This window comes from Heloderma suspectum, chromosome 3, assembly GCF_057233095.1.
Source record: "Heloderma suspectum isolate Gila_16-S chromosome 3, 16-S_ref, whole genome shotgun sequence".
Taxonomy (NCBI): domain Eukaryota; kingdom Metazoa; phylum Chordata; class Lepidosauria; order Squamata; family Helodermatidae; genus Heloderma; species Heloderma suspectum.
Window position 1 is genome coordinate 85445268 of NC_139460.1, and position 72089 is coordinate 85517356.

The 72089-nt window shown below is 42.8% G+C and overlaps 2 protein-coding genes across 3 annotated transcripts; both read right to left on the reverse strand.

Moving 5' to 3' along the window:
- Window positions 1-3328: 3328 nt before the first annotated feature.
- PAXBP1 (PAX3 and PAX7 binding protein 1) lies at window positions 3329-51310 on the reverse strand. Of its 2 annotated transcripts, none has more exons than XM_084843606.1 (18): window positions 50730-51310; window positions 40457-40585; window positions 36075-36251; window positions 34660-34881; window positions 33838-33941; window positions 32049-32269; window positions 29967-30156; window positions 23723-23846; window positions 22547-22646; window positions 21826-21941; window positions 19830-20029; window positions 18727-18871; window positions 18492-18613; window positions 17312-17388; window positions 17093-17159; window positions 14189-14335; window positions 9560-9714; window positions 3329-4507 (listed from the first exon to the last, which is right to left on the reverse strand). In XM_084843606.1, the coding sequence occupies exons 1-18, from the start codon at window positions 51202-51204 to the stop codon at window positions 4390-4392; spliced, it is 2889 nt and encodes a 962-aa protein (XP_084699732.1). In that variant the 5' UTR covers window positions 51205-51310; the 3' UTR covers window positions 3329-4389. The 2 variants fall into 2 exon arrangements, with proteins under 2 accessions (XP_084699732.1, XP_084699731.1); XM_084843605.1 differs by having other exon boundaries at window positions 17093-17177.
- Window positions 51311-66214: 14904 nt separating this feature from the next.
- Window positions 66215-66895, reverse strand: EPCIP (exosomal polycystin 1 interacting protein). The gene has a single exon (XM_084843613.1). It carries the CDS (start codon window positions 66893-66895, stop codon window positions 66215-66217), a length of 681 nt encoding a protein of 226 aa, XP_084699739.1.
- Window positions 66896-72089: the final 5194 nt, after the last annotated feature.

Below are 72089 nucleotides of genomic sequence, written 5' to 3' on the forward strand. Positions count from 1 at the left end.
TGCTCAACAGCAAAATGACTCGTTCAGCCAAAGGCTACCAAAGAGGTAGGTTTTAGTTATCAGAAAGATCAGTAAAATATGTTGTATTTATAGTGTTTGATATTTTTCTATTTTAAACTGATTTCAGCTGCCAGGAAAAGTGGAATAAAATAAACATGCTTTGTATTTATTTTTCATTATGTAGGTATTATACAAGAAAAACAGAAAAACAGGCAACCCAAGATTCCTCTATAGAGATCCCTTACACAACATCCTATCCCAGTAAACCCCTCTGAACGTAAGATCACCCTCCCAAACACACTCACCCAGTAAACCCCCATGAACTTAAGATCACCCTCACAACTACCCCGCCTCCCCCCCACCCCCATCCTAATGACTACTAGCAAAGTCTATTCTTAGACATGATGGTTTTATAGCTGTCACAGTTGCTCCCTTGCTACATCTAAGGCTCAGAGGCAGGATCTTATTCTGTTTAGCAGCTAGGGCACAGGTAGTTAAGCCAATAGGGATTTATTTAACTTTTGTCTTTTCTCTAGTTTAAACAAGTACTATCTGCTTTGATCCTCCAGCAAATGGCTATGTATAGATTTTTCATTATAATGTAGAGATCCACCTACATCAAGGTAGGCAACATTGTGCCCACGGGCACCAATGTGCCCTTGGACACTTTTGGGCCCCGCCCTCTTTTTAAAAAATGAACACTCTTACTGGCAGCTGGGATAGTTGTGAAATAGGTTTTTGTTGGTGCCAAAAATGATGGGTTCAAAGGAGCCTTGTACTGAGGCTCAGACTCACTTCTGTCTTGTCCTCAGTCTTTTGGGCAAGGTGACTTGTCCTTTGCCACATCTCCCATGGCTGCCATTTTGTGGTGGTGTGCAACACAGCTTCTCAAATTGCCAAATGTGCCCCTAAAGGCTGCCCATCCTTGATCTACATTTTCCCTGGTAAGCTACTACCAGAGAGGTTAAGTTGTAGAAGTGCAAAAAGAACCTATATGGGAATCTGGAATTGTGTTGTTCTCCCATACATGATACAAATACACATATGCTGCAACTCTACAGAACCTGGAAATGCATGGATGCAGAGGGGATAATTTATATATTTTTAAAATTAGGACATTATTAACATAAGGGAAGTCATGCTGGATCAGACCAAAGGCCTATCCAGACCAGCATTATTCTGTTCGCACTGACCAACCAGATGCCTAGAGGAAGCCCACAAACAAGATATGAATGCAATTAAGGACTTGAATACCTTTTTACTTTGGTTGATTAAAGCCGGTACATGCAATGACACTAATCCAGTTATGCTTTGTGTTCAAGTATAGGCCAGCTCAGAGACCCACTGTGCCACTTTTTCATTGCACTTTGGGGATGATTCTGAAACAATTCAGATGCCAGTAACAGCAGATCCACGTGAGGTGTCCAATGCCTCATCTAGCCATGTTTTCTAAGATCAATTTCAGTTAATGCAGCCTGATGCTGTGGACAATGTCTTTGCAGCTATAAGCCTGACCACATGCCCTCTCAGTCCTCATGGCTAATTAAGGCTAGCTGGTGAAGCATGGCTGGGTGGGTCCAGGGGTTAGTTAATGCATTGTGTGATGGAATAGAGATGTAAAATTTCTGGAAAATTTGAGGCCGTGGAAAAAGCTGTTTCCCCCCCAAATTTCATGAAAACTGAAAAATAAGCAACACTTATTTTTTTAGTGCTCTTTACATATCTAAAGTCACTTTGTTGCCTTCCCCAACCTGGTACCCTCCAGATATTTTGGAGTTCAGCTCCCATCAGCCTCAGGCAGCATGGCCAATGGTCAGGAATGCTAGGCACAGTAGTCCAAAACATTTGAGAACACCAGGTTGGGGAGGCCTGCTTTAGGAACATAAAGCAGTTTTCCGTTTCTAAAGTTATGTAGTGTGCTCATAAAATTATCAATATATTTTAAAACTTTAAAGAGTAAACTCAGTGAATTTGTAATTATTGTCTGAATAGATTAGAACTACACTAAGGGTGCAATCCTATCGAGATAGGCGGCTGCCTCTGAACTCAGAGGCAACTGCCTATCCAAAGCAGGGCAGAAGCACGGGGGGGATTGTTCCCTCCGCACTCTTCCTGCCCTTTTTCGGCTGTCCACAATTTTCCGATTGTGGCTGTCTGGCCGTGGGCAGATGGAGCGGGGAAGGAGGCTGCTGTATGACACATAGGATGATTATTGATTAGATCAATAATTTTAATAAGGAATGAAAGAACTAACTATGCTGGGAATCTTACAGGGAGGATTTTAAAAAGTGTTTTCCCCTATGGCTTCATTATTTCCAGACATTTTACATCTCTAGTCTTCCTATAAAGGTGTTCTTATTATCGTAGTTTTTAGAAATCATTTTGGGGGGAGTAAAGGTTGGGTAACAGTATATAAATACTTTGTCCTAAATTCTAAAAGAAAAATTTCATAATCCAAAGCTGTTCAATTTTTCCAGAAAAAACAGTCCTGGGGGGACATTTTTTCCTGAATTTTTCCAGGCCTTCACATCTCTATGAAAGAGTGGATTCTGCAATCTTGAGGGAAGCAACAGTGCAACTGCTCCTGAAAAAGCCCTCTGTAGACCCAAGGATTTGTGATCGCTATTGCCCAATTATGCATACCCGATTTTTAGGGAATGTGATTGTGCTGTTCCTGAGGGTTAAAGGACCCTTAAGAACAGCGATGGAGGCGGTATTGGCAAAAGTTGCCCACTCCACTGAGAGATGCCTTCAGTCAGCAGAGGTACACCAGGAACACCTTTGCTGTATTTAACATGTGGCAGCCCAAACTGAACATGAATACTTTAAGAATTAATCAGTACCAAATTGACCATGCTACCACCTCCCAAGAAGATTATTTCTGTTTAAATGGGAAGCATCTGAACAAGTCTCCCGCTTAGTTTCTCAAATTTGCTATCTTCTCAGCCATTAAAATAAGTTTGTGCTAAATTGGAACATCTTCATTAGATACTTCCATAGAATTCTATACAGAGGGTGGTATCCAATTACTGTCCCTGTGGAACAGGGAGGGGGGCAATTACCTCTCCTCTCTGCAGCCAACTATGCCACACACACACACACCTGCTCTGGCGATTTGGGCAGATTTGGAGGATTGGGGGAGCTGCAGGGTGAGGAAGAATAACTGCAAATTTCCCCCTCCCCTTTCTGCTGATGGATGTCTACTGTCAGTTAAGGGTCACAAGCTGGAAATAACCCAGGTAGCATTATTACTATCAGTTTGAGGAGTTGAGACTGGTTGGGCCTATGATTGAAAATTAGTGTAAAGAATTCAGAAAATGATTCAATGTCCAAAAGACAGACTGTACATTTAATATTTTCTTTACATCACATGACAGGAGCATTATATAGTACAAGGATCCAACATTATTCAATTTCTACTTTTCTCAAGTATAAAAGACTACACTTGAAGATAAGCAGGTTACCTACAACAGTGACAATATTCTTCAGAATTCAAACTAATCTCAGTAGTGGCAAGCCATGACCATTACAAGTAAAAGGGTTTATTCTTTAAATATTTAAATTAAGCAATGCAAATAACATTTTGGAAAATTCCAAAATGTGAACATCAGATATAACAGCATATGGACATTTGGGGTGGGGAGGGGAGCACTTTAGTACTTTTGAATTAATGTATCATGACAAAATATATTCCCTTAAGAGTTAGTGATAAAATTGAAGTGTAATTAATTTAGCAGTGTTCCTCGTAGAATGAGAATTCAATTTACACGCCTGATATACTTTCCCCTGAAAGACAGTTTCCTGGATAAGTGAAGATGCACATTACCATTACAGGCAAGCAAATGCATGCTTATCATCTGAATTTTTTAAACAAGGAAGACAATAACGTCATCTGAATGCAATTGTTAACTTCTTACTACTTTTGTCACCAGTACATACACCTCTAACAGTGGGTTCTATTTTGAAAATTTTACTCTTACCCAGGTCATACCATATTCACATACTTCTGACCAATTTGTTTTACCAAATTCCAGCAACTGAAAATCTTACTTTGAAAGACACCATTATTTCAAACACATAAGTATGGGGCTATAAATATTCCATTTAATCTGTTAATGAATTTTGTAGTACAGAATTTCCTTTTAACTACTGGACAGTTAACTGAATATATGGCCACCATAAAAGTTTTTTGTAAACAAGATGCAGGTGAAAAGTTTTCCCGGCTTCCTTTTCACTTTCTCAAAGACATCAATACTATTACAGATGCTGTATATAAGAGTGCACTTTGTATTAAAAACAATCAATTGTTTACACTTTAAGAAAACTTTACATATGTACAAAATTACACTTCAGGAATGATTTTTAAATCCCAGAATTAACTGAAAAAAATTATTTCCCTTCACTTAAAATTTTTAACTCTTTCACGTTATGGTCATTTGCCACTGTTACAGCATGGTCCAGTGCTCGAATACTTGATAGAAGTTTTATTATCTGTTTTATATGCTCCCTAAGGAGAGAAGAAAAAATAGTCAGCAGGGTCGTTGTTTTTGAACTAACTGCAGTTAAGCATCACTGGCTGATACATGAAGACAAGGTAAACCAGGAGATTGTTTGAATACAATCTCATACACACACACTCTCTTATCACCACCTTTCTTGCTCCTAGCAGAATTGCAGGGTCAAAATATCCTCTGGTTAGTCATCTAAATGCATTTTACACATACAGGTTACATAGAAATAAAATAGCCAGATGCTGTAGTAAGTAGTGATGGGAGAACTCCCCTTGGCACAATTCAGAATTGGGCAAGCAATTATGAGTATCATTGGAGATTGCAAAGTAATAAGCATGTTTAGAGTGAGAGCTCTAAACATAGGGATGTTGTGGGCGCCCGACTGGGTCCGGGAGTCCGTCACCCCCCACATGACCCCCGGACTGCGCCTGCCGAGACACTGTCCTCGCTCGCCCCCCGCTCGCAATATGCATCTAATATTGTGTATATTAAGCTTTCCCGGCCCCCAAGCTGTACATATTTAAAGATGCGCATTTTTAACTTTCTTTTTGCGCACACAACAAAGGCGGGAAAATGGCAGGCGCTCACCGAATGGGATCGCGGTGAGTCCAGGCAAGTCTCCGAGCTTGTGGGTGACCAGAGCGTGGGTCACGGGGGGGCGAGCACGGGCCACACTTCTGTGGGCGCCCAAAGAACCCAAGCTGGGATGGGTTCTCACATCCCTGTCTAAACATGCTTATTATAGTTTGCACATGCACATTTCCTCCTGGAATTGTGAGCATTCTCACAATGCCACTTGAGAGCAGCAGGGTGGGAATAGGCAGCTCTAAATCAGTAGCACTGTGCTGTGGCAATAGGTTCCTCCTAGTTGCTCCTAGAACTCCCAAAGTGCAAGCAGAGCCAGATTGTAGTGACTGGGGGTTAAAAACATCCCACCCTCAATGGTTAGACTTATGGAATTGCTTTAAAGGTCACATTTATATGCTCCATGCCATCGGGGCATCCTCAACTTCCTCAAAATTTGGAAAATTGAGAAATTGTATTCTGAACCTGTTATTTCAGAAATTATGTTATTTGTGTAGTAGCCATGCTTTAAGCAAGCAAAGAAAGATACCCAATCATGCTCACAATTACAATATGAAATCCTTAATCTAGTGATCCGCTAGAAAAGGAACAATAGCTCAATCTGTAAGCATAGTTTTGGAGCAAGACAGGATAGTGATTCTGTTTGTGTACCTCCCACCTCACTGCTCAACAGTCTCCCTGCCTGAGCTGTTTGAGATTTAACACTGGAAGGATAAATGCTCACTTGCTTACAAACTCACTTGCTTACAAATGCTTACAAACTTTGACAAGTTTGTAAAATATTTTGCTGATAAAATCAGTATCTGCTGACTCCACATTAAAAACAGATTCAAGTGAGATGCTTGAGACAACCATCTCTCAAATGATGATGGATGAGTTTGTATGTTTTGCCTGAGGATGTAGACAAATAGGCTGGAGGTGTGAGATCGACTACCTGCCCCTTAGATCCATGCCTATCCTAGCTTGTAAGAGCTACCTGATTGGGTAATGGAGTTGATAAATGCCTCCTTGAAAGAGGATCACGTTCCAGCTTCTCTAAAGGAGGCCTGTGGTAAAATCTTAATTGAAGATGTTTTCACTGTTTCACACCATTCTTGATCATTATTGGCCAGTCCTCTAATCTCCCTTTTTTGAGGCAAAGTCTTGGAGCATATGGTGGTATCACAACTCCATGTTTTCTTGGATGAAATGGATTATCTGAATGCTTTTCAGTATGGATTCAGGCTTGGTTTGGGGATGGAAACAGCCTTGGTCAACCTTGGTGGGTGATCTATGCCAGAAGCTAGACAGGGGAAGTACATCCCTGTGGGTTCTGCTCAACCTCTCAGACGTATTTGATACCATCAATCATGGCACCCTTCTGAGATGGCTTGGCTGGTCTGGGTCTTGGAAGTACCAAGTTGTGGTGGTTCTGGCCATATTTGGCTAAGCATTTCCAGAACATGGTCTTGAGGGACTATTGCTTGGCCCTTTAGCCTATGGGGAGGAGGGTCTACTTATCTCCCATGCTTTTAAACATCTACATGAAGCCACAGTGAGGGGCCACGCTGAGTTTGTGGGTCAGGTCTTATCAGTATGCTGATGATACCCAACTCTATCTCTCTTTTTCAATGAATAGGCTGTGGAAATTCTGAACCACTGTCTGGGTGCAGTGAGGGATTGGAAGTGGGTGAATAAACTGAGGCTCAATCCAAACAAGACAGCAAACAAGCTAACCTAGGATTGAGAGTACAACCTGTTCTCAGTGGGGTAGCACTCTCTCTGAAGGTTCAGGTACACAACCTGGTTTAGATGGTGATCCAGCTGCAACTCTTCCTGGGGAAGGTGGATTTGGCCATAGTGATCCACACCTTAATCATTTTGCATCGATATCACTGTAACATGCCTCTGAATAGTGTTCAGAAACTACAGCTAATGCAGAATGTGGCAGCCAGACTTTTGTCTGGTGCGCATTGCATAGACCATATAACACTAGTCTTGAAACAGCTTCACTGGCTTCCTACTTGTTTCTGAGCCCAATTCAAGGTGCTGCTTCTTAACTATAAAGCCCTAGGTGGCTTGGGGCCAGGGTATCTGAAAGACCACCTCCCCCCATATGAACCTGCCTGGAACTATATTAATCATCCAAACTTCTGTTACATGTCCCAGCCCCTAAAGGGATGAGGCTGTGGTGACTCAAGACAGGGTCTTTTGTAGACCAGTGCCTTGGTTGTGGAACTCCCTTTCCAGGGAGGTTAGGCTGGCTCTCTCAGGAATGGCCTTCAGATGGCTGGTAAAAACTATGCTGTTCTGCCAAACTTGATTACTGTTGCTCTTTGATTTTAGAGAAGGTTCCGGTGTTGCTTCAAATGTATGTACTTTATCAGTATTGTTTTAATTCCTAAGGAGGTTTCCTCTAACCATTCAAATGCAAAATGAAAACAAACTCTCCCCCAATCCACTTATCTGTTGTTGTTGTTGTTGTTCAGTCGTGTCTGACTCTTCATGACCCCATGGACCACAGCACGCCAGGCCTTCCTGTCCTGCGCTCTCTCCCGGAGCATGCTCAAGTCCATATTCATTGCATCAGTGATGCTATCTAGCCATCTCATCCTCTGCCGTGTCCTTCTCCTTTTGCCTTCAGTCTTTCCCAGCATCAGGGTCTTTTCCAGAGAGTTTTCTCTTCGCATTAGGTGGCCAAAATATTTGAGCTTCAGCTTCAGTATCTGTCCTTCCAATAATCACTCAGGATTGATTTCCTTTAGGATTGACTGATTTGACCTCCTTGCAGTCCAGGAGACTCATAGGAGTCTTCTCCAGCACAACAGTTCGAAAGCATCGATTCTTCGGCGCTCAGCCTTCCTTACAGTCCAGCTCTCACAGCCATACATTACTACTGGGAAAACCATAGCTTTGATTATACAGACCTTTGTCGGCAAGGTGATGTCTCTGCTTCTTACTATGCTGTCTAGGTTTGCCATAGCTTTCCTCCCAAGGAGCAAGCGTCTTTTAATTTCATGGCTACAGTCACCGTCTGCAGTGACCTTGGAGCCCAAGAAAATAAAATCTATCACTGCTTCCATTTCTTCCCCTTCCATATGCCAGGAAGTGAAGGGGCCACATGCCATGATCTTAGTTTTCTTAATGTTGAGTTTCAAACCAGCTTTTGCACTCTCCACTTTCACCCTCAACAAGGGGCTCTTTAGATCCTCTTTGCTTTCTGCCATTAGGGTGGTATCGTCTGCGTATCTGAGGTTGTTGATAATTCTCCCGGCAATCTTAATTCCGACCTGTGATTCATCCAACCCGGCGTTTCTCATGATGTACTCTGCATATAAGTTAAATAAGCAGGGCGACAATATGCAGCCTTGTCGTACTCCTTTCCCAATTTTGAACCAATCGGTGGTTCCATGTCTGGTTCTTACTGTTGCTTCTTGACCCTCGTACAGGTTTCTCAGGAAACAGGTAAGGTGGTCTGGTACTCCCATCTCTTTCAGAATTTGCCAGAGTTTGTTGTGATCCACACAATTAAAGGCTTTAGCGTAGTCAATGAAGCAGAAATAGACGTTTTTCTGGCTCTTGCTTTCTCCATGATGCAGCGAATGTTGGCGATTTGATCTCTAGTTCCTCTGCCTCTTTGAATCCCAGCTTGTACTTCTGGTAGTTCTTGGTTCGCATACTGCTGAAGCCTAGCTTGTAGGATTTTGAGCATCACCTTGCTGGCATGTGAAATGAGCACAATTGTACGGTAGTTTGAACACTCTTTGGTGTTGCCCTTCTTTGGAATTGGAATGTAAACTGACCTTTTCCAGTCTTGTGGCCACTGTTGAGTGTTCCAAATTTGTTGGCATATTGAGTGCAGCACTTTAACAGCATCATCTTTGAGGATTTTAAATAGCTCAGCTGGAATACTGTCATCTCCGCTAGCTTTGTTGTTACTAATGCTTCCTAAGACCCACTTGACTTCACTCTCTAGGATGTCCGGCTCAAGTTTAGTGACCGTACTATCATGGCTATCACCACATATCTGTGCTAGGTTTTAAAAAAGTTAACTCCTTTGGTGGAATTAACGATCTACAAGGCGTTGTAGGAGAATGCATATATCTTTGCCAAGTTACCAATTTAGTATTGTTTTAGGGTTTTTCGGAGGTGGGGTGGGAAATTACTATATTGTATGGTTTGTGGTTTCACTATAAATCACCTCAAGCACTCATGGAGTGAAGGGGCAGTTCAAAAATAATTAAATGAATAAATACCTAAAATACAACAAAAACAAATATCAAATTATTATTTAAGTATGGTACCCATGCGAATAGTCTATACCAGTCTTCCCCAATCTGGTGCCCTCCAAATGTTTTGGACACAACTCCCATATCCCTAACCATTGGACATGCTGGCTGGGGCTGATGAAAGTCATAATCCAAATCACTTGGAGGGCATCAGCTCGGAGAAGACTGGTCTAAACATTATATAAGATTGCTTACCTCGCATTTCTTTTTTCTACATCAGAGCTTCCAATGCTGTTTCTGTATACTGTATCAGCAAGATGAACAAGGTATCTACAAAGGTTTTCTAGATGTGATATTGTCTTATTTCCTTTAAGATGAGTGAACCACTGTTTAGGAAAGCAGCTGATTACCTAAAGAATGGAAAAGGGTGGTTTAGAACACTGTTAAGGCTGCAATCCTATACTCATTTATCTGAGAGTAAGTCACATTGAACTCAATGAGGCTTACTTCTAAATACACATATATAGGATTGCCCTGTAAAAACTCAAAACAAGGTCTGGCTATTTGTATATGGCACAAGAAAGGAAGCCTTTGGCCCCTCCCCAACCAAAGGGTGGGCTACTTAAAATCTGTGAGGGAAGACAGAAGAGGAGAAGCTCAGGCCATGGAGCTCATGCCATCAGCTCCTGAAGTGACCTTCAATCAGCTTGAGAGAACTATATTGTAGCATTCGTTTGGATTTTTTTGGTAACATTTGTTTTGTTTGTTTCAGTATTTAAAAATTATAAACTGCCTTGGCAGAAAGGCAGTATAGAAATGTATTAAATAAATGTGCGATACTATTCAGTAGCAACACTGACCAACATTATCTGAAATGGAATGTCCCTTAAGACAATGCCTGAGGTTTCCAGAGGATCAAACAGTGTCCAGAATTCACTGCAAATCACTGAATTAAAATCTTGATATCTAGGTGCTTAAATTTAAAGTAGCCCACCCTCACTCCCCCAAAACACCTTGTAACTGTCAATTGATCTCTGTGTTAACGCTAACACAAGAAAGCATGCACACGAGATATATATTGAAAATATAGCTCTTCTTTTTGTGACAAAAGGGCAGCAGCCAAGTCAGGCTCTGCAGATCACTGAAGTGGTTAAAGCTCCTGTAGGCTGGCACATTTAGCAATAACCAGCCCTCATGTCCATGTGAAGCTTCCGCCCCCTCCCTCTAGGAGAGAAAAGCCTGGAACGTGTCATCAACTGTCAAGGACCAGAACAGTGCCATAAACACCACAATGTATTCCTAATATATTGTACTTTTTTGAGATAGTAAAGGGGATTTTTAAAGGGGATTTTTTAATTTTTTTTTAAATTTTGGGGGGGATTCTATTGTGTTTTTAGGGCTGGGTAGCCTGCCTGATAGGCTGAAGCGAGGGGGCATATGTCCACCTGATGGAGGCAGTGGGGGGAGCGCTGGGGGCCAGAACATACCGAGGCTGGGCAGCAGGCGCTGGCGGAGTGATGGGACAGGCCATGCCAGGTAAGGGGAACAAGGGGGAGATGTGTAATATCTGTCCCACGTTCCGGGCCTGTCCAGAGCCAAAGGATGGCTGGGGGAGGCGTGACCCCATCTTCTGGCCTTCGTTTGCTGCTCTGCAATGCCAGGTCTGTTACCCAGAAAACCTCCCTCATCCATGTCATGATCTTCGATGAGTGTGCAGACCTGGCATGTATTACGGAGACCTGGCTGGCTGAGGCCGCTGCTCCAACTCTTGCGGCCATGTGTCCAGACGGATTTTCATATGCACAGCAGCCGAGGGCTGGGAATGGGGAGTGGCTGTTATCTACTGAGAGTCCTTGGTCTTCACCAGACCCCCTCTCCGGGAGACCAAGGTTGCTGAGTGCATGTACTGGAGGTTGGGCCCAAAGGGCAGTCTGGGGATTCTGCTCGTTTACCTTCCACCCTGCTGCACGACTGACTCCCTGGCCGAGGTGCTTGAGGTGGTCTCTGATGTGCGTGTGCAGTCCCCTAACTTATTGGTGTTGGGAGACTTCAACGTATATTCAGAGGCTGTCCTCACAGGAGCACCTCGGGACTTCATGGAGACCATGGCTTCCTGGGAGCTGCACCATATTCCAACTGGGCCCACCCATGTAGCCGGTCATGCACTGGGCTTGTGTTTGTTTCTGGAGAAGCGGGGAGTGATCTAGAAGTCGGGGGTATATCCACCACCCCCTTGTCACAGTCAGATCACTATCTGGTGATGTTAGACTTCTTGGCTCCACAACCCCTTTGCAGGGGTGGAGGGCCCATTAAAATGGTCCGCCCAGGCATCTTATGGATCCAAATGGATTCCTGAACGCGCTTGGGGATTCTCTGGCCACTCGGTCGAGACCCTGGTGGGTGGCTGGAATGCCGCAATCACTGGGGCATTAGATTGGCTGGCTCTGAAACGTCCTCTCCCCGCGAACAGGGCTCGGACTGCACCATGGTTCAATCCGCAGTTACGAGCTCTGAAACAGAAGGTGAGACGGCTAGAGCGCCAGTGGCAGAAGTCTCGCTCCAAAGACGATCAGACACGGGCTAGAGCTGTATCTTCAGCCTATCACATGGCGGTGAAGGCAGCAAAAAAGGAATATTATGCTGCCTCCATCGCGTCTGCAGAGTGCTGTCCCAGGAGGCTGTTCCAAGTGGTCTGGAGCCTGGTTGGTCCAATTGCTCCAGAACCGCTGGAGCTCCTGTGAGGCCTTGGTAAGGCACTTTGCAGATAAAATTGATCGGATTAGGAGTGTTATTCCGTGCACTGTGGATACAGTTAGTGAACAAGAGGCAGTCTGTGGCAAACCAGTTTTGTGGGATCGTTTCCAGCTTCTTCCTTCTGATGAAGTGGACAAGGTGCTTTCATCTGTAAGGCCGACCACCTGCTTACATGATCCTTGCCCATCTTGGCTCATTATGAGCTGCAGAGAGAGGCTGCGTGAGGGGATCAGGGCGGTGGTGAACACCTCCCTTGAGGAGGGAGTGATGCCATCAGTCCTCAAGGAGGCAGTGATAAGACCGCTTTTAAAAAAGCCCTCCTTGGATCCCCAAGTTCTGAACAACTTTCGCCCAGTCTCGAATCTGCCATTTTGGGGCAAGGTGATTGAGCGGGTGGTGGCGATGCAGTTGAAGGCACACTTGGGAGAAGCCAATTGTCTAGATCCATTTCAGTTGGGCTTCAGGCCTGGGCATGGGACAGAAACAGCCTTGGTGGATGATATGAGGAGGGCTCTGGATAGGGGCGAATGCTCCTTCCTTGTTCTCCTTGACCTCTCAGCGGCTTTTGATACCGTTGACCACGGTATCCTCCTGGATCACCTGGAGGGGTTGGGCATTGGAGACACCGTATTACGGTGGTTCCGGTCCTTCCTCTCCGGCAGGTAATAGAGGGTAGCACTGGGAGAGGAGGTTTCAGAACCGTGGCTGCTCACTTGTGGGGTGCCACAGGGTTCCATCCTCTCCCCAATGCTATGTAACATCTATGTGAAGCCGCTGGGGGCTGTCATCAGGAGGTATGGGGTGCAGTGTCATCAGTATGCAGATGACACGCAGCTCTACCTCTCGTTCAAATCTTCACCAAGGTTGGCTGTAGAATCCCTGTCCAAATGTCTGGAGACAGTGAGTGGCTGGATGGGGAGGAATAAGCTGAAGCTGAACCCTGAAAAGACTGAGGTACTTTTGGTGGGAGACAAGAGGAGGTTGGGGGATGTTGACCTGGTGTTGAATGGGGTACGGCTACCCTTGAAAGATCAGGTCCACAGCCTGGGGGGTCATCTTAAACTCCCAGCTGTCCATGGAGGCTCAGGTGTCAGCTGTGAGTGGGACAGCGCTGTACCAACTCCATCTGATACAGTGGCTGCGCCCCTACCTTCCCGACCATCTGCTCCCATCGGTAGTACATGCCCTGGTCTCCTCTCGTTTAGACTACTGTAATGCATTCTACTTGGGGTTACCCTTGAAGATGGTTCAGAAGCTGCAGCTGGTACAGAACGCGGTGGCTCGCCTGATTAAAAGCAGCTGCTGGCGAGATCACATCACTCCAGTGCTGAAGGAGCTGCACTGGTTACCAGTTGTTTTCTGGGCCAAATTCAAGGTGTTGGTTTTGACCTTTAAAACCCTATGCGGTTCCGGCCCAGCCTATCTCAAGGAGCACCTCCAGCAACACCAGATAGGCTGCTCAACAAGATCAGCCTTGGATGGCCTTCTCTCTGTCCCATCAGCCAGGACAGCTAGGCTGGTGAGGACAAGGGAGAGGGCCTTCTCTGTGGTGGCCCCCACTCTGTGGAACTCCCTCCCTAGGGAACTCCGCCATGCCCCCTCTTTAATGAGCTTCCGCCACACATTAAAAACGTGGTTGTTCAGGCAGGCATTTGGGGTTGGTTAGGGTAATTTTAGAAATGTGATGTTTTTAATGTTGAATTTTATTGTTTTGAACTGTTTTTAATGTTGTACATTGCCCATTGTTTTTAATGTTGTACACTGGGTGACCAGCCAGATGGGTGATGAATGAATTTAATTAATTAATTAATTGTAAGCCACTTTGGTAGCCAGTCTCTGATAAAAAGATGGGCATAAATATAATGAGCCATAAAATGTTAATTTCACTTTTGATTATTTAAAAGCTGTGCTGTGTTAGTCCAGTGTGGTACTTTAAGCTGAAAGACCGTGACTTTGCCGAGGTCACCCAATGAACTTGATTGGCTGAATGGGGATTTTAATGAATGAATAAAACTAAATATCCCCAAATTCTAGCCATTATACTATATTACTTCTCAATACATTTGCAACAGGCTCCGAATGGGATTCTAAAAATAGAAATGAGATTACTAAAGTGATGTGCTTACTTACACTTTGAGCTTTCTTAATACTGTCATCTCCATACTCAGAATTCTGGAAAGCCATGAGGATGTATCTATTTAGCAAGCCATCTATTGATAACTCTTGTAGGGTTTTGTTGGAAAGGATTCCATGCCACTGCAGGAAGTTTCCCAATAACTAAATACACCCCCCAAAAAAAGAAGGTCAGACATCAAAAGCAGAACAGTAGCTCTGCAGTAACATTTATATTTGCAGATTGTCATGTATGGGTACCACAAATGGGAACGTTTCAATTTTATTTATTTACTACATGCATATACAACCCAAAAGCTGAAGCTCTCTGGGCGATTCACAACAATTAAAATTATAAAATACAACATGATAAACTACAATATAAAATAAAAATTAAAACCATAATAAGACCTAGCAGCAGTGCAATGATTTAAATTACAGCAACAAATTTAAAACAACAGAAACTAAAAGACTAAAATGCCTGGGAGAATAAGGTGCCTGGCGACTCTTCACCTGGCGCCAAATAGAGCACAATGTAGATGCCAGGCGAGCCTCTCTGGGAAGCTCATTCCACAACTAGGGTGCCACAACAGAAGAGGCCCTCCTTTTAGTGGCCACCCACCTCACTTCATTCGGCGGGGGCTCTCAGAGAAGGACTACTGAAGACGATCTTAGGGTTGAGGCAGGTATATATGGGAGGACATGATCCTTCAGGTAACTGGCCCCAAGCCATTTAGGGCTATGAATGTTAATATCAGCACTTTGAATTGGGCTCAGAAATGGACTGGCAGCCAGCATAGATGGAAAAGTACTGGCATAATATGATCACGCTGGCCAGTCTCCATTCGCAATCTATTTTAGACCAGGTGGAGTTTCCAGACCATTTTCAAGGGCAGCCCCACATATATTGCATTGCAGTAACCCAGACAAGAGGTTATCAGCACATGGACAACGTAGCTGGGCTATCCCTGTCCAGATAAAGACATTATCAGCCTAAGCTAATAAAAGGTGCTCTGTGCCACTGAATCCACCTGTGCATCTGGTGACAATCTTGGATCCAAGAGTACCCCCAAACTACAAACCCAATCCTTTAAGAGAATGCAATCCCCTCCAGAACAAGTTGAACATCACTTAGCCAGGCAGACAAACTACCCACTGACAGTACCTCCATCTCATCTGGATTGAGTCTCTAGTTTATTGGCCCTCATCCAGTCCATTACCATGCCCAGCCACTGATTCACAACAGCCATTGCCTCACCTGGCTTTGCTGAAAAGGAGAGAGCTGGGTGTCATCTGCATATTGATGACACCTCAGCCTGCACTTCCAGAAAACCTCCTCCAGCAGTTTCATGTAGATGTTCAACAGCATGGGGAATAGAACCAAGCCCTGTGGAACCACACAGCATAGCTGCCAAGGCACAGAGCAATAACCCCCAGCACCACCTTCTCAAATTGGCTATCCAAGTAAGAGCAGAACCACTGCAACGCAGTGCCTCAGACTCATAACTCAGACAACGTATCTAGATGGCTACCATGGTTGATGATATTGAAAGCTGCCAAGAGGTCCAACAGAATAAACAGGATGGCATTCCCCCTGTCCCTCTTTCAGCAAAGGTCATCCCACAGGGTGACCAAGGCAGTTTCTGTTCTAAAATAAGGCCTGAAGCCCAACTGAAATGGTTCTAGATAATCAGTTTCATTCAACAGTGCCTACAGTTGAGCAGCAACCACCCACTCAAGCACCTTGCTCAAGAAGGGGATCTTTGCTACTGACTTATAGTTGTTATCAATTAATTTTAAATTAATTTAAGAAGCATTGGTATATCCTAAAAAGGGGGAGGTATTTTTGAAAGGGGGTATCTGCAGCCCTATTGCTAGGGTTTACCCCAGCTTAGGAGGAGATACAAGTCAGCAAAACTTTCACATGGTACAATCCAGTCAAAATTTAGCATGTCTAGGTCCAAAAATTTATTTTTAAAAGTTATGCATGTGATTTCTTCTTTCCTTCAGCAATAAGTACTTCTTATGGGAATATGTCAGCTGCAAAACACGTAGTATTAAGCACTGCTGCCAGCAAAAAGCAGGCACTGCAATGGCCAGAATTCTTTATCTGGTCAACTGCAAAGCTGCTGAGCAGCTACAGCAGTAAACTTACTTCCAGAGCTAAGACGGGCTATGAGAACGTAATAGTACTTTGAATACCTATGTTACCTGTCCTAATCAAAGTCGTGAAACTTTATGGAACTAAGGTGCCAAATGGTTTCCAGACCAGACAAAACTACAAGACGTTCTACAAGTAACACACAAGGAGTTCTTGTCAAAATTCATGAATTACATAATATTCAGATTAAAATGTCAGTGTGGAGAATTCACTACTTTCCATTTGAACTCTATCATCCCACAAATTTCAATTTTCTTGTATACAATTCCTTAGGTTTCAAGTACAGAACATAAACATTCCAAAGTATCAATTTTCTTTAATTGTTTGGAAGTAGTCAGAATTAAACTACACTAAAATGCCACTGCACTCTTTTGTCACACATATGTAAATGCTGAATTGGAAAGCCATGTGTGTAGGCAATACTTCTGCCTCCCTCTGCAGCTTGCCTTCTGCTTGTGCAGCTTCCCTCTCTCTGATTTTGGGTGATTTTCCCCTTCCCCAGCAACCCATTTCAGGGGTGCAGGAGGGAGGAGAAAGACTGGTTGCACACATGACCTTCTATGCACACAGTCTTTGAAACCAATGCATAAAACAGGACTGTCAAATTTCAGTGATCCAAGGTTAGAAAAACAGCGGTGTTGCGTTTGGAATCTGTATGCCTTCCTCCCCACACAAGCAAATTCACTTTGCGCCCAGCGAATCAGTTGCCCATCACCAAACAATATGTCAGTGGTACTACTTTCATCTCTTTGCTAGCTTACCTTAACAGAAGACCAAAACTGTCGCTGGAAAAACAAATAAGGTCCAGAGTTCTTGTTTTCCAAAACACTGAAAAATAAGACATGTCTTCAAATTTCAGTAGTACAGAAGATATGAATCACTGACATGATCCATGATCACAATACTAAAAGTTCTGCAATCCAATCCACAAAAAGGCATGAACACAAATGGAGTCAAACCAAGAAAAAAAGCAAGCTTACCTTTTGGGATAAAGTGGCATGAATACATCATCATCTAGTGTTCTCCTCATTCTAAGCAAAAGGGCTTTTAGTAATGTCTGAAAGAGTTCAAATTTAATACAAGATTTTGTAAAAATATTTTAACAAGTGCATTTTAGCACAAATCCAACCAAGTACTCCAGTGGACATTAGGTCTACACAAGTCAGTCAGGATTTCAGGTTATTTTAACAAGTTTACTTTTCCAATTAATTTGGATCTCTTAACATTATTTTATGTAAGGTAGCAAACAGGAAGGACACTGAAGTATTCAGCTTTACTATAGCCATTGAAGTGTATTCATCTGAAGAACCTTCATACAAGGACGGAAGTCTCTCTAGGCATGTACTGGACACAGGGTTCAATAAAGTCATAAATAGTGGGCTGGATTCTACAAGCTGCAAGTTGATTCCTACTCACCTCATGGGGCTTTCTTGCCCCCACCCCCTTGCTGCAACTGCCAGCACAAGAAGCCATTCCTGAGGCTGGGGGGCCCTTTGGAATAGCATTTAATGTGGCACAGGAGGCTGCAGCTGGGGGATGGTTTAGGCAAAAATTGGGACACATTGCCTTGCATGAAGGCCTAGCAAGTACTAATGATGTTCCATCAGTGCTGGTTTACATTAGCACAGTGACACCACTGGATACTGCCCATGAATGCTGCTCTTTAATGCATATAGGATCCAGTGTATTAGTTGTTTAGATTGGTACAGGAAAGATTTCACTCTTCAGGTTATGGATACTTTATCACCTCACATATGCCCTAGGAGAGCACAATTTTATAATCACCATGCCACAAAATTGTCTTCTACATTCATCCTTAGGAATAATTCAGAATGAATATAGTGCAAACAAAGCACAAACTATGCATGATCCACCAATGGTACACACTCCGATTTGCCACTGTCATATCCACCCTCAAGCACATCTGCTCACAAGTGCTATAGCCTGCTGTTGCAGTCAGTAAGACATGCCTACCCCTTGAAGATACTTACTTCAAGAAAACACTTCAAGCTACATCTTGAAATTATAGATTAGCACATCTACTAGCCAGCTTTCCTGAGCTACTTCTTTGTACTTTGCCAAATTAGAAACAAAGATAAATGTCTATGATAGCGACCAGAAACAACAATCCTATCAAAAAGATTATGCACAATTTTTTACCTGCGTGTTTTTGTTTTCTGCATGTACCACAGAAGGATAGCCATTTATTAGTTTCTGGGTAATAGCTACCATCCTAGATGTCTGTGTTGTAGAAAAAGGGTCCCATACATTTTCAGCAAGTACTAGCAGAAAAGAAGAATAAAAATTACTTTTCAAGACTAGATATCAAGATGTGGTTGCTGCTAAAAATCACAAAATGTTTTGTCTGTAAGAGGATTGCACGTTTATAAAGTACCTGTTAATTTAGGTAGAACCACTCTTTCCACAATAGTAGGCAATAGTGAAACATCAGCATCATCTTTCTCTTGATCATATTCTTCACATCCATAAAATAGCAAGGATTCAAACCATAACATACTCTCAAAATCTTGGCACTTGTCCTATTAAAATAAATACCGCAAGTATCAGTTGGGTGTTGAAAACAAAGAACCAGCCATGTGTGAACCCTCCATCTATATGCCTGTGCAAATGTTTAGGCTGTGTACTTCATTGTCAGAATGTCACTGTGATGCCAGCACGACATCATATTTTGTGAGGGTGCTCCGGCATTGAAATAAAAATGCTTTTTTAATTACCTTTTTTCTAATATATCAAGTTCTCAGATCAGATACCAGAAGCCATCATTTCCACCCCATTACATGTCCACTTTGCTGTAATGCCACGATATACTGGTCTGGTTCACGCTCTTATTTAAACCATGATTTGTTCCCCTACCCAGGTGTCTGGCAAACAATCGAGCCAACTATGGCTTGTTTTCCCACTCTCCGGGTTGTTTGTTTCCCTCCTTCTTCACCTGTTCCCTCTTTGTATCACAACTGCCTTTGTGACAATGCAGTACTGGCATGTAAAGAGGCTGGGTTTTTTGAACGCTCTTGCCCGCTGCCTTTGTAGCCTGGTGAAGCAACCCATGAACAACCTATGATTCTGGGTCCACATGTAATGACAACCCACAGTTCACAACCCAACAACAATCATGGGCTCTCTGTGGGTTTGTGGTTAACAGCCCATAGTTAACCTATAATTCCAGGTTCGCACGTAATGACAACTTATGATCCAACAAACCATGGTTAATTAAACCATGGTTTGTTGTCATGTGCAAACCAGGTCACTCTAGTATAAAGAGATTGACAAAGCAGCTAATTTTTGTGGCCGAGGCTTAGCATATGGAATCAAGAAATTAAACTGGTAGCATGATGCTTAGTAGGTAAATCAAAGATTGAAGTTGCAAACTACTTTGCAGGGCCCAGGGTTAAGTCATTATACTTATTCACTTTTATTTAATTGTTTTGCCTTGTTAAACAGACTGAACACAATGATTATACTTCAACATTCTCTTACCTCCAATGGGTTCCAAGGAAGTAACTGAAGTCTTATTAAAGGATTTAACAGCTTGGGTAAACAAAGGCCAATATAAGCATCCTTGTAAGAAGATAAATACTTTGAACGCCAGGTTTCAAACTGTGACTTAATGTAGTCGATAGAGGAAAAGTTTTCTAACACATCTTCAAAAACTTTACTGGACTCCTTCAAAATGCGATCTAGAATAGAAATATTTCATTATTTTAAACAGCATAAATTAATCGTCTTGTTTGCGGGTTTACTGTATTTTTTGGTACTTCTGCAATGTAGTTTACCAATCCAAGCAAATTAATTGCAAAGAAAACGTTAACATCCATATCATTTTGTATTTCCTATATCTTGGCTTCTTTACATTAACACCTAACCATGTTTTTGTTATTTTCCTTACAGAAGTTGGTTTTATAACTAGCATTTAACTCCATTTCTGAAATGTTATGACTTAATTCGTGGATACACCTTGCTGTGTAGTAGTGACCTGAAAATACAACTTCATGGCAATAGTTCTATGCAGCAAAGAGTTTGTGAAGCAGCTCCCTCTAAACAAACATACTTATTTAATGAAGCTAAACCCTGCCTTTTGGTACGTAACACATCTTCAAGGGGGCTTACAAGATCCCACACAAGATTCCTGACTACTAAAAAAAGCAACAGTTGCTAATTAGATTGGAAAATAACAAGGTCTGCCTTTTGCTGCTTCCAAGAGAGGCTGTGTGGCAGCAATATAAGAGGTAGACTAGGGCTGGAAGAGGTACCTCCAGCTGCCTGAAATGACCACTGATGAAAGGAAGCAACATTGGAACATAGGAAGCTGCCTTATATTGGGTCAGACCATTAGTCCATCTAGCCTCTTACTGTTGACGCTGACCGGCAGCAGCACTCCAGGGTTTCAGGCAGCATTCTTTCCTAGCCCTAACTGGAGATGTCGGGGACTGAACTGAGGACTTTTTGCATGCAAAGCAGGTGCTCTACCACTGTGCTATGGCCTCTCCCTTGGCTGTGGCATATCCTATGTTATTCTGTGTCACAGTAGTCACCACTTCAAAGCCTGTTGCTACCTCTGCCCAGGAGTGAGATAATAGCGGTACTCTTGTGTGGCGATTCCACATGCACAATATGTATATAGTAAAGGTTTGTATATGTGTATGGTGGCTGGTATGTGTCTGGAATGACTGACAGGTGTGAGGCGGGGGTTTGGCAGAGTGTGGGCAAGAATGACAGTTTGGCAAGTGGAAGAAAGGGGAAGTGGCTGAGTGAGAATGGAATGCAGTGTGATTAGATGAGAGCTTGTGCAAAAAAAAGGTGGGTGATTGCTTCTAGGGAGTCAGATCAGTCTGGGAGGAAGCTAGAGAAGTCTGAATTGAGATTGGGAGATAAGAGTGAGAACATCTAGTGAGATAGTGTGAGAGAGAGTGTGAGAGGGTTTTTTGAACATAAAGCTAAAAGCAAGAGTTATATTGTATAGTTTATAGTGTTGACTTATTTTATTTATCATCCCTGATAACCTTTCCTCATCCCAACCCAGTTCCCATTTCTAATCCTGTTGTACCAAATAAACCTTCTTTGTTTTCAATTTTAAAAGACAGTTTCCTTTTTTATGATTAGGAAGGGTTTTGTGGAATAACCCCCACATGCTGGCTGCTTGGTCTGTGCTACCAAAAAGAAAGAAAGCAGCTCTAAAAGGGTTATTGGTGGCAGTAATTGTGAGAGTGGTGAAGCATCACAATACACAAACAGAGGGTTGTGGGTGAGAGCCTAAAAGTGGCAGTGTGAGGAGAAACACTGACCAAAGCACCTGACCTGGTGACTCGAAGTAGGATCGTGAGGTGGTCAAAAAGGCCTCAGGTCCTCACATCTTGAATTTAAGATTTTCTCTATAGCCTCGTTTAAAATATCACATTATCTAATCATCTGAAATGCTCCTGACAAAATATTGGGATTTAGAGATGGCTTCTAGCATTAAGGTGAATCACCTAACCTTGTTCCATATTGAAGTTTGTAGTATCCGTTGAGGTTTCTTCATCATCACTAGAAAGGCCTTCAAGGTGATCAGCCATCTTCCCAGATTGCTCTCTAGCAAGTCTACGACGCGCTCTGTTAACAGGAATAGAACGTGTTGGCATTGTGTTAAAGTTAGAATACCACGCTCCCACCTGTCAGTGAAGGATACTGAATATTGTAAGGGGAGATATGTCTTCCCTTTCCTATTGCAAGGAGAAATGAAACTAAACTGAAGCCATCTGCCATGTCATAGAACACATGTTATTTGCTTCATCTAGAACCACAGCCCCAAAACATTTTGCTATTTTCCCCCTTCTCCTTAGAGTGGGACCTATGATATATCCAGCTGTCAGACTCCACCCCCCCCAAACTGGCTCAGTATGCCACACTATGAAAGTCCCAAGCAGCGTTTCACTCACAAGGCTGACAAACAATCATTTTAGATGTGCATTTATCTGCAAGGATGTAAATAAGTAGGAGGAAAAAAATTCTACATAGAGCCAGTCGCTATATGAAACAGTCAAGCACTCTCCAAAGACAAGGTGAGGAATCTGTGGCCCCTCCAGATGTTGTTGGATTCAATTCTCAGCAACCCCAGCCAGCATGCCCAATGGTCAGGGATAATGAGAGCTATAGTTTAATAGCATTTGGAGAGGTTCCCCAACCATTATATAGAGGAAGCCTCAATGCTGTTGTACCTTCTAGCTTCCCTTTCTGCAGTCCGTCTTTTTACATGTTCTTGGTACAGTGTTCTGTCTCGTCCAAAAGAATCAAGGTTTGGTGCCATCAGTGCTTTACCTGTAAGAGTACAAACATTGAAATTAGGACTCCATTTCGTGTTATAGGAAGCATAATTATGACAGTGTGTGTGTGTGTGTGTGTGTGTGTGAGAGAGAGAGAGAGAGAGAGAGATCAAGTCCCAATATACATCGGTAAGTCTGACTGCTCTCCTCCCCACCCACCCTCACAGATAAAATAGTGGTAGCAAAACTGTCTTCTGAAAAGATCCCATTTGGTCAATTGGAGTGTCTTCATCACCGTGTGCAAACTGAACAAAAAAGGTAAAGCCACTACCATATCACTCCACACTTCTCATTAAACAGAAAATATTTAAAATCTTTTTACATAGCATAAAAACTGTTTGTATTAGGAAAACACATTAGTGTTCAACATTTATAAAAAGAGAAAGAAAGGTAGCCCTTTAGCACATCTGTTAGAAGCCAGATGTCTGTCTCTGAGTAACAGGAACTGTTTTTCAGTTGGTGTTAGACAATTAGTATTGAAGTAAGATATTACTTGATACCTAATGATTGTCACATACTGAACATTTGAAAGCAACAAAACCTTTGGGAGCTGAGGAAAGGATTGTAGATGAATGTAGTTTACCTAATAGCTACCAGCCTGGTATAAAAGAGAATGTAAGATTTCACTAGCAAAATTGTGTAATACATATTTTTAAAAAATGTTACTTCAAGAATTATTTGTATTCCCCTGGTCTAATGTTTAAAATGGTATCTGGTGGGTTGTTGTTGTTTTTTTGCTTTTACATCACCTGAAACCAGTATTATTGAAAAGAAAACTGCTAGCAGAATACCGTAAATGCTTTTCAGGTTTATAGAACATTCTGTAAAATATTTTCAGGGTGCGAACTAAAGACAATATATAGTCACACACAAAACTAACTTGTAAAAAGATATAAAAGATCACTGTGAGACAGGAAAGGCATCTTACAGCTTGAGCTAGGATTCTTTTCATCTGAATTTTTTTTTTATCAGATTAACCCAGACATGTTTTGTAGGGTCACTTTAAGTTAAAACTGCACTAAGTAAACAAGGTTGTTTAATGAATAATAAAAACCTTCAAGATGGACTGACTTGAATGGCTTGAAAACTCCGAAGATTCATCTTTAATATCATCTTGTCGTCTTTGGACAAGGCGGGAAGCTCGCTGTTTGTACAGCTGGTGCACTGCTGATTCGAGTTCGTTAATCAGGAGCACCTGTAAAAATATAATACTCCGTAATAAAAAACGTCTTCATGTGTTTAACTGTTTGGGAGGCCACACTATTCCAAGGTGAATGCTGCACTTTTAGCTGTATCACTTTTTTATCATTAGATTTTAACTGAACTGCTATTTCACTCAAGAAAACTGCATCAAAAAGAATTGCAAACAAGCTACCTGACTGAAAGCGTAACAGCAGGTCTGTAAAGAAGTCCACAAAACTTACTAGTCTACAAGAACATTTACTTCCAATATATGCTCATATTAGAAAATTGTCTCACTCAAGACTAGTCTGAGGGAAAAAAGGAACTCTTTCAATTCCACTCAAAGCTTCCTCACCTGGTTGTGAGGGGGTAGATCAGATGCGTGCCTACTTAAAAACCAAGTGAGAATATAATATCTTTTAGAAGGAATTTGAGAATTTCAACGTAAGACTACTACTTAGGGTCTATGATATCCACTGAATATTTTTAGGGTGAAATCAGTGTTGTGTGAATAGAAGGCAGCCGATGCAACTGATCTTTCCCTTCTCATTGTCCCACCTGCAGCCCCATGTAGCCTGCCAAAAGCTCTACGGACGATGGGTGAAGGCGACCCTACAGAACACGGTGAAACATGACTTATGAGGCTGCAGTGGGAGGGGGGAATTGCCCCAAATCAGGTGGAGGGATCTTGCACTGCTCATGCAAGGTTCCCAGTTTCAGCAATTCTCTCTCCCACTGCAGCCATAAGACACAATTCACATTGTTATGTAGGCCCACCCCTTGATTCTTTAGCGAGGCTTTCTAAAGGGTACAGGGGGCTGTAGGGAGGAGGAGGGGAAGGGAAAGAGCTGTTGCACATGCTTGCATTCTACTTCTGCAATATTGGATTTCATCTCTTGACTGCAAATCTACTATGCACTGAAATCAATGAACAGCCGCAATTTTGGAAAAATTCTGTTAATAAAACCAAACTTCGAAGCACTTGGATTACACTCAAGGGGGGGGGGAGGTTTGCTTGCTTTTCTTTCTAACTGCAATCTTGCGTATGTTTGCTTTAAGTCCCACTGATGTCAGTGTAACTTATTCCCAAGAAAGTGTGAATAGGATTGCAGCTTGAAACAGGTTAGTATTGTGTTCAAAGGGCCAGCACTGGCATAACTGCAGCCTAATACCCTCTCCTTAAACACATTTATTTGAAAACCATTAGCTTCAATTGAACTTATTCCGAGGCAAGTGTGCTTAGGGCTGCTGCCAAACCTAGTATACTATCTACATGGCAGTTACAAAAGAGAATAGCAACATCTCGCTTTTTGGTACCGAGTCTGATGACACAGTCCTGATTCAGCATCCATTCTGGAAAAAAAGAGAGTTTCTAACATTTAAAGTTGCAAACAATTTTTTTAAAAATCAGGGGGAAATTTGGGAGAGGTTGTGCTCTGCATATATGTTGTGCTCCGATATGTTGGGCTCTGCATATCTCTCAGTCACCTAAATATTCTGGGTTTGCAATGATGCTACAAGGACTAGAACTTATTTGCGGTAAACCACTACACACAACCAGCTGCCTATTGAGGCAGTTGCCACGGAGTTGGATTTAAAGCTGCCACAGCCCATCTGCTTTGTCATCTGAATCTTCCTTAATTCCTTTCCCTCTACAACTATAGTCCTGGCCAGGTAATTCCAAATTTGTTTTAACTACAATGTCAACTGATACATTACTGATAAATATTGTTCTGTATTATAGCAGGGACTTCCTGATGAGCTCAGGATTTCACAAATTTATTTTAATTAAACTATTAATGCACAAGAATCAGAACAGTTTCCTTTAAAAGTGAGATAGAGAAGGCAGAACATTTCAAGGGTAATATTACCAAGAATTTGCATACAGAAAGTCTCTCTGTCAAAGGAACTGTAATAAAAAGCAGCTTTACATTTTATGGATAGAAACCACAACTTTCTCTTCAGCATTTTATTCAACTTTTTTTTTAAAGGAAAAGAAAATGTTACATAAAGGATAATTTAAATTATCCTTGCAATTCAACAAGGATATTTTCAAAAATTCTTAAGGGACTGGAAAGATACAGAGAGAGTTCTTATATCACAAACATTCCAAAAGTAATCACAAGCATGTGTATTCACACTAGACATCAGGTGGTTTGTTGTGGTCATCACCCGTTTCAGTTAGTCTAATTTAATACATTTTGCCTCCAGCTACTGGAATATGATCAGCCACATCAGGCTATCAAGTGGCTACAAGCACATGGGCACACTTCATCCTTTCACAGACATCATACGTGCTGCTCCTGCCTCAGCAGAACAGAATCCTCCTCTAAAGTTCAATCTAATCAAGCATTTATTTTGTCAAATACTCAATTCAAACTTTGCCAACTCAAAGGAAGAAAAAAGGCAGAAACAAACAAAGAAGGCATAGCCAAAAAAGGCAGGCAGCACAGTTGTATATCCAGTGTTGCTTCACAAATAAGAGCATCCTATGTGAGACAAGCTATCCAAAGCTCCACCCCACATGCTCCTCACAATCCGTAACACAAAACTGCACAGGTGCAAAATGATCAGAACTGTTCCCACAGCAGTTACGATGCACCACTGAAGCTATGCAAAACGCACACATTTTCAGTGGGGCAGTGAGCACTAGCAGTAACTACAATAGGTTTGCTGTGCCTTTTTCAACCTTGTATTAGCAGCCTCGCTCCCCATCCACAAGCTATATTACCTATACTGATATTTCACTGTTTTTCTTGAGTGGTCTATTTGCTGGAAGGATTCCAAGTTTTAGTCAGAGAGAAGAGTTGTTCCAAAGCCATAACCATACAGACTAAGTTCATAATTTATTTTACTAAGCGAAATCTACATTTGGATTGCCACAGAAGGCAATTGGGTACAACACCTTCTTTGAAGAAAGCTTAGTTTAGCTCACTTACAGCATAATTCTGTACATGTTTATTCAGAAGTAAGAGTCAGTGTGTTCAATGAGATTTACTACCTAATGAGCAAGTTTAAGTCTGTAGGCTTAATCTTTAAGTTAGTCATTTTTACTGTTACACATCTGGACTTAAATATTAACTGCTTGCTTCCTATAGTAATCTTATCATTTAGTTTAGAGATATAGCCTTGGATCCTAACTTCTATTCACAGAACAGGATATTCCTGCTGTCCTCTTCCCTCTGCACCCTCCTAAGGTTTGGGGAGCCCTCTGAAACAACATGGCATGTAGTATAGGGAGCTATGCAGGAAGGGAGAAATTATGAAAAATCACCCCCCGCCCCCTGTTTGAGCAGAAGTGCCTTCCACTAGCACAACTACATTTGCAAGACACATGCAAATGTAAATTCGTGCGAGTGCAAGTTAGGAACACCGTTCTTTATCTTGGTTATGTATTACTGGAATAGAAAATGAAATGGGAAATATAGGGTTGTATCCAGTGTAACTATAGAGGAAGATGTGTAACTATACAAGAGATGGCACTCTTCCACTAGCTACTATACAAGGGCTAGTGGAACAACTGGTGCACACAACACAAGTGTAATGAAGTCATGATGAGTTGTGAAAGCACTTGTGCAGTGGCTTGCACAAGCAGAATCAAAGTATTTGATTTGACATTTGCGCAAGGATGAAAACAGGGTTTCCACAAGCGGTAGAAGCTTTGCACTAACACAGGCGTGGGGAACTTCAGACCAAGGGTCAAATTCAATTTTGGAGAAGCTCTTGGGGGGGGGGGTCATTCCAGGGGTGGGCAGGGAAAAGGAGGTGGGGCCAAAAATACAAAATATACTAGCATAGTTTACCTTAAAGCTTTTACTGCCAGCAACTAAGCCTTAAGAGAGGCATTTCAACCTTTACAAAACTACACAAAAGACAGGAAACCACCAAACAATCAGTGGTTGGAGGGAAGGGTGGGGCCAGGGGAAGGTAGGTAAGGCCATCTGGGGAACATTGGAGGGTTTGATTGGGACCCTGGACCTAAGGTTCCTCACTCCTGCACTAGCAGAATGACACCATTGGATACAATCTGTAACTTCCACAAAGTCTCCTCTGTTTGGGCTCTTCCCCCTTTTTGTGGGCATTCCCCCTCTCATTTCAGTATCAGAGCTCACTATGGTTAGCGAAACATGTGCACCTGAACGTTTACTTACTGTAGTTACTGTTAAAACCAGCCTGCAAACTACAGTTTGGTACTAAGTACCATTAGCGAAAAGGCACAAATAATGCTTACGGTAGTTAAGCTCTGAAACTAAAAGGGAGAGAAGGAAATGCATGCATTAGAGGCTAGGAAGGAAGCCCACAGGACACTCCCAACAGCTTAGGTGCCTAGACAAATTTGAATAGGCACTGGCCTATAGGATTCATTGACTGACAGCTATGTTAATCTCAGTATTGCTTAGGTGTTAGGGAGATTCTGACAAAGACTACCTGCCATTTAGTTCTACCAAAGTACATATCCTATTTATTCCTTCCTTCTTGGTTATATGAATTTGCTTAACCAACTGCACAATGGGTTGGATCCAGACTTGCACTCAGTGGAGTTCTGCTGGTACTTGAAGAAGGGGGTGGGGTGGTGATTTTCTTTCATTCCTTCTTCCTCTTGCAGCCCCCAGTGCCACCTCCCATGCTTCTCTGGAGGGTTGGGGGAACAGCATGGGAGATGGCACTGGGGACTGCAGGGGAAAGGGGGAAGCAGAGAAATCAGCCACACCATGCACTTCCTTCCGCAGGAAGCCTCTGCTTCATCCTCGTTCCCTCCATGAACTGAAAGAGCCCTTCTGTTCACAGAGGAGCAAGTCTGGATCCAGACCAATATTTCAAGCCTTGTTTGGAGTTTATTCACCTGCCTTCCTCCAAGTCACACTATTTCCAACCTCTCTGCACCAAGGATTATTATTATTATTATGGATTAATATAGTTAGGATGGTAATATTTCTATAGTGCCATCATTACACACAATACACTTTACAGAGTACAAGAGGTCAGGTCCCCACCAGGGAGTTTATAATCTTCCATATACATTTTCTCCACATCAAGAAGAATTCTGATTTAGTTTTATTCAGGTTTTAAACGGTTTTAAATAAACAACGGAAACAGCAATTCCATCCTATGCTTACAGTGCAAATCTATGCCTATTTACTTAAAAGGAAGTCCTACAGTAATGGGGCTTAGTCCCAAATTAAGCATGCATAGGATTGCAGCCTTAGTTTATCAATAAATTATCTGTATATTCCCTAGACATCTATCAACACCAGCAAAGGCAAGTAAAAACTCCACTTGCATACAAAACTGCCTGAAATCAGGCTCCTGGAGAGTAGTAGTGCACACAAAGTGAAAAACTTCGTAACAAAAAGGCACCTGGTAACTGTTGCTTATTATCAGAAAGCCTGCTTTTTTCCCCTATAATCTTCCTATGAAAACAGTCTGGGACCCAATATCCCATTGGAGAACCAGAGCTTTTAATATCCTTATTTAACCATTTCAAGCTGCCAAGGAACTAGTGTGTCCCCTTACGTGGACTATGTGCTGTCGCACATACTGGGCAATATCCAATGCTGCCTGCATGCTTGTGGGACCCACCACTAGTGCAACGGGAAGGAAGCAGATCCTTAAGCAAATGGAAGTGAGGGGAAACGCTCATTTCCAGATTGGGGCAGGTTAGCGGAGATCACAGAAGGGAGTTCCACTGACCTGTCCCATTCCAGAAACGACTGCTTCTGTCATTTCCTGAGTTGCTATAGGATGTGCTGCATTCCTGTAGTGCTAGTGGTGGTCCCGCTGGTACAACAGAAACAGTGGAAGCAGCAGCAGTATAGGATATTGCCCACTACCTTTTATATTCATGACTTGAGAATTGGGAAATGCTTTAAAAAACACACAGGGAGAATCTAAGCCCCCATTGTGAAAGACAATGGTTTCCTGGGATGGAACTCTGCTAAGAATTAGAAAGCTGGTGTCACAACCTTAACTTCAACTCTGTTGTACTCCAATACTGACTTACATTGCTTTCACCACATTTAAAACCAAACCTTCAAATATGTGCTAAGTGCTTCACTGGAACGTACAAGAGAAAATGTTTGAGGATAGACTAAACTTTGTTACTGAAAAAGATGAATATATTTTGCATTCTTACCTTTTCATTGAAACACTCAAGCAAGTCTTGGACATACCCTCGCATTTCTTGCAGAAATTTATACCGTTCACCAACATCTCCAGAGGACCCTTCCAATCTTTCAATAGTCTTGGTAGAGTCATCACGGCTTTGCTGATGCTTCTCGTGTTGTTGCTGATTTGCTTTGTGAAATTCTTTCATTGAGTCCAACCTAAAGGTCAATGGACATGCACATTTACATCCAAAAACCTATTATAACCTACAGGATATATGTGTAATTTAACTTTCCTATAACGAAACGAACTACAAGATCTAACACAAACATTTTAAAGCTGTTTCCAATGAGGAGGCTCTGTTCTTTTTGCTGTAACATTGACTAGGAGTCTTATGGCACCTTAAAGACTAACCAACTTATTATGGCATAGGCTTTCATAGGCTAGAAAGCTTGTGTCATAATAAATCTGTTAGTTTTAAGGTGCCACAAGGCCCTTGTTTTAAAGCTGCATTCACTACATGTCAAGAAGTGGCTACCTCACTCCTGAAAGCTGTGCTTCTCTAACCCGCTCCCAAACACTCGGAGCCCCAATGGTTTTGCCCCAGTAACAGAGAGTACATGAACCCAACGTATCCTTCTCTACCCCCAAACCACCCTCGATACTGAAACTACTGCTGCTGTCAGGGAGGAGTCCAAGTCCCTTGAGATGTCTGACAGCTCCAATTCTGAATCAGAGTTGGAACAGCTAGATCAGAGCCCAGGGGAGGAACTTTACCCAAAGTCCCAAGGCCTTGACAAACAGATGGTCCAGGGAGTCACTGCCTCCACCCTCAACCATTAGAACTCAAGTTTCCAAGGAGGAGGGGGGGCATGATTTGAGAGATGCTAGAGAGCGTCGCAAGGCAAAGTGGGAAAAGTTAGGGATGGGGTTCAGATGCTCTGCCAGGATAGCCGCTCTTAGAAGCCAATGTAGGAGGGAGCCGCCCTAAGGGAGGGGTGTCACCGCAAGGCAAGTCTGGTTGTGAGGTTCACAGGCAAACTGCCGGCAACTTCATTACCCTCCTACCCTCTGGTTCATCTTCTCTATTTGGAGATCGCAGATTAGTTGTTCAGAGCCCAGGGCAGTCTGAAAGCTTCCTTGAATCAGCATTTGTAGAAAGGCTAGTCTTTAGCAAAACAAAGTCGTAATAGCCTGAAGCTTTGATTCTCTGTGGTGATGATTACGAAGAGAGAGGACGATCTATTCATGACAGCTGCTTTCATTCATCCTCAGCTAGCGCATGGCACACCCAGGGATCCTTCACACACACACACACACACACACACACACACACACACACGGCTGCTTCTTCTTATCCTATTTCACTCCATTCTTGAATTGCCTGGAACCACATATATGGCATGGTGTAAGTATAGCACAGAGGTCAGTTTGGCTACCCCTGTTATAAAAATGTCTATCACACATTTCCTTCCCATTCTTTGTCTTACCTACAGGGTAACAGTTTAACACATACTCTATACCCTTAATTCCTGTTGGTCTCAACAGAAATTAGAGAGGCATAAAGCCATTTCTTACAGCGCAACATTAAGAGTTTATAAATAGTTATCTTTAGATTTAAGCATGTAATTATTTTTCTACTAATTTGACTCACCTTCAAACCATTAAGATATTTGCTTATATTAAGAAGCATGGGCAAGTGTTGTTAACACTTGATACTTTGGATTTTCAACAGAGTAGTTTTTACAACTTCTAAAAACGTAATTTTAAGCCTCATGTCTAAAATGTTACCTATTCAGAAAAGATTGATTTATACTTCTAATAAAAATATAATGCGGTAATCTAAATATCACTGTCCTTTCAACTCCTTTGCTACAAATTTATTTTTCTGCGTCCAGAAGATGCGCCAATCTTCAACATGATCGAATGGTCACATTTAAGCTTCACTTCCACAGAAGTAATCCAAGTAGCCTTTTGAACACAGTTTGTTTTCTTCCTTTGTGTAATGAGGATCCAGTCTGTGGGCTTCCGTTGATGAAATTCTGCATCTGCCCCCCAGACTGAAACCTAGAGGACAGGTCTTACATTTTAAGAAGTTGGTCTGTCCTACCTGTCTTTAAGCTGTTTCTTTACCAAATCAATAGTAACAGGAGTCATCTCATTACTGGGAGTTTTGAAAGGTATTGTGTTATCTGTTTTTTGAGACTTTGTCTCCGATGATCCGTAAGCAGCATAAGTGTAAGGAATGCCATAAGATGAACCATAAGGCATTGTCTGGTAAGTATTCTGGTAGTACAGGTTATTCATTTCAGCAGGCTGACTTGCTTGAACCTACAGGAACAAAATATGTGTAATACAACAAAACTGAGATCCTGAAAACCCTATTATAAACGAAGATAATCTGCCACAAAGCTAGTTCCATTTTTAGTAGCTACGTCTGTAGTTCCACCAGCCCAATCATTTGTTTCCTGTGCACATAAGTATGTATCAAAGAAAGAAACATGTCAAAAAAATTCATCACTTCACAATGAAACAGGGAAGTATAACAACAAAACAAGATTTGCTTAGAGGATTTGGACTTTCAGCTGTATGTAGTCCCCTGGTCAGCAAGCAGTTTTACTGGAGTGTCATTTTGAAGATGAGCGGAGGCAATGAAGGGCCCCTCTATAATTCCCTGAAGTGGACTGCTGTGAAATCCCACTGCCACAACTATCACATCTTCCATTTACCCCTCTCGCCTCTGAATTGGCAACTTGGGGGAGGGGGGTGCAAGTGGTATTCAGCAGGGATTGATCTAGCCTAGAGGCAACCAGTTGCTGATTCACTCACCACAGCACACTATTAACTCAGAACATTAATTACAGAAAAACCAACACAATCTAATACTCAGTTAACATAAAGACAATAATGCAAACTTATCAGTATGTCATCTAGCTCATTATGGCTATTTGTATCACTAATTTGTATGCTTTATATTCCAAAGAATCCCAGTCTAACGTCCCAGGGCAGGAACACCTTCATACAGTACAAAAATGTACAATATTAAGTTTTCCACACTACCAAATGGTGATACATCTTGAGTATATAGGATTTCAAAGACAAAACCTGAGTTAATCTTTTTGCTGCTGACCGCCTTTTCCAGGCAACATTCATCAAAATCACTACACACACCTCAGTTGTCTTTTTACTATTCTGTCACTTAACATTTTAAAAAATAGTATGCTTTTTAGGATAAGCTGCAACTCGATATACCATCAACATCCATTCTGCTTTATGAAATCCCATCATAATAGCAAGGGTTGAATCCAGACTAAGTTAGTTGAATTTAGGCTCCGTTGAAATCAATCATCAAGTCAGACATGACTTAACATGATTTCAAAGGGAACTAGAGTGCCAGTGTAGTGTAATGGTTAGAGGGTTGGACTGGGACTCAGGAGATCTGGGTTCTAGTCCCCACTTGGCCATAAAGCTCATTGGGTGACTTTGGGCCAGTCACTAACTCTCAGCTTGACCTACCTCACAGGGTTGTTGTGAGGATAAAATGGAGAGGCAGACCATGTGAGCCACCTTGAGTTCCTTGGAGGAAAAAAGGCAGGATATAAATGTAATAAATAAACAAACTTAAGACTGGATCTAACCCACATGGTTTTACCAAACCCTGGTCAAGTGCCAGTGAGCCACTTTGAGGAAGGATTGTGTGAGAGAGACAGCAAGGTGTCAGAACAAGGCCTACCCAGATGCTGAACTGCGAAGTCCCAGTGCCACAGATGCTATTCATTCACATCTCTTTTTTCCTCCTCTAACTCTGGCAATTGGGGTCAAGAGGGCAATTAGGGAGCTAAATTCAGCCAAGGGGCCAACACTTGTGACCCCAGCTTTAGAGTAATTTGAATACATGCCTGAGGTATATTAATGCCTTTACGTATCTGTTCTTGCTCCCATCGACTGAGTTCTTCATCTTGTTCTCCAGCAATTAGAGCTTCATCATCACTTCCCTCGATACCTGGGCACAAAGGTAAAAACCAATAGGAATACTTAATGGGAGAGTATGAAATTGGAAAAAGTATTCGAAATTGCATTACCTTAACTGAAAAAGGCAAAAATGTGGCCCTGTTCCAGGGAGAAATTTCTAACTGAGAAGAGGCTCTGGAGCATGTGCTCCCACCACCCACACTGTGGAGTTGACAGTGACTCAAAGAACTGGTTTAGATGCAACATCACACTTGGTATTAAGCTCTCAAATACCTTCTTACTTTGATTTAGTGGCAAACCATAGTTTGCTTATTTGTCTGAAGCATTTTTCTGAACTGGGCAAACCATCATAGATTATATGTGCATAGGCTAATGTGTGGATATTGGAGGCAAGGCCGGGGGAAGCTGAACAAAATCAGAGTTATAGTTTGTTTGCAAATCAGAATTAGAAACCACAGTTTTATGGTTTGCTGGTCTCCCAACCTTCAGAAGAGAGTTTTCAAGGAGCTGCTGGGGATGGGGGCGGGAGAAGGAGGGCAGGAGAAGGGGGGCGGGAGAAGGGGGGCAGAAATGTCACATTCAACACATCCCCCTCCACTAGCACATCTCTTGACCCAAACCTATACTATACGTCATTGAACACTCCACTTCTGAAAGATAAACCATTTTTGTCAAGTGCTTTTCAGAGTCACAGCGTAATATCTGAAACTTAATTTACTGCAACTTTTGTCCACATCTTGATATTTTACCTATTTCCTCTGCAATCTTTTGTCTTTGGGACTTCTCCTTCACTGAAAAGACTATTCTTCGCTTCTCATCATCATCTTCATCATCACTAGCATCATTTTCATCTTCTCTAACAAGGCGCCCTTTCCCAGGATCATTGTCAAGGGGTATAAAGTCCCCAAGCTCACGAGCCATTTGGCGCTTTTTTCTTGCAGCATGAATAAAAGCTGCATCTGGGATTTCTCCTGGAAAACAAATTATGTTATTAAAAAACATCAGTTATATATCCAATCATAGGTGTCCACCTGTTACTGTGGCTCTAATTCCACCTGGCTGCATCAGAAGGATAGACAACACATGACAACCTACTCCAGCAACCTGGCTAGAATCAACTGCCAATCAGCTCCTCCTCTCCAAGAATTTTCTCCCTCAGTGGCCATTCCATCTGGCTGCATCCAAGGGAGAACGGACACAGCATTGGTTTGTGCTAGCACTATGACAGAACTGGATACTGCCCTCTGTTGATATGTAAAAGTCTAAAGACTCGTGGATATTGTGAAAGGAATAGCCACAAAGCTGAGGTTAATGTTTTATTAGATAAAGTCACTTTGAACACCATTTTGGGGGGAAAGGTGGAACATGCATTTAAATAAATAAATGCTAGAAAACATAAATAAACTTTTAAGACGTTTATTCAGTATCAGATCCCCAAAAAAGGAGAGGGAGGGAGGGGAAGAAAGATCAGCGCCATCACAGGTTATTTCTTTCCTGGGGTCTGAAGAAAATGCAGTTACGTAGAATACCAAGTATTAAATTAGTTAAATATGACCAAAAGATTCAAATTCATTACATCAGAATCAGTCCCAAGTACTTCAATAAACATAAAGAAAAATGATAAATTATACAGAATCAGTTTGCTGAAGAATATTACGGTAAAAATAGACTTTTAAATAGTTATCTAAATAGAGGAAACCAATTAAATATACGATGGGTGCAATCCTATGCATGTTGAGAGAGAGAAAAGTCCTACAACTCCCAGCCTCCTATACCTACTTACTTGGGAGTAAGTCCTAATGAACTCAATGAGACTTACTTCAGAGTAGACCTGCATAGGATTGCACTGTGAATCAAATCTAAGCAATTTATTGATTATGAAGAACAGATTTAATTAAGACAATGAAAAAGGCTCCCCTCCTCCCTTAACTATCCAAAGCAGGGAAGAAAGGGCAAAAATTACCAAGCCATCTAAGTAGAAAGAATGAGCAAATGTTCCACAAAGATCTTGATGCTGTGAAGATGACAGGAGTGTTACTGCATGGGGTCTCCTCTACCAGAAGTTTAATAATCTGCACTGACTGATACAGCTCTGCCTGTACAGCAAGGAAGAAGAATAACCAATCTCAGAATAACAACCTCCACTGAGGGAGAATGCACTAACCTGGACGCAAAACATTCAGAGATGACAAAGCACTTGAAAATGCTCCTGCAGCTTTTGGTTTTTCTTCTTCCTTTTCACTTTCAACTTCCATCTCCTCTTCTCCTTGTTCACTATTTGCAGCCCCATCTTCTTGAATTACATCTTTAAACTGTCCAATTTTGTCTGCAGACTGTTCAGCTGTAAAATAAGTCAGTACTTCAAGTAGCTTTTAAGAAAAGTTATTTTAAAGATATTTTGTTATACAACATACATTATATACACGTGATGCAACAATCCAGAGTTGGATTGTATCCAAAGATACAATAAAAATACAAGAGACTACCTACCTGTGAGCCCTGCAGGATCTGGACCCTGTTCCTCTGCTTGGCTCTTTTCCACCTGGCCTGGGAGGGCAGGACCCCATCCTGACTCCAGCTATAAAGGCTCTCCTGCTGCTGGAGGTGCCAGAGACCACCTAGCTGTGAGTGTTGCAGGACCTTGACCCTGTTCCTCTGCCTGGCTTTCTGGTGGCCTGAGGATGTGCCTGGGAGGGAGAATATTGGGCCAATTGGGAGGACCTGAGTGGGGGGCCAATCAGTGTAGTGATGGGTAGAGGGAGATTTGAGGAAGACTTGCCAGATAAGGAGAACACGGCCCAGACAGTTAAAGGCTGTACCATGTTCCAGTCCTCCCCGCACCCGCAGGTTTGGTGGTTGTCCTATCAACCTGCCCTTGGGTCTGCTGCTTTTAAATGCCAGATCAGTGCAAAATGAAACCTCCCTCATTCATGATTTAATAACGGATGAAGAGGCTAATGTGGCACGTACAACCGAGACCTGGGTGGGTGAACGGGGAGGAGGAGTCAGTCTCTCCCAGCTATGTCCACCGGGGTACTTGGTCCAGCATTACGAAAGGCTTGAGGGCCAAGGAGGGGGAGTCACTGTGGTCTATAGGAATTCCATCTCCCTTTGCAGGCTCCCTGTCTATGTGACTATTGGGCTGGAGTGCTTGCACCTTGTGTTGGGACAATGGGATAGATTAGGGATTCTGTCAGTATACCACCCACTCTGCTGCTCAACAGAATCCCTAGGTGAGCTGACGGGGGTGGTCTTGTGTGCGCTGCTGAAATCCCCCGGACTGTTGGTTCTGCGGGATGTCAACATTCATGCTGAGAGCACCTTGTCTGGGGCAGCTCAGGATTTCATGGTCTCCATGACAGGCATAGGACTGTCCCAACATGTCATCGGCCCAAGACATGTAGCGGGGCATACTCTAGACCTGTTTTTCTCAACTCGACATGGAGATGGTGATCTGAAGGTGGAGGATTTTGCATCAGTCCCTTTGTCGTAGTCAAATCATTGCAGGCTGAGTTTTAGACTTGCAGAGGCTTTCCCCCTCTGCAAGGGTGGGGGACCTATTAAGATGGTCTGCCCCCAGGAGGCTAATGGATCTGGATGGTTTCCAGAGGGCTCTAGGGGTTTTTCTGGCTGATATGGCTGGCACTCCTGTTGAAGCCCTGGTCAACCTGTGAAATGTCCCCCGTGCTTTTCAGCATCTACATGAAAACATTGAGTGAGGTCATCTGGAGTTTTGGAGTGTGCTGTTATCAGTATGCTGATGACACACAGCTCTATTCCTCTTTGTCATCTTCTTCAGGTGAGGCTGTGGATGCGCTGAATCAGTGCCTGGCTGCAACAATGGACTGGATGAGGGCTAATAAACTGAAGCTCAAGCCAAACAAGACTGAGATGTTGTTGGTGGGTGGTTCTTTCTGATGACAGGATGAAGGGTGTTCACCCTGTTCTGGATGGGGTTGCACTCCCCCTGAATGAGCAGATCCGTAGCCTGGGGTCCTCCTGGAACCATCTTTGTCACTTGAGGCTCAGGTGGCCTCAGTGGCACAGAGTACCTTCTACCAACTTCGGTTGGTGGCCCAGCTACACCCATCTGGACAGGGATAACCTGGCTTCAGTTGTCTATACTCTGGTAACCTTCAAGTTAGATTACTGCAATATGCTCTACGTGGGGCTGCCTTTGAAGATGGTTCAGAAGCTGCAGCTTGTGCAAAATGCAGCAGCTAGATTGATAACAGGGACTAGAAAGTCCGCATATATAAGACCAACTCTGACCCTCTTGCCCTGGCTGCCTATATGCTTCCAAGCTCAATTCAAGGTGCTGGTTTTAACCTATAATGCCCTACACGGCTTAGGACCACAATACCTGACAGCACGCCTCTCCTGAGATGAACCTACCCATACTCTACGTTCAGCATCTAAGGTCCTCCTTCGAGTGCCTCCTCCAAGGGAAGCTCGGAAGGCAGCAACGAGGGAGATGGCCTTCTCAGTGGTGGCCCCCCACTGTGGAACAAGCTCCCCAGTGAGGTCTGCCTAGTGCCAACATTGTTATCTTTTTGGTGCCAGGTTAAGACCTATCTTAACACCTATCTCTTTTCCCAGGCATTTGGCAGCACATGATGAGTTTTAATCGGTTCTGGATGTGTCTTTAGTTATGATTGTTCAAAGGTGTTTTTAGTTATATGTTGTTCGTGTATACTGTCTGTGTGCTTTCATGTTAATGGCTTTTCAACTTTTTATATTGTATTTTAATTTCTGTAAACTGCCCAGAGAGCTTCAGCGATGGGGTGGTATAGAAATGTAATAAATAATAACTAAAAATAAAATGAATTTCAGACTTAGAGTGAAATAATTGCCAAATATGAGACACTTCACATTATTCAGTAATTCCTGAACTGAAACATCCTGAAATTCAGCAAAAGACATCCAGATTTATGTGTGTGCAACTGTTCTTGTGGAAGCAGACTTCCCACCCCGTCCTCCCTACAACAGCCCTTCCAAGCCCCTGAAAATGCTACACAGAGGATCAGGGGATCCCAATGAATGGGTTATGTTCTGTTGAGGGGAACCCTTAAAATCAAGCAGAAGGTGCCCCCTTCAATTTACCTCCCCTCCCACAGCACCACAGCCTACCCCATTCAGCAGGGTCCCCCAACCCTCTGTGTAACATTTTGGTGGGGCTGGAGGAGATGGGGAAGTGTGCCTAAATCTGGATCCAACCCATTAGCTAGTTTGATTTCTGGATTAACAAGCATGATAGAGCTTCTGAATTAACATAGACTAGAAAAGAGAAGAAACCCTTCCTAACAATCCCATACTAGAAATGCTTTCTAAGGCATAGTATGACCACACTTCCTGGGTCCAAATCTGAAAGCTTGCACTGAAGTAACTATAAATATGTCCATTACAGGAATAAAAAAAAAAGCAAAGAAAGTTTCTCCCCCCATCTATTGTTGCCCAGCCTCAATGGTGTAGTCTTATTTAACACAGGGCTGTGCTATGGGATGCAGAGCTCTCTTCATACTATCCAGCCCCATGTTGGAAGAAAACCTTACAGTTGCTGCCCATGCATCATTAATGGATTCCTTCTCCACTTGCAAACTTAAAGAGTTCCAGGAACCTGGAGATATACCTTGTGCTGCAGCATGGGAGGGGTGGAAAAACAGCATGGGGCAAGAAGTTCAGGGTGGGGAAAAGCAGAGGCAAATATACAGAACAGTAGGCAATACCCTCTCATGACTTATTTTCAGCATTAAAATTTATAAAACTCTGGGGAGTTTCCAGTTGGTATGACTGGAGCTCTCATCAAAACCCTAGTCTCACTGTGGAATGGTGAGATGGAATGGGTACATAACTCCTAAATGTTCTCTCCCCAACATAGAGGCAGATAGTTTTAGTTCTGTTACCAGACAGTCAAGTAGCTTCAGTGGTACAGAACGTTTTATACAAACTTTGGCTGGTTCTACCCATCCCCTTGTAGCGTCCCAATTGGATTATACATGGGACTGCCTTTGAAGACTATTGAGAATCTTTAGTTGGTACAGAATACATGTCAGAATTTTAATTGGCACAATTTATTCAGATTGTAACAGTGTAAAAAAAAAAAGGGGCCCACTGTCTTCCTCTTTGTTTCCGAATCCAATTCAAAGCACTAGCATTGACTTTTAAAACCTTGAACATCTTAGGATCCAGGTACCTGAAGAAGCGTCTTCTCCCATATTATCCTGCCCAAACACAGACCATCAGTCAAGGCCCCTCTCTCTATTTCATCTTTGTTCGACAGTAACAACTAGCAACTTTGTTCAACAGTAGCAACAACCACAGAGGAGGTCTTTTCAGTCATGGCAGCCTTCACACTCCTTTTGTTGTTGTTAAGGCTTCAGGCAAAAAATGTTTTACTCTCCCTGGCTTCTCAAGTATTTTAGGCATTTAAAAATCTTGCTGACTGCTCTATGTGGTTAATCATATCTTTGTAAACCACCCCAAAGCCAACTAAAGCCAAGCCAAAGGTTGATATAAAACATGTTAAATAGATATAACTAAGATTACCTTCTGCTGAAGAATTAGTTTCTGGCTTTGTCTTGGATTTTTCAAGATCTTCTTTGTATTCTTTCTTAAGCAGCTTTACTATCTTTTTGCTGTAACTTGATTTCTTCACTTTAAAAACTTCGTCAGTTTCTTTAAGAGAAAAGTGTGAATAAGAAAATTACAAATTAACAAATCACTGACTGGAATCTCTTGAGCTATATAAAAGGTGGTCTACAGTACAGAAAAAATACATCAAATCAATCACTTTAATCTGTATAAATCAAGAGTAACTCTTAAGATATGATGTGTTTTCCACCACTGTAACTAATCCATACAACAGCAGAATCCTACCCACAGCATCTGTGTTATTCCAATACCACAAGTTCTAGCTGGAATTAATTCAATGCCAGAATGGATCTTAAGAAGTCTTATAGTCAAACTAAGCAAGGGCATAGCCATATGATCCCAAGGTACAATGTATAAACTTTTAATGTTGTTCTTCTAGATTTGTTTGCTGTTTTTCTTAAAGCCTGCATAATTAAAAGATACAGTTTTCATAACAATTAAAATACAGTTATTTTAAAATGTGAATTTAAGCTTCACAAAGACTCTTAAAGGAAAATATAGAAAGCAATACAGGCAAAATCCAAAATAAGATATATATAATTTTAAACATGAATTGTAAAATACTGCATACCTGGCACTAGAAACAATGAAAGCCTAATGAAGCCTTTTGTTAGATATTAGGGAAGGGTGTCTTGTATGTTGGATCAACATACAGTAGTAGATCAAGATCCCACTGTAAAATTGGATCTGCAGCCCCCAAGCCAAGGAGACCATTGGGTCAATATACTCTTTTGCAAATCTTTTTGCTTTCCTAGCCCACACCTCCCCCTTTCTTTATTCTATTTGCACACAGGGCTCAGGACAAGAGCTGAGCGATCTTTGATTTAAAGTAACTATCTTTGGGGAAAAGAAAAGAAAAGGTTCCTCCTGTGCAAACACATTACTGACCCCTAGAGGGACACCGCTTACACTGGCGTTTTCATGGCAGACTGTAGCGGGGTGGTTTGCCATTGCCTTCCCCAGTCGTGACTACCTTTCCCCCAGCAAGCTGGGTACACATTTTAGCAACGTCGGAAGGATGGAAGGCTCAGTCGACCTGAGCCGGCTACCTGAGACCCGGCTTCCACTGGGATCGAACTCAGGTCATGGAGAGAGTTTCAGTTGCAATACTGCCACCTACCACTCTGCGCCACACGAGGCACATCTTTGGGGAAACTGTATATAAAATGCATATATATATAAAAGACATATATCACATCAGTTATGAAGCTGTGTGTTCTAAAATTCAAAGCATCTTTTATGCAGGCTCAGTAAAACACCAATTTGAGAACTTTTATCTTAAGTAGACCAGACTAATTTCAAAGGCTTGAGTGACTTTAAATATGGGTTTGAGTATCACTCAAGTGTGACATAAATATCACCCAAGTATGATTTGTTTTAATGTCCTGCAGGTTCATGCCTTGTTTGGGGGATCTGATGTACTTGTACAGCACATATGTTCCTGACAGTCCACGTGCATAAAGGCTTCAACCTACACTGGTCCCCACACATCACAGAAATTACTGGTACTAGTTTCTAACTAAGAGGTTTTCCAGAAGAAATGTACCTGCAGCAAAGTGAGGTATTTAAGGTAGGAAAGAATGATATTGCTAGCATCCTATCTGGCTGCTTTTTCTCCCATGTGTTACAGTTGGGGAAGTCAAAGGCTATTATTTCATACAAAAGGTTCAATACAAAAATAGACAAGCATGCTGAAACTCCTTGGTCATTTTACATTCCAACACAGTCTAAACAGCTTCCTCCACTCCAGTCTGGGTAGTGTAGCACACACCCAAGAACAAAAGAAGTGCACCATCAAGAGGCAGGTAGCTCTTTTCTGATCCACTCCCAGGCACCCACACGAAGGCAAGCATGAAGACTGCAGGACTGGTGCTGGCCCTATATTTATACCTCAACTCATCAAAAGGATTTTCAAGGTGCCGAACATAAAATATAAAATAAAATGAGAGCAAAATTAAAACAGCAAGAGGAAATTAAAATAAACACTAAAACGAACACTGCCGCAGATACCACAAAGATCCCCAAAGCAGCAAAACCATAATACAGTACACTGAGTTAAAATGCATGGGAAAATAAGAATGTTTATACCCAACGTCAGGATGGATGGATTTAAATCAAGGCAATTTAAAGCAGGAAGAGAAAAAGTAGATTTAAATCAAGTTTCCGACTGAATTTTTTTCATATATTTCCTTAACAATGGTGCAAATCTGACCATGAAGCCATGTTAATTTACAACTAAATTGAATATTATTTACATTGTTTCATTCTTACAAGTAGTCTTTGCATCTCTATGAACCAGTTTACATGTAACAACTAACCATGGGTTAATAAATCATGGGGACAAATGCGGTCTCATGACCTCTCACCATTTTCATTTTGTTTCTGCTTTAGCAAGCAACCCAGTAATGGGGCAATGAACACTGAATGAAAACTCTGGGTTGTTTGTCCCTCAGCAACCCAAGTGCTGGGTTCAGACGTTGTAGTAAACAGCACAGGAACAGGTTTCCTGGGTTCTTTGCTAAACTGGAAACAAAGCAGAAGCGGTGAACGGTCATGAGGCAGTGCACTGCAACTATTTACTGATTTGTAACCAGGAAACAAGCAAAGTGGGAGCGGGGAGCAGTCATGAGAAAGCACACTTGCTCACAGCCCCAATCTGGGTCTTCATCTCACTGCATATATTGTGCATGTTTTCCTTTTTCACCTATAGTGGGGATGTCTTTAAAACATTCCCAAATAGGGTCTTTCTTATGACTAGCACCCATGAAGTTTGAGGTCAACAGCACAATCCTATATAAGTTCCATGGGGCTTATTCCTAGATAAGTGGATATAGGATTGTAACCCTAGCATGAAAATACAAGTTGTACACTGGACAATTTTGTCTTCTTTGTTTCTGCTTCACTCTGTCTTCACCCAGCCTTGCCCTCACAAAAAACCAAGTAGCAAACAAAAACAAAATGCCTATGATAGGTCAAAGCAAAGGTTGATAGTTACTGGGCAGAAAAACATGCAATTTAAAAATCTGACTTCTTGGATTTCTTTTAAGCATTGATTTTTATCCACCCTGCTATATTGTCTTTCTGTCTTAACTAACTCCTCTCTCTTGCTTGGCCCAACTCCACCACTACATAAGCACAGTACAATAATCCTGCCTAGCCTGTCTTTGCACATATTACTTTAGTCAGAGAAACTGAAATCCCAGAACTTTCAAGAAGCAAGAGCTGGTAGGGCCATTTTCACAAGATGAACTTAACTCATGAGGTAACTTAATTTTTATGAGACTGTAAATGTAGGTTGAGCATGCTTATGATGAGATTTAATTGTAACTACATTATTTTTGAGAGAAATTTTTATTCTATTTATGCTATTTTTTAAAAAATAAAAAAATCCATTTTAAAATTTAAAGATCTGTATTTTAATTTTAAAAAACACATCCATTTTTAATCACCCTACCTAGTGCCTAAAGCAAGTAACTGTAGGTGCCAAGTATAAAGATCCAAGCAGAGTGTTCCAGGGTTCTAGCTCCCCCCTCCCCTGCTATCTAGCATCTATATAAGGGTTCTATCTTGTACTCCTCTGCTGGGAGAGGTCGCCCAGAGATTCAGAATGCAGCGCCATCAATATGTTAATTGCATTCAGTCTCTCTTTTAATAGTGATGATGAGGTATTGTTATGTCCCGCTGTTCTACTAAATGTACCCAGAGTGTGTGTAATCTGCACTGACTTCTGATATATTCCTATGATAATTACATTTAAAGCTCTAAATAGCTTTTGACCAGGTCACAGAAATGTGACTGCTTGGGGGGGGGGGGAGATTGAAAAATTCAGGAAAATCTCCCCCCCTGCCCTTTCCAAAAAATCCTGGGGGAAAAGTTCCAGAAAACCTGGGTTTTTTTCAAACCCTCCCCTCCCCCATTTTTCTTCCAGGGCTCATGGCTCTAGACCAAGACACCTGAAAGACTATATCCTATCATATGAGCTTGCCTAGTCACTGAGATCATCTCGAGAGGCCCTGTTATGCATCCTGCTGATATTGTGCTCAGCCTGTGGCTCTCTCTGTTGCTAACCCTAGGCTTTAATGTCCTGCCTGGGGAGATCTGTCTGGCTCCTACCTTTATCATTTTCAGGAAAGGTGAAAAGGTTCTGACAGCCTTTAAGATATTGATATCTCAGAATGTTAACCCATTTCCTTGCACTTAGATATTTTAACTGCTGCTTCTAATGGTTTTAATAGGTTTTTAATTGATCTGATTCATTTGCTTTATGCTGTTGTCATGGATATTAAGGGAAAATATGAGTTTGATTCACCCTCATTCTAGCAGATTCTTCATTTTTGCCTGATGCAGTCTATAACCTTTCACCTAGCAAACTGATGCCTTATTCACAGTTGTCTGTTTAGTTACTCCCCCCCCCCCTTTGATTTAGAAGTTTGAAGTTAAGTCGCAAACAAGATTAAGATATCCACCTGCATCTTGGTATCTCAAGGATGAAGAGAGGAAGAATAATCTCTTCTTAAACCAGAAGAGATTAGTAGGATATTAGAAATATTTTGTGATCAGGATAAAGAATTTTTCATCCCGTTACAACCTAGTTCACATGACATGACAGCCCACCTTAGCTTAATTTGCCGTCGGGGACTGTTACGCTGAGTAGGGCGCCTGCAGGTATCATTTTTGCATGGCACGCAACTTGCCATGTCATGTGAACCCAGGCAGCAGGGGTTGCAGGTTTAGACAATGCCCAGCACAACACAACAGTCCTGATGGGTAAATTAAGCCACAGTGAGCTATTGTGATGTGCGAACAGGCCCAGTATGTGTTAACTGGCTTACCTAGTGCCAGGATGTTTGTTATCAGCAGCAACTATATTGTAAATGACCACTGTTAACAATGTGATTGTCACTTATAGTACTTTCTGTATTTAGTTTCCTTCTGGCCTCACTATTTACAATTCTCCTCTCCCCTCAAACTATATATAAACTTGAAACTCTTTCCATAACACTCTATGCATCTGATGAAGTGGGCTATAGTCCACAGAAGCTTATGCCAGCATGAATTTGTTAGTCTTTAAGGTGTTGTTTTTGCTGCAATAGACTAACAGTTACCCTCTGGAAATACATAACTATGGGAGTTCAAAACACTGTTAGGTTGCAGAAGAAATCTAGAAAATGCTCCTCACTTGGCTCTTCATTGGGATAATCTTTTTACAGCTGTTGTAAAGTACTGAATTTAAAAACTTGGTCTTTAAAAGCATGTTTCATTTGTAATGTTCTCTTTCATTTTAAGAAATTGCTTTGTTTCTTATGTTTTTCTCCTATACACTACTCTACTTGTTTTGATGACTAAAGCGAAGGGGCTTGCGTAACTCAGTGAAGCCATAAGCTATGCTGTGCAGGGCCACCCAAGACGGACAGGTCATGGTGGAGAGTTCTGACAAAATGTGGTCCACTGGAGAAGGAAATGGCAACCCACTCCAGTATTCTTGCCAAGAAAATCCCATGGAATGCATCACAAGGCTAAAAGAGATGACGCCGGAAGATGAGCCCCTCAGGTCGGGAGGTGTCCAATATACTACTGGGGAAGAGCAGAGGGAATTTCCAAGTAGCGCCAGAAAGAGTGGAGCGGCTGGGCCAAAGCCGAAAGGACACTCAGCTGTGGATGTGTCTGGTGGTGAAAAGAAAGTCCGATGCTGTAAAGAACAATATTGTTTAGGAACCTGGAATGTAAGATCAATGAATCAAGGTAAGCTGGAGATGGTCAAACATGAGATGGCAAGATTGAACATCGACATCTTGGGAATCAGCGAACTAAAATGGAAAGGCATGGGCGAATTTAATTCAGGTGACCATTATATCTACTACTGTGGGCAAGAATCCCTTAGAAGAAATGGAGTAGCACTCATAGTCAACAAAAGGGTGGGAAAAGCAGTACTGGGGTACAATCTTAAGAACGATAGAATGATCTCAGTACGAATCCAATGCAAACCATTAAACATCACAGTAATTCAAGTCTATGCCACAACCACTGAGGCCGAAGAAGCTGAGGTTGATCGGTTCTATGAAGACCTACAACACCTTCTAGAACTAACAACAAAAAAAGATGGTGTTCATCTTCATCATAGGGGATTGGAATGCTAAAGTAGGAAGTCAAGTAATCACCGGGTTAACAGGCAAGCATGGCCTTGGTGTACAAAATGAAGCAGGATAAAGGCTAATAGAGTTTTGCCAAGAGAACACGCTGATCATAGCAAACACGCTTTTCCAACAGCACAAGAGACGACTCTACACATGAACATCATCAGATGGTCAATATCGAAATCAGATTGATTATATACGTTGCAGCCAAAGATGGAGAAGCCCCATACAGTCAGTAAAAACAAGACCTGGAGCTGACTGTGGCTCAGATCATGAGCTTCTTATTGCAAAATTTCAGCTTAAATTGAAGAACGTAGGGAAAACCACTAAACCATTCAAGTATGACCTCAATCATATTCCTTACGAATATACAGTGGAGGTGAGGAATAGATTGAAGGGATTAGACCTGATAGACAGAGTGCCTGAGGAACTATGGACGCAGTCCGTAACATTGTTCAGGAGGCAGCAACTAAATCCATCCCAAAGAAAAAGAAATGCAAGAAAGCAAAGTGGCTGTCTGAGGAGGCTTTACAAGTCGCTGAGGAAAGAAGGGAAGCAAAAAGCAAGGGAGAAAGGGGAAGATATATCCAACTGAATGAAGAATTCCAGAGAATAGCAAGGAGAGACAAGAAGGCCTTCTTAAATGAACAATGCAAAGAAATCGAGGAAAACAACAGAATGGGAAAGACTAGAGATCTCTTCAAGAAAATCGGAGATCTCAAGGGAACGTTTTGTGCCAAGACGGCCTTGATAACGGACAAAGAAGGCAGGGACCTAACAGAAGCAGATGAGATTAAAAAGAGGTGGAAAGAATACACAGAAGAACTATACAGGAAAGATCTTAATGTCCCTGATAGCCATGATAGTGCGGTCACTGAACTTGAGCCGGACATCCTAGAGAGTGAAGTCAAGTGGGCCTTAGGAAGCATTAGTAACAACAAAGCTAGTGGAGATGACAGAATTCCAGCTGAGCTATTTTAAATCCTAAAAGATGATGCTGTTGAAGTGCTGCACTCAATATGCCAACAAATCTGGAACACTCAACAGTGGCCACAAGACTGGAAAAGGTCAGTTTACATTCCAATTCCAAAGAAGGGCAACGCCAAAGAGTGTTCAAACTACCGCACAATTGCGCTCATTTCACATGCCAGCAAGGTGATGCTCAAAATCCTACAAGCTAGGCTTCAGCAGTATGCGAACCGAGAACTACCGGAAGTACAAGCTGGGTTTAGAAGAGGCAGAGGAACTAGAGATCAAATCGCCAACATTCGCTGCATCATGGAGAAAGCAAGAGAATTCCAGAAAAACGTCTATTTCTGCTTCATTGACTACGCTAAAGCTTTTGATTGTGTGGATCACAACAAACTGTGGCAAATTCTGAAAGAGATGGGAGTACCAGACCACCTTACCTGTTTCCTGAGAAACCTGTACGAGGGTCAAGAAGCAACAGTAAGAACCGGACATGGAACCACCGATTGGTTCAAAATTGGGAAAGGAGTACGACAAGGCTGTATATTGTCGCCCTGCTTATTTAACTTATATGCAGAGTACATCATGAGACACACCGGGTTGGAGGAATCACAGGTCGGAATTAAGATTGCTGGGAGAATTATCAACCACCTCAGATACGCAGATACCACCCTAATGGCAGAAAGCGAAGAGGATCTAAAGAGCCTCTTGTTGAGGGTGAAAGAGGAGAGTGCAAAAGCTGGTTTGAAACTCAACATTAAAAAAACGAAGATCATGGCATGTGGCCCCTTCACTTCCTGGCAGATGGAAGGGGAAGAAATGGAAGAAGTGATAGATTTTATTTTCTTGGGCTCCAATATCACCGCAGACGGTGACTGCAGCCATGAAATTAAAAGACGCTTGCTCCTTGGGAGGAAAGCTATGGCAACCCTAGACTGCATAGTAAGAAGCAGAGACATCACCTCTGGTCGAAGGGGACGGCAGAGGATGAGATGGCTAGATAGCATCACTGATGCAATGAATATGGACTTGAGCACACTCCGGGAGAGAGCGCAGGACAGGAAGGCCTGGCGTGCTATGGTCCATGGGGTCACGAAGAGTTGGACACGACTTAACGACTGAAGAACAACAACAAAGTACTGAATTTAAAGACTTGGTCTTTAAAAGCATGTTTCATTTGTAATGTTCTCTTTCATTTTAAGAAATTGCTTTGTTTCTTATGTTTTTCTCCTACACACTACTCTACTTGTTTTGATGACTAAAAGTAAAGTAAAGACAGCTATTAAGGAATTTGTCTCAATTTTTCTTATATATAAAAATGTAATGTCAGAACAATACCTATTCTCTGTCTGGGAGATTCTGCATTGCCTAGTTACCTGAAAAGTTTCGGCTTGATACAAATAACAGGGGTGTAAAAACTTGTTTGGGATCCATCTCTGATTTTTTTTTTTAACAGAAAAGTGGGATATAAATCTTTGAAATAAATTCCATAAATGGGGAAGATCTTACAGAAAATGCCAGTTCTCCTGTTCCCACCTACCTAACCTCTAAAGGTGAGGGAATTCAGAGAACAGCATTACAAGATTATATCAGGTTACAGGCAGGTTTATACACAAACAGAAGGCCCTTGAGACACCCTGGTCTCAAGCAATATAGGGCTTTATAGGTTAAGACCAGCACTTTGAACTGTGCCAGGAAGCATAAGGGGAGTCAGTGGAACTGTTTCAAGACTAACAAGAACTACATAAATTGTGCCAGTCAACAGGCTAGCTATGGCAATTTGGGCCAAATTATATTTCTAAGAGCTCTTCAGAAGCAACCTAATCTATAATGCATTTCCATAGTCAAGCATAGGTGTCACTAGGGCATGGATAAACATAGACAGGTAACTTCTGTCCAGGAAAGGTTGTAGCTAGCATACCAACTGTTGTTTTTTTCTTTTGTTTCTTCAGCAAGAAAAAAAACACTAGAGATTTAGAATCCACAGCCTTGTGATGAAAAGCTCTTCATGCCAAACACCATTTGGGCATCCAAAATAAAGGGCCAGCTCCAACAGCGCTCCTTAATGGCAAATCTGACCCTTAAGGCACGCATGAGTGTGCAACCCAATTGATAGTGGTTCCCATCAATTGCAGATCAGTAGGGGATTAGGCCCTACACAACAGTACACCAAAACTTAGCCATATGGATATTTTATTAACTGAACCAATAGGCTGATTCAACTGTTGCAGTGTGATCCTGTCCCATAACTGCTCCTCTCAACATTTGTGAGAAAACACCAAGTTGTTCTGGGAAGAGGACTGGCATCAAGTAATATTCTCTAGCCTGTGCCAAATTTACATCAGGCTTTTACACAACAGTACCTCAGCATGCAACTTATTCCTTGGAAATACACAATTAAGGAAATACACAATTAATGCACAATTAATTAGGTAACAGCAACAGAACGTTGTTTATCTTTCACGACCGAAATACTCCCCATGTATTTTACAGCACCTTGGTTCAAATTAAAAACATATCAGGTGATCTTTGGGACTCCCCTATGATACCTCAGTAGTACAGACATATGCTCGATATCAAATGGAGCACATGTTTAAACTGTCCATTAGTTCACAAAATACATGGGGGGGGGGGGGCTTTCCCGATTTCCACTGCGGCCATTTTACTGATAAATTCAGTATTTGAACAAGCACGTGCCTATCTAACGCGCACATATTTCCTACTCTACTACAAAATAATCTTCCTATCTGTTACAAATCCTAAATGCTGCGGGAGACACGCGTAGGCTGCACGGTGTTTCCTAAGCGGAAGTGCTTTCCAAATAGCAAAAACGTACCGCGTGAAGCGACCGAGAGTTTCAAGTAACCAGGGGAGGGAAAAGACGGAGGGGAGGGGGGTTGGAGAACACTCCTCGAGCGGTGGGCTATTAGCCCCAATGCAACCGGCAAAAGCGGCCGGGTATCGGGGGACGGGAAGCATTAGGCCACGGGAAGAAGCACTAGGCCGCGGGGCCAGGGTGGAGACTAGCGCGCTAGCGACAAATAATGCGAGACACGCTCGCTTACCCTCCTCTTCATCTTGGAAGCTGAGGAGCTTGAGGCTCCCGCGTGGCGGTGGCGGCGCTGCTGCCGACTCCCGGTTCTTGTTCTTCCGCTCTTTTGCCTTAGAAACCGCCGACACAAGCCCGTTGTTCCCCGGCGGCGGCTGCTGCGAAGGCGGCGGCGGCGGGATAAGAACAAGCGGCGGCGGCGGCGGCGGCGGAGGAGGTTGCAGGTGTGGTGGGGCCATCAAGCCGCTGCCTCCCCGGCCAACCGCCTCAGCACCGCCGAAAACAAAGCCGCCGCCGGGAGAGACAAGGGGAACGCAGCCCATCGGAAGCGGCAGGAGCGGCGGCTTCGGAGCGGGCAGATCGGCCTCTCCTGTAGGCCCATCCCCTCCGGGCGGCTGGGGCGGCGGCGGCAGCTCCTCGTCCCGCTCTTCGTCGTCCTCCTCAGACTCGTTCCGCTTCCGCACGTTCACACGCCGCGCCTTGCGGAACATTCCGCCTCAACCCAACTGCCGCTGGACGCTGCAGAGAAAGCGCGAGCGCGAAAGGGAGCAGCTACCGCAGCAGCGCGCGCCGCGCTCCACCGCTCACTCGCTCTCCACGGCTGAAGCGGAATCGCCAACATCAGCGCAAGCCTGGAGCTACCACAGCGCCCTCTACCGTTTACCGCCAGCTGGGCCTTTTCCTTCTCCCCCTCACAGGCCGGCAAGGAAGCGGCCGCCTTACTGAACCATAGAGTTCGCATCGGGAATAGACCGCCTCGTTCGTTAGCATCGACAGTGACAAGAACGGCCGGCGGCACGGCGGCTAAGGAAAGCGGCCATCTTGAGACTGAAGAAACGGTGGGAGGAGGGTTATTACGTGCCTGTTCTTGCTGGGGACGGATATGGAGACGTGGGGAAATGACAGTTGCGTTGTAGTATAGGAGCGAAGGTACGCTCATCGTTATTGGTTAAGAAAAGACCGTATGAGGCGGGAGCCTTGGGTGCGCCTTTAGGAAGTGACGCCAGAAAGCACCCGTTCCCCTTCACGCGGCCCTTCCGGGGAGGAAGGGGAAAGCGTTGGCCGCCGCTGCTGCCCGTAGACGTTTTCCCTGCCTGTGTGCGTCCCAGCCGGCGGCTAGAGCTCGAGCCCTCGGGCGGGCGCAAGGGCACGCTTCACCCATCCTCGGCTCTGCGTTGGCGGAGGCTCTTGCTTTTGTCACTTGGTGCTGGAAACGACGAAGGGTTTTAAAGATGCAGTGGGAGGTCAGGGACGAGACCCCAGCCCTTGAAGCAGGGGCGTGCTCTGACGACCAGCAGAGACAGAAAACGGGTTGGCAGAAAGAGGCTCCCAATTGACTCTTTCCTGTGGGTCAGAATGCCAGCCCTTGTTTTAGCGGTTGGTTCACACATGCGTGTTCCATCACAAGACGTCCACAACATGTCAGAACTAGCACGTGTAAATGGGCTTTTAGGGATCTACGAGATTTGCCAAGCTTTGAACAGACACCCGAAACTGCGCTTCTAACAATAGCTTCGCTTGCAGTAATTAGTAGTTGATAAAAGGCCTGGTCTACACTTGCTTCAGGATGTGGTGGTAAAGATGGTAGAGTGAACTGTGGTCTTTCAGGCTACAAGTGGGGGCACCAATTTTGAATGCTTCCCCATGTACAAACAATGCCCTACAGGTAAAGCATTGAACATCCAAGAGAGAGTGTTAATTTGCTTTTTTTGCTAGTTTTCTATTTGTAGAAGCATGTTTTTAATGTACATAAACATTAAAAAATGTGGTAGCCTACCTACATTCCATCCTAGGGTATATTTATCTTCAAGCTTTGAAAAGTTTCACCTGCTGTTGGGGCCGAACTAACTGTGATGGGGACTGTTAACCCTCACATAATCCCAGAACAGGCCATTTTAAACCCTCTCATAACCCCTGCCAGCCAGGTTTGTATGACACAACAACCCATGGTTGAGGGTGGAATAGTCAGGATGGTGCATACAGGTGCTGTAGCTCATCATAGCTTAAATCATGATGAACCACAGCATGTTATGCGAACCCAGTCATGGTGGCAGATGTGTATTTAAATCTAAATCTTCGTTCATGAAGGAAGCGGTGTGGATAGTAAATTTTAACTTCCAAAGAAGCATGGAGGTGGGGAATGCAGACCCCTCCTGCAGCCACCTTCCCAAGTGCTGTTCTTCTGAGTTTACTTCCAGTACCACAGGAAAGTAAGCTACAAACCAGATGAGGGTCTACCACTCTGTTAAAATTGCCCCCCATGCACTCCCATCTTTCTGTCCAAGTGGAACAGATCTGGGTTTAAATTTGTAAGATCTGCTGCCATCATGTCTAGTTTGGTCCTCAAAAGGGCAAATTTAAAGGCTGATAGAAAAGTTAGTATCATTTATTAAATTTGTGTTGCTTCCCATTGCAAAAAGGGACTTACACACACAAATACAAGTCAAGTTGACAGCTCTGCACACATGGCATAACTTGAGTATCTGGAATTTCTGTTGAAGAGGCAGTATAAAAATATCTATAGTAAATAGCTCTTCATATTTTCAAATGAGTTGGTTTATATGTCTAGCTACTAGATGCCAAGTGTAATAAAGCACTATAATAGTGCCTACATGTATGAGCCAGGACTGTCCTGTATTTGGGGCATTTCATGTGTAGTTTTTGTTCTGTGGAAAATATCTTGGAGGATATTAATTGAAAAATAAAGAAATAAATGACTGCCAAAATCTGCTTATATTTCTTTGGCTTTTTTTTTTCTACACTTCAAAACCAGAGATTATCCCTCGAATCTGTTTTGAAACTCACTGCCCAGTCCTCAACAACGTTAAGTAAAAGTAGAGTGAATCCGAACTCCTGGAGGGATTTTAAAGCAAGGTAGTTCCAATTTAGTATAATTAAGGACACAATCCTACCCAGATAGGTGGCCGCCTCCGAACTCGGAGGCGACCACCTATCCAAAGCAGGGCAGGAGAAGCATGGAGGGGATCGTTCCATCCGTGCTTCTGCTGCCCTCCATTTTTGGCTAGACAGCCGATTGTGGCTGTCTAGCCACGGGAGGAAAGAGTGGGGAAGGAGGCTGCTGTACGGCACATTGGATGGGTCGCACAGGCATTTCCACCCTCCCCGCCCCAGAACGCCCCTTTTCAGCCGCTCCGCGCTGCTCTTGTGAGCGTGGAGTACAGGGCTGTTCCGTGCTGCTTCCGAGGCAGCGTGGAAGTGGGGGAGAACCGACCCTTGGCGCGCAGGCTCTGAGGTCGGTTCCCAGATAACACGATATCCTATGGCTGTCTAGCTGCTATTTAGCGGCCATAGGATTGCTCCTGAAGTTTGGATCCCCTTCCTCCCCATATTCCTGACCTTTCTGGACCACTGGGATTGATGTAAGAGGATCAATAAAAGGAATGGGGCAACTTCGTCTGTAAACAAGTTGAGAAGATGATGAGAGCCATTCACCTCCATCCTCTTTATAGAGGGATTAGTTCTTAAAAGCTTTGCCAAGGGCTCTAAGGAGAGGTCAAATAAAAGGGAGGGCATAGTCCTTCGATGGAGCCTTATGAGCACATCTAGTGGGAGCCTTACAGGCAGCACATCTAATAGTTGTATTAGATTACTGATTTGGCATCCATATAACAAGCATAAACCCATTCTCCATTTGCATTTTTCTGAGCAAACTTATTATATTAAGAGAGGCCATTCTAAGTGACCAAAGGCTGTGCAAGCATCCAGTGTCAGGACTGCAAGCTGTCTCTTGGAAGCATTTGCTAAGATGGATGGCATTAAGAAGCCGTCTGATTGGGTCAGCTAACTGCCTACCTGGCATGAAGCCTGTTTGTTCTGGAATGATGTATTGGGTTATGAAGCCATTGATTCTAGTTGCCAGGATTGATGTAAAAAGCTTCGTGTCCTGATGTAGACATGCTATGGGCCTGTATGATTGGGGCGGCTTAGAGACCTTCCCTGGTTTTAAGATCACTATAGTATGGGAGTCTCTTCATGTTTGGGGGTGGGATTGCCAGGTAGGATGCCATTAAAGAGGGTTACTAAGTGAGGCACCAGCTCTTGTTTAAATTCTTTTGTAGAAGTCACCGGTAAAGCCATCTGGGGCCCAGATATTTGTTATTTCTGAGTCAAGCTATTGCTTACAGTATTTCCTCTTCAGTAATGTCTTGATTTAATCTATTATGGTGTTCTTCATTTAGTGGCTGGAGCTCCACTTCCTCTAGATATTTTTCAGTTTTTTCTTTGTGAATTCTCTGTTGTGTAGACAGTTTTGTAAAACGTAGCAAAATTTCCCCAAATCTCTGCTGGAGTGCACGATGCTTCCCTTCTCATTTAGAAATCCTATGATTCTGTTCCTACCTATTCTTTAGAGCGTTTGCGAGAAGTTTTGAACTTTTATTCCCAAATTAATATTTTTGTTGAAAAAACAGAAATTGGGTAGGAGTCTTACGTATAGCTAATTCCTCCAGCTCTTTTCCATTTCTTAGAAGATTAGTAGAGCCTTCCCCTACCCCCACTTTTATGAAGCTGTTCTAATTTGGCTACTTCTGCATCCAGTTGCTTATGCCTGGCTTCATTTGTTCTCTTAAGGGCCTTCACAGTTTAGCTTACCTTATATGCCCCCTGGTTCCCCCTCCCCCCAGTTTTGTTTTAAGTTACAGTTCTTACAGATTTGGCACTAAACTCCTGTTTCTTATTAATATTACAATCTTGTTACTGCTAGTCTCTTGTTTACTAATCATTGTAGTTCAATATATACATTTTTACTAGGGGGCAGTAGAATCTCAGTTTCTGATTATTCCGGGGTTTCTTCTACTTAGAACAGTGCAGTACTTGCCAAATGATTAGGATTAATAAATCAGCTTTAGAAACTGTAGAACATCCTCATGTCGAGACTATAGATCAGTCAGAATTTACCCTTGAAAATAAGTTTGTCTAACCAGGAATCTTGGGCCACGGTTCTGTAAATTGTTTCAATAATGATATTCATTAACAATTTAGTCAAATGCAAGGTATATGTCTGTTTTGTGCTTTTGGAGAGCAGGAAGGCCTGGCATGCTATGGCCCATGGGGTCACAAAGAGTCGGACACAACGACTGAACAACAACAACTCTGTAATGATACGAACTCTGTGAAAATAGAAGCAATTAGGGCATTGTTAAAATTTCAGAGAAGTGTAATTTATGGAATAAAATGTTGGTCGTGGATTGATCAAATGAACTGGGAGAGCTACCAGGAGTTTGGCAGTGGAGGTCTACAGGTGGAAGAGATGAGTTTCTATAAGAAGCTCTACAGGAGGAGGACAAGGAGTCTACAGGCATAGACACAAGGAGAAGAGTGAACCTGAGAGGCCATATGCTCTGACTGACCATGAGCTCAGCTGTATGGGTTGAAAAGGGCTGCTTGGACAGAATTCAACAGGGTGCTTATGCCCCCACCGATTCTCTTATGCCTGCCAATTCCATTGTGCAAACAGCCCCCACCACATGTGCAGTGGTGATTTAGGTTTCCAGGGTAACCTGAAATGCTTATTTCTGGGCAGAAGTAGGTTGGCAGAACTCACATAACTTGACATAAGGGAACTCCACCAACCTACCTCCTTCCAGAAACAAGCATTTCTGCTCGTTTCAGGGCTTCCCCTAGGAAGTGCTAAATCTCCCTTGCATAAGAGGTGGGTCCTGCTTTCACAATGGAATTGGTGGGACCCACCGCTTGTGGAAGGGAATCGGTGGGGCAGGAAGAAATTGGAGGGGCATAAGCGCCCCATCGGATTCTGTCCCTTGATTGCAAGGGGTATGCCCTGAAATAGCTGTTTGATTGCTCAATGTGTGTGATAGGGGGATTGCTTCTTGCTGCATCAGCAGGCCCAGAAGGTACATAAGCCAGACAGTTCCCAGGGAGTGAGCTCAGGGGAGTTTGGAAATGGAGGTCAAGAAGGAGGTCCCTGTATGTTAAGTGGACGGCATGTGCTTAGAAGGACCATCAACAGTAACTTTGGATGACCTAGGAGAGGTTTTAAAAAAAAGGAGGTGCAGGGGGAGGAGAGGCCAAGATCCTATGCCATTCACAACAAGGTAGATCAGGTAGACGGGCTCAGAGACCTGTCTAGCTAAAAAAAAATTTTTTTTTTAAGGGACAGGAGGTCACTTCTGTCCTTCCCCTGCTTTGCCTGGCTTTTGCCAGCAGGGTATACGATAGAGGGCTCTGATCTCTAAGCTCATTAAAAAGGAGAAAATAAACAGTGCTTCTCTTTTAATGTCTATAGTAGGGGGAAAATAAGGCACTTTCACATCTCTATTGCTGAATGGTGGACAAGAGATGGAGATGGTTATATACCCCGAATGTGATGGAAAGTAAGTTTGAGGAAAGAAGGAGATGCACTAAAGTAGGGCAAAGGAACCAGCATGAGTAAGAATTAAACTGTTTACATTGTAAGCACTTCAGAGACGGGGATCCGTGTTATAATATTTCATCGCATCAGTGATTTGGGTCAGAAATTGTTCCAGTGCTTAATTTTTCCACAGAAGATTTTCTGTTTCATCAGGTCATTAGTAACAATGAATGGATGCCTATTGCAAATACAATATTAAGCAAGTTTGGTAGTTTCAAAGTTGTCGTTAATGTTTTTCAGGTGATTATCCCTAGCAAGTATGTGAGAGAGTTCATATATATCATTAAAATACATATACAGTCAGGGCCAGACATATTGGAACAAGGATAACTGTTTCGGCAGTTGGCCTTTGTATACCACCACGTTGAAGTTGAAAGGAAACACACCCAGATGGGAGCAAAGTCAGGACTTCCAGCTGTAATTCAAGGGGTTTGACAAAAGTGGGGCACTAACCATTCAGGAAGGACAGCCAGTGGCATGCACACACACCCCATCGTTGGTGGCTCATAAGTAATGGAACAAATCAACATCATTTCAGACTTAAGGATCGCCTTTAGTACCTGGATGAAAATCCTTTGCAGTCAATGGCTGCTGAAGTCTGGAACCCATGGACATGATCAAATGCTGAGTTTCCTCCCTCAAGATGTTTTTTTCAGGCCTTTACCGCATCTGCCTTCAGCTGTTGCTTGTTTGTGGGTTTTTCTGCCTTCAGTCTTGTCTTCAGTAAGTGAAAAACATGCTCTAATGGGTTGCGATCAGGTGACTGACTTGGCCATTGAAGAACATCTCATTTCTTTGCCTTGAGAAACTCTTGGGTAGCTTTTGCGATATGTTTTGGGTCATTATCCATCTGCAATATGAAGCGGCATCCTATCAGTTTGGCAGCACTCGGCTGAATCTGAGCAGAAAGTATAGGCTTATACACTTCAGAATTCATCCTGTTGCTTTTATCAGCAGTGAGGTCATCAATAAACACCAGTGACCCGGTTCCATTGACAGCCATACATGCCCGTGCCATAACACTGCCTCTGCCATGTTTGACAGATGATGTGGTATGCTTTGGATCATGAGCTGTTCCTTTCCTTCTCCATACTTTTATCTTCCCATCATTCTGGTACAAGTTAATCTTGGTTTCATCAGTCCAAAGAATCTTATTCCAGAACTGGGCAGGCTTTTTTAGGTGTTTGCTGGCAAAGGCTAATCTGGCCTTTCTGTTCTTGAGTGGTACCAGTGGTTTGCACCTTGTTGTGAAGCCTCTGTATTTACATTCATAAAGCCGTCTCTTGACTGTAGATGTTGACAATGACATGCCTACCTCCTCAAGAGTGTTCTTGACCTGGCTAGATGTTGTGAAAGGGTTCCTCTTCACCATGAGCAGAATTCTGCGGTCATCCACTTTACTTGTCTTCCAGGCTTTTTGCTGTTGCTGAGCTTGCCAGTTAATTCCTTCTTTTTCAGGATGTTCCAAACTGTTGTATTGGCCACTCCCAGTGGTTTTGCTATCTCTCTGATGGGTTTATTTTGTTTCCTCAGCCTAATGATGGCCTCCTTCACTCGCATGAACACCTCTTTGGACCTCATGTTGGGAGTTCCAGTAAACAGCTACCAAATGCAAATGTAACACTCAGAACCACCTCCAGGCCTTTTATCTGCTTGATTGGTCATGGGGTACCCAGGCCACACCTGGCCATGTAGCTGCTTGTCAGCCATTTGTTCCATTACTTATGAGCCCCAATGATGGGGGTGTGTGTATGCCACTGACTGTTCTTCCTGAATGGTTAGTGCCCCACTTTTGTCAAACCCCTTGAATTACAGCTGAAAGTCCTGACTTCGCTCCCATCTGGGTGTGCTTCCTTTCACCTTCAACGTGGTGGTGTACAGAGGCCAACTGCCAAAACAGTTATCCTTGTTCCAATACTTCTGGCCCTGACTGTATATCTCAGTGTGAAATGGAACTAATGAGTTGTTACAGTAAAACTGAAGGTGCCCCAACAACTGTAGTGGAACGGCGTTGAGCTCTGTTGAAATAGATGAGTGGTTATCACCATATAATGCACAGTTCTTTTGTTTGCTAAAATTAATTAGTGCAGCCTTCTCCAACCTGGTGTCCTCCAGACGTGTTAGACTACAATTCCCAGCATCCCCAGCAAGCCATGCTGACTGAAGGGTGCTGGGAGTTGTAATCCAAATGTCTGGAGAGCACCAGGTTGGGGAAGGCTGAATTAGTGTGTCTACAGTTTTTAGTACCTTTGTTTCTTTCTTACATTTAAACAATGTAGGGGAAGTACATGCTATTGCCTTTAAATTTTTACAAGTATTCCAATAAAAATGTCTCCATACTATTATAACATTTAAATCACATTAAGCATGTTTTAACTTTTTTCCTCAAATATTTCAGGTCAAATACTTGTGGTGGGACAAAAGATTAACATGAGGTACTATTTTAGCTTTTTTGTATATTTTACTTGTATTTAGTAAGCATGCTAAATTAGATCACTCTCGAGTGGAAATTTTCCAATGCAAATGACTGTATGCATATTAACCTAATTTGCACAGTAAAGTTTTCCAGAAAATTTTCTAACTCAAAATTTTCTGGAAAACCCACCTCACTGCATTGCACACGTTTGCAAGCCATACTGAAACTTGAGAATAGTGTGGTTATACTATGAAATGTTTTTAAAATACACAATATTTCACAACTGTCTCTCACTCCTCGTAAATCATTTATGCAAGAAAAATCACTTGGTAATTGGCAGTATTAAATACCGCAAAGAAAAGGGCTATGCTGAGTGAAAAGTCTATATACATAATAAAATATTGAGTAGTTAAAACTGGATACATTATTGTCCACACTATTTACTCTGCTTAGTTGTTGTTGTTGTTGTTGTTCAGTCGTTCAGTCGTGTCCGACTCTTCGTGACCCCATGGACCATAGCACGCCAGGCCTTCCTGTCCTGCGCTCTCTCCCGGAGTGTGCTCAAGTTCATATTCATTGCATCGGTGATGCTATCTAGCCATCTCATCCTCTTTCGTCCCCTTCTCCTTTTGCCCTCAGTCTTTCCAGCATCAGGGTCTTTTCCAGAGAGTTTTCTCTTCGCATTAGGTGGCCAAAATATTTGAGCTTCAGCTTCAGTGTCTGTCCTTCCAATGAGCACTCAGGGTTGATTTCCTTTAGGATGGACTGATTTGACCTCCTTGCAGTCCAGGGGACTCGTAAGAGTCTTCTCCAGCACCACAGTTCGAAAGCATCAATTCTTCGGCGCTCAGCCTTCCTTATAGTCCAGCTCTCACAGCCATACATTACTACTGGGAAAACCATCGCTTTGATTAGACAGACCTTTGTCGGCAAGGTGATGTCTCTGCTTCTTACTATGCTGTCTAGGTTGGCCATAGCTTTCCTCCCAAGGAGCAAGCGTCTTTTAATTTCATGGCTACAGTCACCGTCTGCGGTGATCTTGGAGCCCAAGAAAGTAAAATCTGTCACTGCTTCCATTTCTTTCCCTTCCATATGCCAGGAAGTGATGGGGCCAGATGCCATGATCTTCGTTTTTTTAATGTTGAGTTTCAAACCAGCTTTTGCACTCTCCTATTTCACCCTCAACAAGAGGCTCTTTAGATCCTCTTCACTTTCTGCCATTAGGGTGGTATCGTCTGCATATCGGAGGTTTTTGATAATTCTCCCGGCAATCTTAATTCCGACCTGTGATTCATCCAGCATGGCGTTTCTCATGATGTACTTTGCATATAAGTTAAATAAGCAGGGTGACAATATGCAGCCTTGTCGTACTCCTTTCCCAATTTTGAACCACTCGGTTGTTCCATTAATCAGATCTCAAATAACATTAAAAGTAAAGGTGTCCCCAACCAGTCGTGTCTGACTCTAGGGTGCAGTGCTCATCCCCGTTTCTAAGCCGAAGAGCCAGGGCTGTCCGAAGACGCTTCCGTGGTCATGTGGCCGGCATGACTGAACACCGAGGCGCACGGAACGCTGTTACCTTTCCTGCCGAGGCGGTACCTATTTATCTACTTGCAATTTCTTGCTTTCGAACTGCTAGGTTGGCAGAAGCTGGGACTGAAGACGGGAGCTCACTTCGTCACGCGGCACTCGGGTCTCGAACTGCCGACCTTCCAGTCTGCAGTTCAGCGTCGGCCCCTCCTAAATAACATTACCCACAAGTAATTATTAGCAGGTAGTTGAATGTCAAGCTGTATGATCTTGCAAGGAGAAATACACATCACATTTCAATGATTCTACTATGAACATTCACAAGAAAGTCATTTTGATTCTTGGTTATGTCATTTCAAAAACTGATTAACATCTTTTCTCTGACAATGTGCTCATCTAGACTGTTTTGTTGAATACATTAAAAACACACTAATCCACTCAGAATTTTCTTCTTTTGATTCAGTCTCTCAGAAGATCACTTCATATTACACAATAGCAAAACACATGTTTTCCTCTGCACACACTTACCGTTGACAGCCCTAACCAATTGTGGCTCCCTGGTGTATGTACCTGTGTGAGGCATACAATGAGGACCATGCATATGTTGTGTGCTAACATTGTATTCTAATGCAACATTTTCAATGTGCACATTACAGATGCGATATAATATTCAAAGCGACTTTGAGCCATCAAAGTCCAACAGCACAGAAGCTCCAGGAGCAAGTGGAAGAGCCAGTTCTTTGGGGTGTTATGTGTTAACAACTTTGGATGTTTTGTGCTACCAACTTGTACAGCACAGGAGCACAATGGAAAACATAAAAGCATCTGGCAGGCTATTAGTAACTTGCTTATTTTAATTAAATCAAAATTAGTTTTATTCAGTATAATTAGTGGTATGAAGTCTAATTCCTGGTGGTCAAGTCCTGAAGTGTCTGAATCCAATGCTGCTCTTAATATTAAAGAAGCATGTGGTTGCCACACCCACGTGGCTCTGTCCCACATTGATTTAGTAATGTTTGAACTTAAAGTTAATGAAGGAAGGGCCAATTACATTGGGCAGGATCCAAGGAAGCCGCACTTATGCAACTGATGTAGCACTAGCGTAAGCAACCTCTAGCGCAACATTAATAATTTAAGCTGATGTTCCTGGTTTCCACGGAAAACCTGTTGCGGCAGCTTACACTATTAGCGTTGGGCTTGAGGATGCTTTTGCTAGTGCTACATCAATTGTGTAAGCACAGTGGCCCCCTTGGATACTACCTATTGTTTCCCCTTGTGCCAATGGCACCAGCTGTCAGTGGCAGTTATGGGTGGCATTGTCCCCTTCCCCTGATCTTCCATGCTTAAATACTAAAAGAGCTGCCAGTTGTTTGCTCCCTTCCCTGAACTGTTGCCATTCCAACTGGTCAATATAACGCTAGGAATTGGTGCTTGAGTCAAGAACAAATCCTGCCAGACTAATCTGATCTCATTTTTTGATCAAGTAACCTCCCTTGTGGACTGTGGGAATGCTGTAGACATAATATACCTCAACTTCAGCAAAGCTTTCAACAAAGTGCCCCATGATATCCTGATGAGCAAACTAGCTCAAAGTGGGTTAGATGAAACAACTCTCAGGTGGATCCACAGTTGGCTACAGAATCGGACACAAAGAGTGCTTATCAATGGGATCGTCTCAAACTGGGGAGAGGTAATGAGTGGGGTATTGCAGGGCTCAGTCCTGGGCCCAGTGCTCTTCAACATTTTTATTAATGACTTGGAGGAGGAGGTGCAGGGAATGCTGATCCAATTTGCAGATGACACAAAATTGGGCAGGATAGCTAATACTTTGGAAGACAGAAACAAAATTCAAAGTGATCTGGATAGACTGGAGCGCTGGGCAGAAAACAACAGAATGACATTTAATAGGGATAAATGCCAAGTTCTGCACATAGGAAAAAGAAACCAAATGCACAGTTACAAGATGGGGGATACGTGGCTCAACAACACTACAAGCGAGAAGGATCTTGGAATTGTTGTCGATCACAAGCTGAATATGAGCCAACAATGTGATGTGGCTGCAAAAAAGGCAAATGCTCTTTTGGGTGGCATTAATAGAAGCATTGCTTCCAAATCCTGGGAAGTACTAGTTCCCCTCTACTCAGCACTGTTTAGGCCTCATCTGGAGTACTGTGTCCAGTTCTGGGCACCACATTTTAAGAAGGATGCAGACAAACTGGAGAGGGTTCAGAGGAAGGCAACAAAGCTGATCAGGGGACTGGAAACAAAGCCCTGTGAAGAGAGACTGAAAGAACTGGGCATGTTTAGCCTTGAGAAGAGAAGACTGAGGGGAGATATGATAGCGCTCTTCAAGTACTTGAAAGGTTGTCACAGAGAGGAAGGCCAGCATCTCTTCTCGACCAGAGTGCAGGACATGGAATAGTGGGCTCAAGTTACAGGAAGCCAGAGCCCGGCTGAACATCAGGAAAAACATCCTGACTTTTAGAGCAATACGACAATGGAACCAATGACCTGGGGAGGTGGTGTGCTCTCCCACACTGGAGGCCTTCAAGACGAGGCTGGACAGCCATCTGTCAGGGATGCTCTGACTTGGATTCCTGCACTGAGCAGGGGGTTGGACTCGATGGCCTTGTAGGCCCCTTCCAACCCTACTATTCTATGATTCTATGCTTTTTATTACATTTTATTATCTGTTTTCCTCTTCCCTGTCTCCTGTTCCTTTTGTGTCATGTCTTAGATTGTAAACTTACAGGAAAGGACTGTCTTATTCTTCAATCTTTGTACAGAGCTTAATACATTTAGGTACCTTATCAATGCTGAACAACAACAACAACAATGGATGCAGCCACAGAAAAGCAGCAGCAACACCAGTTTTGAAACTTAAAGAACTGACCCTTATGTAAATTTAAGTGTCTCACTTCCTGAATTCTTCACTATCCTAGAATTCTTCACATTTTAGGAGGGGTTACCTGCCATCACTTCATAATTCTGGACTTTTAAAATCTTTTCCTCACTTTGAATTAGTAGTCCACTGACTGAGACCCGAGTCTTCTACATGGGTACATCTCTAGCTCATTTTCCTTGACAGACATGTGGCATGGTGTAAAGCAAATACGTTCTCTATCTAATTCTTCTCATCCTAGAAGCTGGTTTGTTACATTTTTCTCATTATGGAATTTAATTACGCATTTCAAAATGTAACTATAACCAAGCTACCGCACGAGTTACTTATTCTGGAGCCTCCTGTCCTCAGGATTTGTACAAGTTATTTCTTTATTTTGAATACATTAGTTAAGCAAACTAATCACTAACACCGTAATTATTCCACTTATCCTTAGAATTCTTAAAATATTTTTTTCTGGCATTCATGTTGGTTAAAAAGATTTTTGATGTAGCTGCTTCTGCTAAGTAAACTGAAGAGTGGAATTGCTGCATCATATAGAGATAGGCCATATCATGAAGGGACAGTTGTAAAAATATTAAATCCCTAATACAAATGGCTAGAATATTTTCCAGATGTTGGCACCTGTCCTTGATGCTTGTTTTCTCCATGCTGGCTGTGAGGGGGAGGGGAGTGTGGGTTCCTGGGTCTGAGGTCAGAGCGCTGTCTCCAACCAGGAATCTGAAACATCCTATGCCCCCCCCCGCCGATGCTATCTAGGGGCCATAGGATTACTCCCCCCCATGTAACACATCAAATAGTAGTAGTTCTCAGCCCTGTCCAATTAGCCTTTCCCATCTACCCAACAACTTCCATCAGAAGAATGGGAAGGGGGAAATTCTCCCCTGCCCACCCCCAAAATCTGGAGGGTTGGGGGAACTCTAGAGCAGTTTATGGGGGACATGCTGGGGTGTAAGGGTGAGGAAAGAATGTGTAAGTCCCTTTGTGCTAGTGGATTTTGCCTAGTATGTTTGGAGTTATTCATTCTAGCTTAATTAACTTGACATTAACAGCCAATTTAAAAGATTTACTCACAAGCCAAAGAAATACATGAGAGCAGGTTAAACCAGATTTGTATTTTTTCCCCAAGCATCACATGTTCTTGATTTTCTTTACAACTGCTTAGAATATTGCTTCTTTAAAAAAGATAGGATCTAAAAATGTTAACAAGCATCTGTGACTGACTATACATGTGCGATTGGAAGAGGGCCTGGTGCATCTTGCTGTGACAACATAAAAAATCTTGATGAAATTATGCACGTAACGTATAAAACTTGAGATGACAGCTGTTAGCAATGTGGTGGACACCCAAATACTTTTTAAAAATCTGATGGAATTATTTTCTAATTTTAAAAGTTGATATATGAATCCATATTAGTTAAGCAATATCCTAGGGTAGACGATCCCCCTGACTTCAGTTAAGAGTCTTGCCAGGAAGTGACAAATGCATTGCCTAGGACTAGAATAATGACTGGGAATGAATATTGCATCTACTAATTTTTGAAAAAAATATTATTTATACTTGAACCAAACTGACAAGGGAACTATCTGGATGATCATATATTAAGCCAAGATACAAATGAGTGTTGTATTATTCCTCTATTATTCCTTTATTCCTCTTGTTGACAAACAAACCAGGAAACCTTTCTTTAACTATCATTTCCTATTTCATCCAAACTGGCTATTCCCAGTTTTGGAACAAGCAAGATATGAGGCCAGCTTCAAAACTATGGCTTAATATTCTGGCTTGTTCTGAAGCTGTTAACCATACTTTCCTGGTTTGGACAAAATGGAAAACTATAGTTAATGGAAGGCTTTCTGGTTTGTTTGCTCACTCACATGCACAAAGAGAAGAGCAAAAGGGCTGTGTGTGTAACCAAAAGGGCTGTTCATATTTCAGCTTGTTTAGCTGAGATATGATTGAAGAAATGCAGTTATGGAATAAGTTAGCTTATGTATTGAATATAATAGCAGGATGAGTAACCCTGACAGACTCTATCCGTGTTTGAAAAGTTGGTGGAGGGGGTTTGAAAAGGAATGAGCTCCCTTTAAACTATAATGTTTATAGTTTACTGAAAAAGGAAGTGTAGAACTAATGATAATTCAGCTTCCTTTATATTTTGATATTAATAAAGAAAAGAATACCAGGAGCTTTGCTTCTACAACATGGTATTTCTGATGATGTCCTCTGATTGCACTGAAGAAGGAGCTGAGCATACTGTGTCAGTAAATGAATGTTACAATGCAGCTTATGTTGTTCATGGTGAAGAATGTGTCCAAATATGGCAAATGTGGAAAGTGGTCTGTAATGCTGGAAACGTTCTCCACACTGTATGATTTCAGTGGGGTGTAGCCATTGAAAAGCAATGTGTCCAAAACAGCAATGTGAGTAATCATGTCCCTTTCTTTGCATGACATCTTTAATTTGCCTTGTGTTCCATTGTCACGGCTGCTGTAGATTGTTAAACTTTGCTCTTGTAATTGGCCATTGATCTCACTTCTTATTTGTAACCGACGCAATCCCCAAATAGTCAGATATTTTGTTGACAGTGGAATAGTGCCACAGAGCGAGAGCTTCAGGTCATACACAGCTGTAAAGTTTAAGAGCATTCCTAACATGAATGTTTCTGTAAACCAAATTGTCAGATTATTGTAGTAGGTTTTGTCTATTGTATAGGGCAAAATAGTCTTACAACTGCAGATCAGATTTGCCAGACTGTAATCACAGTCATTGTCACTGATATCATCAGGACATGTGCAATTACGAATTGTGTTTTCCTTGGTGAAAATCAGTGTGTTATTCTTTTGACCTTGTACAAAACTATCTGCACAGAAGCTTAAGAAACCCACTAAAAAGAGACGGTGCCTGTGGGTGAATAGTGCCATCGTAATTACAGGGTTCATCGCTCCAGGAACCTCACTTCTTTAAACTAGTGGATCTTACCAATGACTGCCACTTACTGAGAATAAACATAGCATTATTACCACAGAGTACAGTTAGCTTTCAAAACACTTTTCCCAACAATTCTTCCACCTCATCTATTCATGACTAGCTTAGATTTGCTCTAAGAAGGACCATGTTAAGATAGTTGAGAGTTTGGGGGCAATAGATATTCTGGAGATACTCTTATGGTGTGGTGATCACTTCTACCGTCTTTGCAACAGAGAGATTTAAGCCAGGCGGAAATTCCTACTTCTCTGTCAGAATTTTGGATGGTCTTGGTAAGTCCCTGTCTCTCAGTCTCCCTTCCCCATCTGTAAAACTGGGAAAAATAGTGACCTAGTTTACAGGGTCATTGCAAGGACAAGTGAGATGAATTGTGAAGTACATTGCTTATTGAAAGTGTGATCAATAATAAACAATATTTTGATGTTGAACGTCACTCCTTCCGCTTAGGCTTCAGTCTGAATTCTTTTACGATGACCAAATGAGATATGTGCCCAGAAACATTTTTTCAATAATGTTCACAGAGTATTTTGGAGCATCTGTTGGTCTTCTAATGATACTTCTGTGCAGGACTGCAGGCGATTTCTTTTTTTCTGGGATAACTGTGCATACACATCAGGACAATATGCATCCACTTCAGGGGATCTGCAACAAGTAAGTTAGTGTTATTTGTTTGACCACACACAATAACAAAACTAAGATACCTGAACACAATAAAATCTCAAGAATGCAGGGTATCTGCACTGTACCACATTCAGAGACAGATCTATGGAGGATGACAATCAAGGCACTAGCCTTGCATCATTAATGTTATAGTTGAGCTGATTCTCTCTGCACCGGAATCAGCGATGACTATATAGAATTCTCCTGCCCCCTCCATTTCTGCTCGGAAGTCTAAACTTCCTGGCATTTCCTCCTCCCAGGAAAAATTATGGTCCTTGTACAATTGCCTAGGTGTAGTCTATCACAGAGCAGTTTATAATTTAGCAATGGCTAATATAGCCACTTCTTAAGACCAGAGAAAGTTGTAGCTGTCTTCCTCTATTTTCCATATACTTCTGTATAAGAAGTATCTTACTTCCAGGGCTGAATTAGGACAGGGGGCAGCCTATCATGAAGAGGTATGATATGGTGTAGCCCAAAGCTTCTCTTGGAGTGCAGAGGCATATAAACTTTAGTTCCTTGTTCAGGTTGCTTATGCAGCTCTATTTCAAACATCTTCAGCAAAGGAGATCGTTACCTTGTGGTGCTGGAGCTTGAGCACCTCAGTGACGCCATGACATGAGCTAAACCGTGAAGGGACACCCAAGACGGAAGGTCATGGCAGAGAGGTCAGACTAAATACGATCCCTGGGGAAGGTAATGGCAACCCACCCCAGTATTCTTGCCATGAAAACTAAGTGGATCAGTACAACTAGAGATATGTCGGTATACCATCGGAAGATGGGACTCCCAGGTTGGAAGATGGTCAAAATGCTACTGGGGAGGAACAGAGGATAAGTTCAACTAGCCCCAGATGTGATGATGCAGCTAGCTCAAAGCCGAAAGGACGGTTAGTGGCCGACAGTGCTGGTGGTGAATGACGAATCCGATGTTCTAAAGATCAACACACCATAGGAACCTGGAATGTAAGATCTATGAGCCAGGGCAAATTGGATGTGGTTATTGGGGAGATGTCAAGATTAAATATAGACATTTTGGGTGTCAGTGAACTGAAATGGACTGGAATGGGCCACTTCACATCAAATGACCACCAGATCTACTACTGTGGACAAGAGGACCATAGAAGAAATGGAGTAGCCTTCATAATTAATAACAAAGTGGCTAAAGCAGTGCTTGGATACAATCCAAAAAATGACAGAATGATCTCAATTCAAATTCAGGGTAAGTCATTTAACATCACAGTGAGCGAAATATACGCCCCAACCACAGATGCTGAAGAAGCAGAAGTAGATCAGTTCTATGAGGATCTGCAGCACCTACTGGATAGTACGCCAAACAAAGATGTTATTTTCATTACAGGAGACTGGAATGCTAAGGTGGGTAGTCAAACGACACCTGGAATTACAGGCAAGCATGGTCTGGGAGAAGAAAATGAAGCCGGACATAGGCTGATAAAATATTGCCAAGACAACTCACTGTGCATAACAAACACTCTCTTCCAACAACCTAAAAGATGACTTTATACATGGACTTCACCAGATGGTTGACACCGAAATCAGACTGACTGCATCCTTTGTAGCCAAAGGTGGTGGACATTTATACAGTTGGTAAAAACAAGACCTGGAGCTGATTGTAGTTCAGATCACGAACTTCTTATTGCACAATTTAGAATCAGACTAAAGAGAATAGGGAAGATCCACAGATCACTTAGATATGAGCTCACTAATATTCCTAATGAATATGCAGTGGAGGTGAAGAATAGATTTAAGGGACCAGATTTAGTAGATAGGGTCCCGGAAGAACTATGGACAGAAGTTCGCAACATTGTTCAGGAGGCGGCAACAAAAAAGTCCCAAAGAAAAAGAAAACCAAGAAGGCAAGATGGCTGTCCATCTGGAATACAGACACTGGAAGCAGCCCAAGAAAGAAGGAAAGCAAAAGGCAACAGTGATAGAGGGAGATATCAATTAAATGCAAAATTCCAGAGGTTCGCCAGAAGAGATAAGGAATTATTTTTAAACAAGCAATGCGCAGAAGCAGAATTAGATAATAGAATAGGAAGGACAAGAGACCTCTTCCAGAAAATCAGAAACATTGGAGGTAAATTCCAGGCAAAACTGGGTGTGATCAAAAACAAAGATGGCAAGGACCTAACAGAAGCAGAAGAGATCAAGAAAAGGTGGCAAGAATATACGGAAGATCTGTATAGGAAGGATAATAATATTGGGGATAGATTTGACGGTGTGGTCAGTGAGTTAGAGCCAGACATCCTGAAGAGTGAGGTTGAATGGGCCTTAAGAAGCATTGCTAATAACAAGGCAGCAGGAGACGATGGTATCCCAGCTGAACTCTTTAAAATCTTGCAAGATGATGCTGTCAAGGTGATGCATGCCATATGCCAGCAAATTTGAAAAACACAAGAATGGCCAACAGATTGGAAAAAATCAACCTATATCCCCATACCAAAAAAAGGAAGCACCAAAGAATGTTGAAACTATCGAACAGTGGCACTTATTTCACATGCCAGTAAGGTAATGCTCAAGATCTTGCAAGGTAGACTCCAGCAATTCATGGAACGAGAATTGTCAGATGTACAAGCTGGGTATAGAAAAGGCAGAGGAACTAGAGACCAAATTGCCAATATCCGCTAGATAATGGAGAAAGCCAGGGAGTTTCAGAAAAACATTTATTTCTGTTTTATTGACTATTTTAAAGCCTTTGACTGTGTGGATCATAACAAACTGTGGCAAGTTCTTGGTGGTATGGGGATACCAAGTCATCTTGTCTGCCTCCTGAGGAATCTGTATAACGACCAAGTAGCAACGGTAGGAACAGACCACGGAACAATGGACTGGTTTAAGATTGGGAAAGGAGTATGGCAGGGTTGCATACTCTCACCCTACCTATTCAACCTGTACGCAGAACACGTCATGTGACGTGCTGGGCTTGATGAATCCAAGGCTGGAGTTGAAATCGCTGGAAGAAACATTAACAATCTCAGATATGCAGATGATACCACTTTGATGGCTGAAAGTGCGGAAGAGCTGAGGAACCTTATGACGGAGGTGAAAGAAGAACGTTCAAAAGCTGGGTTGCAGTTAAACCTCAAAAAAACCAAGATTATGGCAACCAGCCTGACTGATAACTGGCAAATAGAGGGAGAAAACGTGGAGGCAGTGACAGACTTTGTCCTTCTAGGAGGTGCAAAGATTACTGCAGACGCTGACTGCAGCCAGGAAATCAGAAGACGTTTACTTCTTGGGAGGAGAGCAATGACAAATCTTGATAAAATAGTGAAGAGCAGAGACATCACACTGACAACAAAGGTCCGCATAATTAAAGCAATGGTATTCCCCGTAGTAACCTATGGCTGTGAGAGGTGGACCATAGGGAAGGCTGAGCGAAGGAAGATAAATGCTTTTGAACTGTGGTGCTGAAGGAAAATTCTGAGAGTGCCTTGGCCTGCAAGAAGATCAACCCAGTCCATACTCCAGGAAATAGAGCCAGACTGCTCACTTGAGGGAATGTGTCAGGGTGGAAACTGAGCCCAGAGAGCCTCAGAGCAGTTTGGATTCTGAGGAGGAACAGCAATCCGTGGGAGAGGGGCCAGCTCATCCCTCACAGGCTCAGCACCTGGCAGAGATTCCTCCTGCCAGCATTCCTAAGATAGATAGTGACCCTGGCAGTGAGGGAGTGCAGGAGGGGGGCTTCTTAGATGCTCGACGCAGATGCAAAGAGCGACGAGCGATGGTGGGCACGGAAAGGAGGCGTAGCGCCCATTTGGTGCGCAAGCAACGGCCGCCTCCCATGGACCCAAGGGAAAGAGGGAGGATCTCTCCCTAGCCCATAAGTTCTGGGTCTTCAAGTGACTCTCTTTCAAACAGGGATCAACTGACTACTTGAAGCTTAGGCCACTCTGCTGTTCCTTGCTTTAGTCGCTGGTGATTAGCATCTGAAAGAGTCATTAAGTTGTAAAAGGATTAAAGCTTTGAAAAGAAATCCTTTTGTCTGTGTCTTGAGTTGGCTATTGGAATCTACTGGGAGAGGCCACCAAGGCGCTCCTGACAGAATGATATTAAAGGCAAAACTGAAGTACTTTGGCCACATAATGATAAGACAGGATACCCTGGAGAAGATGCTGATGCTAGGGAAAGTGGACGGCAAAAGGAAGAGGGGCCGACCAAGGGCAAGATGGATGGATGATATTCTGGAGGTGACGGACTCGACCTTGGGGGAGCTGGGGGTGGTGACGGCCGACAGGAAGCTCTGGCGTGGGCTGGTCCATTAAGTCACGAAGAGTCGGAAGCGACTGAGTGAATAAACAACAACAACAACAAATTTCAAACATTCATATATGGAATAAGTAATTAGCTTCAGCCTCATTCCAAGCCAGCATCCTGCCATGTCTTTCAAATCCTCTGCTACATAGTGAATTTTCTGCTCTTCTTGTTGTCTGGGAGGCTGTCTACATGGAGGATTTGCTGCTAA

Coding starts and splice junctions, on each gene's coding strand:
- PAXBP1 (XM_084843605.1), bottom strand. CDS start 51,204: ATGTTCCGCAAGGCGCGGCGTGTGAACGTGCGGAAGCGGAACGAGTCT. Junction 30,157..32,048: donor AAGAAACAGCTTAAAGACAG/GTAGGACAGACC, acceptor ATTGACCTTTAG/GTTGGACTCAATGAAAGAAT. Junction 17,178..17,311: donor ATGCCACTTTATCCCAAAAG/GTAAGCTTGCTT, acceptor TGAAATTTGAAG/ACATGTCTTATTTTTCAGTG.
- EPCIP (XM_084843613.1), bottom strand. CDS start 66,895: ATGAACCCTGTAATTACGATGGCACTATTCACCCACAGGCACCGTCTC.